A 55409-nucleotide genomic window follows, 5' to 3' on the forward strand; every position below is an offset into this window, starting at 1 on the left:
TGAGGTCAGAAGTGTGGGTTTAGTATCATGAGTGGGGGAGGAGGCTGAACTAATGGGTACCAGATTGGGAGCAGAGTAGAGCAATGAGGGTAAGTATGGGTTATCCTGGCTTTCTCTTCCACAGCTGGGTCACAGGCATCTTCCCATCTACCTGGCTCACAGAACCTGGGATCAGGGGTAGCGGTACTAGGGTCAAAAGATGGCTGTAGAACTGGATCTGATGTTTCAGGGACAATATTTCCAGCCATGAAGGGGGCTAAACAGGAGGATCACAAACTCAAGGTTGTGGTAGACTGCAAAATGAGTCCCAGGCCAGCTGGGCAACTTACTGAAACCCTGTCTCATGAAGCCCTAGACTCCATCCCCAGCATAAATTCGGCATGATGAGGCATGCTTGTAATCCCACAACTCACGAGGTAGAAACAGGATGTACTGGCTGGTTTTATGTCAACCTTTGATAAAGGCTAGAGTCATTTTGGAAGGGGGAACCTCAGTTGAGAAAATGGTGCCACTAGGTTGTCCTATAGGCAAGCCTGCGATATGTTTTCATAATTAATGTTTGATGTAGAAGAGCCCAGCTCAATATTGGTATCTTAGTTACTGTTCTATTCCTGTGACGAGGCATAATGATCAAGGCAACTTAGAAAAGAAAGCATTTGATTGGGGGCTGGCTTACAGTTTCAAAGGGAGAGTCTATGACCATCATGGAGGGGAGCATGGCAACGGGGAGACAGGCAGGCAGACAAGCAGGCAGGCAGGCAGGTAGGCAGTCATGTAGGTAAGCAGGCAAGTAGGCAGGCAGGCAGGTAGGCAGGCAGGTAAACAGGCAGACAGGTAGGCAGGCAGGTAAGCAGGCAGACAGGTAGGCAGGCAAGCAAGCAAGCAGACAAGCAGGCAGGCAGGCAGGCAGGCAGCCAGGTAAGCAGGCAGGCAGGCAGCCAGGTAAGCAGACAGGCAGGCAGGCAGCTAAGCAGACAGGCAGGCGGGCAGCTAAGCAGACAGGCAGGCAGGCAGCCAGCCAGGTAAGCAGGCAGGCAGGCAGCCAGGTAAGCAGGCAGGCAAGCAGGCAGGTAAGCAGGCAGGCAGGCAGGCAGCTAAGCAGACAGGCAGGCGGGCAGCAGGCAAGCATGGGGCTAAAATAGAGGCTGTGAGCTTACATCCGATCCACAAATGGAATGCAAAGGAGAGAGGGAGGGAGGGAGGAAAAAAAGAGAGAGAGAGACAGACAGAGAGAATGGGCTTGGTATAGGCTTTTAAAACCTCAAAGTTCATCCCCCAGTGACATACCTCCTCCCAAAAGGCCACACCTCCTCATCCTTCCTAAACTAGTCCACCAACTAGGGATCGATCATTCAAATATGTGAGCCTATGGGGCCATTCTTATCCAAGACATCACAGTTGGCAGTGCCACCCCCATAATAGTAGCCCTGGCTACTTTAAGAAAACAGGCTGAACAAGCCAAGAGGAGCAAGCACAGCATCCCTCTGTGCACTCTGTAGCTCCTGCCTCAACTTCCTGTCCCAACTTCCCTCACTATTGGAGTGTGACCTGAGAGCTCTAATATAAAATAAGCCCTTTCTTCCCCAAGTTGCTTTTGGTCATGGTGGGTTTGTGTGTGTGTGTGTGTGTGTGTGTGTGTGTTTGTTTGTTTTGTTTTTTAAATCACATCAACAGAAATTCTAAGACAGAAATTGGTACTAGGAGTGGAGTATTGCTGACAGACCTGACCATGTTTGGGGGAGGATTGTGAAAGGCTTTGGAACTTGGGGCTGGAAAAACAGATGAATGTTCAGAGCTTTAAGGAGCTACTGTAGAGGCTTGTAAGACAATACTGGGTGATGCAGATGACGGAGATATAGGCTTTCAAAGTTTCGGAGGGAAATAAGACTCTGTCAGGGCTGTTCCATTGGTATTTTGAACTAAGAATCTGTGGTTCTTTCTGGTGAGCTGGGGCAGAAAAATTGGCTGTGATTAGAAGACTAGACACACCAACGTGAAACCTTGCTTTGCTAGAACAATCGATGCTGGTCAGTTAGAGCTGAGAAATTAGTGCTGTAAGAACTAGGCCAGCACCACTAAGGATTGTAAACCTGGGTTATCACACAGAAGCTGTGGTCCAGACAAGGCCAAAACTGCATCTCACGCTGGCAGCCAAACTTGGTAACCTGTAAGAGTCACTTATAGGTACTGGCTTTAAAGGTATAAAGAGGTCATGGAGAGCAACTGAGGCTTGGAACCATGAGGCAGGGTCAGGGTTCCTGAAGAGAGCCCAGTACCATGGGATGACCACAGCATCATCAGCTGTAAGATAGAGCTGGCCTTAGACTGGAAGACAAGCTGTGTGATGAACAGGGCAGAGCTGGAGAAATGAGCACTTTAGCACCTGCAGGATCCTGATTGGGTCCCGAGCATCAAGCACTGACCTTTTTTATGCCATTGGACTTTGGTTTTGCTTGGATTGTGACTATGCCCTGATTATTTTCTCTTGTAGTAACAAACTGTTTAGCCAGCTGGCCAGTGGTGGCGCACGCCTTTAATCCCAGTGCTTGGAAGGAAGAAGTAGGCAGATCTCTTGAGTTTGAGTTCAACCAGGTCTACAAAGCAAGTTCTAGGACAGCCAAGGGTACACAGAGAAACCTTGTCAGAAGGGGAGAAAACCTATTTAACCATGAATTCTTAGGAGAATATGAGTATTTTGGAACCTGGATATTTTGGAGAGGTTTGAACTTTGAGAGACACTTTGGATGTTTTAAAATACTGAACTTCAAAAAAAAAATAGTGAACTTCTAAAGTGTTTGAATGTTTAAAGACCGTGGGATGTTTAAAATTTAGAATATATTTTATATTGTGCTATTGATGGATATGACATTTTGGGGACATGGAAAGGTTATGATTTAATAGTGATGCTTTTGTGCGTCAAGCTAACAAGGTGTCAATTGACCTGGCTAGATTTATGTCAGCTCAATACAAGCTGAGTCATTTGGAAAAAGAACCTCAACTTAAAAATGCCTCCACTATCAGCACTTGGGAGGCAGAGGCAGGAGGATTGCTGTGAGTTCGAGGCCAGCCTAGTCTACAAAGTGAGGCCAGGACAGCCAAGGCTACATAGAGAAACCTTGTCTCAGAAAAAGAAAAAGAAAAAAAAAAAAAAATGCTGCCACCAGATTGGCCTATGGGCAAGCCTGTGGTGTATTTTCTTGATGGATGGATGACGATGTGAGAGAGCGTAGATCACTATGGGTGGTGCCACTCCTGGCCTGGTGGTCCTAGGTGCTATTAAAAAAAAAAGGGGTGGGGGCTGAACAAGCCATGAGGAGCAAGTCAGTAAGCGGTGTTCCTCCATGGCCTCTGTTACAGTTCCTGCCTCGAGTTCCTGTCCTGACTTCCCTCAGGGATGGAGTATGATCTGCAAGCTGTAAGATGAAATAAACCTTTTCCTCCCCAAATTGGTTTTGGTCATGATGTTTTACCACAGTAATAGAAGCTTTTACAAAGACACGGAAGAGTCTGAAATTCAAAGTCAGTCTCAGCTAGGAAGGCTGGGGATGTAGCTCAGTGGTAGAAAACTTGCCTAAATCTTTCAATCCTCAAGTACTATAAAACAAAACAAAACAACCCACGACCCAGTGATGTAAACAGTCCTCCCAGGGTGTGAAGTTGTGTTATCATTAACCCGACCTAGTAAACAAGAGGAAATACCACCTACCAGTCAGAGATAAGGTTGAGCAACCTTTGCCCCTACACTAAACACACTAAACGCCGCCTTCCCTCCCCACCCCCATCGAAGACATCTTTAAATGATTCCTCAGAATCCAGCTACCCACTGCCAGCCATTGTCTCTCCCACAGGCAACTTAGTGGGCTTAGGCCTGCATTTCACCATCCAGTTCAGATGTTATGATGTCGTAAACCACACCTGGAAGAGCTGTCGTTATGGTGGGCACTTGCCCACCTCGGCTTAAGGCTGGCCTAAGGTGGTGTCACAGGCTGGGCCTCCGGGGCTCCTCTGTTCCACAGAGTGACTGTGAGCCATCACTGAGCACACAATGCTCAGGTCACCTGCCGGGGAAGTTCTGGCCCCAAAGTTCTGTTGGCTTCTGATGGGAATCTCTCAGAAGACACCTTCAGATTCCAAGACTGAGCTGGGTGTTAACAGGAAGATGCTCCAGTTCCTTCCAGGCACCTGTAAGGGTTCATTATGATGCTAAAGCAAAAGATGTGGGTGCCTCCCTCTAGCAAAAGGCCTTGTGGTGTTTCGGGTGTATACAGGCGGAAACAGTGGTGGTTCTGAAGCTGGTTTTTTTTCTTATGTGTGTAATGAGAGAATTCCTTGGGCTTATCTTTGTGAGGTCTTCCCTTTGCTTTAGACAAAATTACCGGTGTGTGTGGGTGGGGTAAGGGTGAGAGGGTGACTGTGTGTGTGTGTGTGTGTGTGTGTGTGTGTGTGTGTGTGTTTGTGTGTGTGACTGTGGCTGGGTTGTAACATCATGTGTGTGGTCAGAGGACAATTTTCTTTCCTTTTTCTTTTTCGTTTTTTGAGACAGGATTTTTCCGTGTAGTCCTGGCTGTTCTGGATTCACTTTGTAGACCAGGCTGGCCTCCAACTCACAGAGATCCACCTGCCTCTGCCTTCCGAGTGCTGGGACTAAAGGCATGTGCCACCACCACCTGGCAGAGGACAACTTTCAGGAGTTGTTTTGAGTGGCTCCCAGGGGTTGAACATGGGGCATGGGGACAAGCACCTTTGTCCACTGAGCCAACTCATCATTTTATCTTTCTTTCTTATTTATTTTCATTTGTTTGTTTATCTATCATCTATCTTCTATTTGTTTTCTATCATCTATCATCCATCCATCCATCCATCTATTATCTATCTTCTATTATCTATTTTCTATCATCTGTCATCTATCTAATCTACTATTTACCTATTTTCTATCATCTATCTATATCTCTATGTATCTATTTTTTTATTAATTTTCTATCATCTATCTATATCCTATCTATCTATCTATCTATCTATCTATCTATCTATCTACCTACCTATCTATCTATCCCTGACTGGCCTGGAACTCACTATGTAAACCAGGCTGGCCTTGAACTCACAGAGATGTGCCTGCCTCTGCTGCTGCTGGTATTACGAGTGTGCGCCACCACGCCTGGCCTGACCTTTCATTTTTAACCTTGTGCTTGCTGCATTCACTGTGCCTGGTGCCTCATATGCCTGATGTCCTGCCACCATCTAGAAGGCTGGTGTACAAGGCACTCTCATTCCTATTTTTTCAGAAGAGACGCAGACCCAGAAAGGTTAAACAAAAACCAAGCCCAGAGACACATGCCTACAGGCCCGGCTCCTCAAGAGGCTGAGGCAGAAGGACCTCTTGAGAGCAGGAGTTTGAGGCCAGCTAGATATAGTGAGTTCTCATCCTAGAACAACAGAAAAGATAGAAGAAAGAAGGGAGGAGAGAAAGGCCAAATGACTCCTAGGTGCTATGCAGCTAATGAGTGGAGATGCAGGGACCAAACCCAGGGCTGACTCCAGCTTTCTCTTCGTGTGTCTTTGTCTCTCCTGGGAAACTTTTCCTCCTGCCCTTCAAATTGGGTATGAGTAACCCATAATTCTGATCACTCAGACATGCCTTGCCCACTCTGCAGTCAGCACCCACCCCTGTATAAATGACTTAAAGTAATCCTGTGCCGGCTTTCTTTTCCTCCCCTCTCCAAAGCAGTTTTCACTTTTAAAAATCTGGGCTCTGTAACAGTGGCCTCCAACTACAAATGAAGGTTTTTGTCTGATGGTTCCCAGATGTCCTAAGTCTCCCTTCCTCTTGGGGAGTTTATTTCAATTTTTTTTTCTTTGTCGAACATATTATTTTAGCCTTTGAGGTTAACTAATAAACCACAAGCTCTCACACATAAGAATTTGGATAAAGAAGGACCTCAAAGATTGTTCATCTAACCCCATCATCAGATGGGTGGGGCCAACCAGTGGCTATGGTCACCAGAACCAGGCTGGTGTTCTTGGGAAACAACAGTCCCAGTCACTCCATCTGAAAGCTGAAAAGATTTTTATTACTTCCAAGGTGCTATTCACCAACAAGCAGAGGGTCTTCTACATGGATGTTGTGGTTTTTCTTTAGCCAAAAGGATTTGTACCCAACAGTAGCCAGCTGTGCCTTGACCATTTTCAGAAATGTTTCCCAGACACTTGGCTGCCATCACCCTGCCTGCTGCCTGGGCCAGGGCAGCTGCTGGGGACTTGCTGAAGCAAAGCCTCTCTGGCAAACCTGCTTGGGTCCTAGCAGAAGAGGGAATGTTTGGCTGCAGCCTGTCTTCCAGGTGTTCAGAAGACCCCCATTCCTGGGCACATTTCTGTCAACCTTTCTATTGCTGTGGTTCTCAACCTTCCTAAAGCTGTGACACTTTAATACAGATCCCCACGATGTGGTGACTCCTGAGCATAAACTTATTCTCTTTGTTACTTCATAAGTGTATTTATAGATTGTAAGATAAATATCTGATATGTGTCCATGGCGGGGGGGGGGGGGGGGGGGGGGGGACAGTGCGCGGGTTGAGACACACAGGTTGAGAACCACTGTTCTATGCTCCTCTAAGAAATACAAGAGTGATCTGCTGGAAGACCGCACAGGGGACAGAGCACTGAGGCATAGCATATATGAGGTGGAATAAGCCAGGCACAGAAAGACAATTACTTGATCTCATTCATCTGTGGAATCCGGGGCAGCTAATCTGAGGCCGGGAGATGGCTCACTCTGTTCAGTAGTTGGTGCATTGCATGAAAACTTGACTTCGATCTCCAACGCGCACATAAAGAAGCCAGCCATGCTATAGTGTGCCTTTAGTGCCACTGCTGAGGGGACAGAGACAGGAGGGTCCTTGGGGCTTATTGGCCAGCCTGCATAGTCAAATTGTAAGCACCAGGTTCAGTGAGAGACCCTGTCTTAAAACAACAAGACGGAGAGTAAGGAAGATACCTGATGTTGACCTTTAACCTTTACATGCACATGTACACATGTGCAAGCATACCCGCACACAAACATACACCTGCACAATCAGCAGAACATTGATCCTATAGAAGTGATGAGCAAAACAATGGACAGCTGAGTTGTGATAGGGACAAGGAGGACCTGGTCAACGGCTACGAAGGTAGACTAGAAGGGACACATGTCCATATGACTGATATGCTGCTGCACAATGAGATACTTAACAGTGATAAATATTTCAAGATTCCTAGGAGATTTTTAGTATTTGACTACAAAACTAATACATGTTCAAGGTGATAAGCAAGCTTCTCATAGGCCCAGTGCGGTGGCACACGCCTTTAATTCCACCACTTAGGAGGCAGAGGCAGGCAGATCTCTGAGTCCAAGAGCAACCTGATTTTAAAATAGTTCCAGGTCAATCAGAGTTACACAGCGAGACCCTGTTTTTTTTTTTTTAATGATGTTACTTTACATACATATATCAAAAAACCACATTGTGCGTCACAAATATTTACAATTATGTGCCAGTTAGAAAATAAAATACCACTTTACAAAAGGCAACAGAATGGAGAACTGGAGCAGCCATGTCTGAGCTGAGCCAGCTTCCAGCATCACATGACTCAGAGATGTCAGTGATGTGTAGACAAGTAGTGGCCAACATATTTTAAACAATCTTTTACTTGTGTTTCAAGCTCTCATTCTGAATTCCACATTTGATCTTTACCCCAAGGCTGAGAAGTGATGGGAACAAATGCCAAGTATCATCACTCTCTCCCAAGTGATAAAGACGTGGTCATTAAGTACAGACCATGCCTCCTCGAAATTTAATGGATAAAAAATGATAACTCTTCCATCATTCTTTGTCTCAATTGTATTTAGGATGAGTAAGCCTTTGGGCTGGGGTTTCTGCTTTCAAGTTTGCAATCGAATTTCTCTAAATGAAAAACATCTGTTTCTGTTCCTCCAAAGAAACCAGAATAATAATAGCTTCATACATAACTCTGATATATTTACTAATGAAGCTGTTTTCTCTTCTTACAGCATAGAACACACAGTGCAGACTTTCAATGAAAACCAGACAACATACTGTGACCATTAAGAATGCCAAGACCAGGCAGCGGAGGGCCGCAGACATCAGACCACACCATCATGGATGACGCTGACTTTTCAGAAGATACAACGTTTGAACAACAGGAAGACTTGCCTTATGATGGAGACCTCTCCCAGACGAAGATGTGTACTTCTTACAACTCTGTCTCAACAAATGACACTTTTCTTGTCTCAGTGGAAGCTGTTCTGGCAGGAGGAGACCCTCAGGAGACGGCTGCTCTCCACGAGATGTGCCAGAACATGGCTCTGGTCGCTCCTTGGGATAAGATGAATGAAAGCTCTGTCAACAGCGGATGCTATAAAGATAAACAATGCACCTGGGCTTCTCCCGCTCCAGCTAATAAAGGAGATACTGCAAAGTCACACATTTCGGATATTTTCCTCCATCATCTCTCCAGGGAGCCATTCTTAAAGGATGAAGGCGTTGGCCACAAAACTGCTCCAGAAACCTCAAATATTGACAGTCTTGATGACATAGCTATTTTTACAAATATTGTTTCACATTATGCAAGGAAGTATTGCCCCCAAAAGCAAACCCCAGAATTCACTGACCAGCCTAGTTCCCAGAGCGGAGCAAAAAATAGCAATAAGCCCAGTTGCTCTCCAGGCACAATAGGAGAGAACACCTCTCCCTTAGAAAAGCCAGTGATTGCTGGGCAGAGTGGCCATCAAGAAGATGCAAGCCTTCTAAGTAGACTTGGAGGTCTAGGTGATAAACATAACAACAGCCTAGGGCAGACGCCCCAGAGACAGCTGACTGACAAAGCAAGTTCAGGCAACCCGTTCAAACATGGCCAAAGTCAAGTGCACTGCCAGCTCCCTGATTTTCCTAGGGTTGCTCCCAAAGTGAAAATCCCCAGAAATACTGTAACTAATAAACCATTTACAATAGCTAACCAAGCCAGCTTTTCTCCTAGGTTGAGAAATAAATCAACAGTTGTGCAAGATAATTTAGGAACCATGTCTGGGTCAAATTGTGTTGAAAAACAACCAGATCAAAAATGGAAATTTACCGAACCTTCGCAACAAACACAGGTAAGTGAGAATGATTACTGTCAGTACTGACCCAGGGTGGGCATCCCAGGTGGGTATCCCAGGGTGGGCATCCCAGGTGGGCATCACAGGGTGGGCATCCCAGGTGGGCATCCCAGGTGGGCATCCCAGGATGGGCTTGTCCATAGAGCTTGGCTGTCATTCTGAGGTTTTGTTATTCTGGCTGTCACTCTGGGTCATTCTGGGCAAGTGAATTGACCTCATGAAAAGAATCAGAAGCTGGATTCAGAAAAATATAGAGGCAGATAGAACCCAAAGTCCCCAAAACTCTCCCAATATATTTCTTTCATCATCATCATCATCAGTTGGTGGTGGTGGTGGTGGGCTTTAATTTTTGTTTTGTTTTGTTTTGTTTTTTTTGTGACAGAGTCCCTCTATGTAGTCCTGGCTGACCTGGAACTCACTCTGTAGACCCGGCTAGCCTTGAACTCACAGAGATCCTCCAGCTTCTGCCTCTCAAGTGCTGGGATTAAAGGTATGTACCACCATGCCTGGCCTCTGATATAGCTCTTAAACTTCGTCTAGAATTGTTTAAAATTTTATTTATGTTTTGTTGTTTAAGAGTTGCATACATACATATAAAATCCCAATTTCCCCTTTTTTGTTCCTTCCCTATTTTCTCCCCTAATTTTCCTACCAACTCCATCTACTTTTTTTTTTTTTTTTTTTTTTGTTTGTTTGTTTTTGTTTTTCGAGACAGGGTTTCTCTGTGTAGCCTTGGTCATCCTGGACTCACTTTGTAGGCCAGGTTGGCCTCAAACTCACAGCGATCCGCCTGCCTCTGCCTCCCGAGTGCTGGGATTAAAGGCGTGTGCCACCACGCCCGGCTTTTTTTTTTTTTTTTAAGACAGGTTTTCTCTGTATAACAGCTCTGGCTTTCCTGGAACTGACTCTGTAGACTAGCCTGGCCTTGAACTCACAGAGATCCAACTGCCTCTTCCTCTCAAGTGCTGGGATTAAAGGCGTGTGCCACCACTGCCCAGCATCATCTACTCTTTTTATGTTTTTTTTTTATATATATATATGGGTATTTGCTGCATGCATGTATGGGCACCACATGGGTTGTCTAGTGCCCGCAAAGTGCACTGGATCCTCTGGAACTAGAGTTAGAGATGGTTGTGAGCCATGATGTGGGTGCTGGGAACCGAACCCAGATTCTCTGGAAGAGCAGCCAGTGCTCTTTTTTTTTTAGATTTTTCCGAGACAGGGTTTCTCTGTGTAGCCTTGGCTGTCCTGGACTCGCTTTGTAGACCAGGCTGGCCTCGAACTCACAGCAATCCACCTGCCTCTGCCTCCCGAGTGCTGGGATTAAAGGCGTGCGCCACCACAGCCCCACTCACAGCCAGTGCTTGTAACCATTGAGCCCCCTCTCCAGCCCCCATCCAGGCTTCTAAACTCAGTCCTTCTCTGAGGTTCTTCTTCAAGTGCCTGGCTTTTCTCAGGCCCAATTTTAACAAATTCCTCCTTTACAGGGGACATCCCTGGAAGCCTTTGTTTTCTTTCCTTTTTTTTTTTTTTTTTAAAAAACAGTGTCTCGTGTAGCCCGGGCTGGCCTTGATCCTTTGATCTTCCTGCCTCAACCTCCCAATATTGGGATTACAGGAGTGCACTGCCACATGTGTCTTAGAACATCCTAACCTGATGGGCCAAAGAATATTCATTCACACAGCTTCCCTAAGACCAAGCAACCTCTCAAACCTACCAACACACAGCTTTCACTCGCTTCAGCAACAGCAGCAGCAGCAGCGATAGCAGCAGCGGCAGCAGCAGCGGTGGCAGCAGCAGCGGCAGCATTACTGTTGATAGAAGTAACTAATAAGCTGGGTTAACTAAGGCCACAGTTGTGCATATGATTTTGAGCATCTCCGCCTCCACACATGCCCCACTCACATCCCTTTCTCCCCACTTTTCCTTCCTATCAGTCCCCTTTCCCCTTAGATCACTTCATTTCTTTATGTCATCTGTACTCATGAGATCTTACATATGTGTGTGAAATCTAGAACCCACAGGTGAGAGAAAACATGCTATTTGTCTTTCTGAGACTGACCAGGTTGGCTTACTATGACTGTCTCTTGGTTGCACCCATCTTCCTGTAAGTGACAGAAAGTAATCCTTCTTCATGGTTGCCAAGTCCATCATATATGTAAGGCACGCTTTCTTTACTCATTTCTGTTGTTGGACATTGTGTTAGTTAGGGTTTCTATTGCTGTGAAGACACACCATGACCAAGGAAACTCTTACAAAGGAAAGCATTTCACTGGGGCTGGCTTACAGTTCAGAGGTGTAGTCCGTTATCGTCATGGTGGGCAGCACGGTGGCGTGCAGGCAGACATGGCACTGGAGAGGTATATGGTGCTGAAGAGTTCTAACTCTCAATTCACATGCAACGGGAAGAGAATGCCACACCTCCTAATGGCCACTCCCTATGAGCCTAGGGGAGGGGCCATTTTTATTCAAACCACCATAAACACACCTAGGCAGTTTCATAGCTTAGCTATTGTGCACAGCGTTGCAGTAAACATTGATGTGTAGGCGTCTCTATGAGACACTGACATGGAGTTCTGGGAGTGAATATTCAAAGTTGTATAGGAGTTGTAGTTTTGATTCATCTTAGCTTTTTGAGTCATAAGAGCCTGATCTGCAAATTCTGAAGCGCCTTATATCCACTGTTTCCATTGCTGCCTCCCAGAGCCTTGTGTTCTACATGCATCAGTCCCTCGGTTATTGGTGCCAAATGAAATAAGGCTACTATGCTCTTTAATGCCACAATTCAAACATTCTATTAGTACCCATTTAGTATAAAACTTTGCTCATGCCTAATCTATGCTCCCCCCCCCCCTTTTTTTTATCCTGTCTTCTCATTTCTACCTAAGGTCCCTTCCTGTTGAGGTTCAGGATCTCATTGATTATTTAAGGTGCAATTGTTAGCTAAATTTACCTTTGATAAAAATCACAGGGAGCCACGCATGGTGGTGCACACCTCTAATCCCAGCACTCCAGAGGCAGGTGAATCTCTGTGTGTTCAAGGCTAGCCTGCTCTACAAAGGGAGTCCTGGACAGCCAGGGCTGTTACACAGAAAAACTCTGTCTCTAAAAACCAAAAAAAGAAAGAAAAAAAAAATCACAAGAAAAAATTTAAATCTTTGTTACTGAATGGCCTTTCTTTTCTTTTCTTTCTTTTTTTTTTTTTTGGTTTTTGAGACAGGGTTTCTCTTATAGTCCTGGCTGGCTGTCCTGGACTCACTTTTGTAGACCAGGCTGGCCTCGAACTCACCGCAATCCACCTGCCTCTGCCTCCCGAGTGCTGGGATTAAATTAAAGGCATATGCCAACCATGTCCAGCTTTCTTCTTCCTCTTCCTCTTCTTCTTCCTCCTCCCCCTCTTCCTCCTCCTCCTCCTTTTCTTCTTGGTTTTTCGAGACAAGGTCTCTTTGTGTAGCCTTGGCTGTCCTGGACTAACTCTGTAGACCAGGCTGGCCTCAACTCAAAGAGATCCGCCTGCCTCTGATGGATTAAAGGAGTGTGCCACCACTGCCTAGCTTCCTCTTTCTTCCTATAAGAGAGCATTCATGCATGATCAGTTCTTAGTGGCCTACAGTTCATGGGAGCAGATAGATCTCCACTCATCTCTCCCCAGCAATGCTTGAATTTGTCAATGAGCTTGAGGTCAGGCTTCTCTCTCTCTCTCTCTCTCTCTCTCTCTCTCTCTCTCTCTCTCTCTCTCTCTCTCTCTCTCTCTCTCTCTCCTCTCTCTCTCTCTCTCTCCCCCTTCCCCCCTCTCTCCCAGTCCTACCAGCTTAAATTGGAGAACTGGACCCAACAGGTTTCCTATTATCCTATACTAGGGATATTCATCTTGGTCAGAGTCAATTTTGAGCACAGTCAATCACCTCTCTGGCATGTCTATGTTTCTCAGTTCCATGTATTGGGAGCAGAAAGACCCTAAAAAGGAATCGCTTTGGAGTTTAACCCTGTCCAGTCAGCCTGCAGCAGAAGGCACCACCACCATCTCAGCACATTCAGCGTTAGTGTATTGTATTCCTCCTAGTGTCTGGCTGTCGTGTCTGGCGTTAACGAGAGCACTAGCAACAGAGATATGACAAGTCTGACAATGGTCCCTGCCCTCATGGAACTTATGTCCCGGAGACATTTTGGAGTTGTCTACATGCTAGTGTCAAACACGATCATAGTGTCAGCTGAATGTAGCCCCGAGAGCGGTCCTATAAGGTACATTCTCGATTGCCCCCCACTTTACCACCAAGAAATTTGAGGCTTATAGTAATGAGCAGCAATTTCCTGTGTCACCCAGTCATAGTGACGTTGAACCTCAACATGGCAACCACAGCTAGGGTCATAGCACCGTGCTGCCTCCTTGGCAGCCAGCACACAGGGCATTCTGAGCAACAGTGTCATTGACTAGATCCACAACCAATGGGTCCTTACTCTTTAATCTTGTAGGTGGAACCTGCTACACACACCCGCCAAGAACCTCTCACAGGTAGTATCTTAAATTATTTTTATTTAGAAAAACATTTTGGAAAAAAAAAAAAGAGCAAATGGTTCTTGTCCCAGACTCATATTTGTAATATTTACTAAAACTGTGGTAAGTAGAAATGAATAGTAGCCAAACTTAGCCTTTTTTTTTTTTTTTTGCATAGGAGTTGAATCTGAGAAATGTCACCTGAAATTGACACCAACACCTCAGAAAGATCCTTCCTCAAATTCTTACATCTTTCAAAAGCTCTCCCAAGGGAAACAGATGTGCCAGAAACTGAAAGAACAGACTGACCAACTGAAGGCTAAGGTAATACTCATTAAGAATGTGAGTGCACACCTTTAGTCCCAGCACTCAGGAGGCAGAGGCAGGCAGATCTCTGTGAGTTCTAGGCCAGCCTGGTCTACAAAGCGACTTCCAGGACAGCCAGGGCTACACAGAGAAACCTTGTCTCAAAAAAAAAAAACAAACAAAAAACCCCAAAGAATACAAGTGTGTGTGTGTGTGTGTGTGTGTGTGTGTGTGTGTGTGTGTGTGTATGTGTGTGTGTGTGTTCGTTCAGAGGACAACTTGCAGGAATTGGTTCTCTCTTTCTACTCTGGATTCTGGGGATCAAACCCAGGTCATCAAACTTAGCTGAAAGTTCCTTTGCTAACTGCACCATCTCACCAGCCCCAAACACTTGCCAAGTTTGTCAACAGCATTAGAAACAACCAATGTCAAACTGTGAGTGAGACCATGCTGTGAATGAAATGTTGCTCTTTTTTTTTTTTTAAACTGCAGGTACAAGAATTTTCCAAAAGAATAAAGCAGGACTCCCTCTGTCGTTTGCAAGACATAAGACTGGTAATGAAGTTGATCCAGTTTTTAAAGCTTTATTTGGAAATTCCAGTGGGTAACTGCAGAGGCTTTTCCATGACAGCAAATAGTCTGCACAGTGGTGGGAGTGGAAAAGGAGGAGGACTATTGAATCATCTTAGTTTCTGGAGCTGCATGGTTTAGAACTCTGATTCCACATGTATTTATCCTTCTTTTCTCCTCAAGGAAGCTATTGCTTAGCTCACGGTCACCCCATAATAAAACCCAGGCCATGGAATGTTCCAGAAAACAAGATCAAAGCCGCTGTGAAGGGTGAGCCCTATCCACAGTGGATGGGCCTTGGTGGATTTCAATTGTGAAAGTAGACAGTATCTGGCACCTTGATATGTAAGACTCTGAAGATGCTTAAAAATGGAACTCAAGCAACCTTGTCTGGGGTGGGGGGAAACAACAACAACAACAACAACAACAAAAGTAGAACTCGAAGAAGAGCTTTCAGGTCATGCCCCCTAACATGCTTTCACACCCTCGCTTGTTATCACAGTTATCAAATAACTAAGTCATTGTTGTCATGACAACTTTTTGGGGCTAGGGGGCAAAGGTTGAAACTGGGCGGTGGGGGTGGGGTGGCCGGGAAATGAATAAGATGAAGATGTGGAAGATGGCGTTTTGGCCTCAGGGTCAGCACCGGACACAGTCAGAAGACCTAAGGAAGGCTTGAGCAAGATTCAGAGCAAACTATGCTGCAGAAGCCCCACAGCATGGGCTGAACCCAGAAAAGAAGCCACTGATTATTTGTTTACTCATCATATTAATTAACTGATCCATTCATTCATTTACCCATCACATTAATTAACTGCTCTGTTCATTCCGAAAACACTTATCAAGAATTTTCTTTTAAGTGTCTGTCCCAGGCACCAGAGATTTAGAAAAACACACCTTTTGCAAGTGTCTTTTACTCCACTAGGAACAGGCTGGTGACCAGCTCATTAAAAAGCAGCTGGTGAGGTGCGAAAGCTGATGCAGAGCCCAGCGGAAGTTCCTCCTTGGCCACTGAGGGGAGACTTTGGATGATGCTGAACATGACCGCTGGCTTGGCTATCGTAACAAGAATCTTCCAGGCCAAAAAGAAACAAACAGCACGTGCAATAGCACAAGGCACATGCAACTCGCGTGAGGACTTGTGTGGCCTATCAGAGCTCAAGCGTGCACACGGAGACTAGGGAGCAGACAGGCAACCATGTCATGGAACGAGCTTGCATTTCATCCTGAGTCGATAGGGCAGCAACGGGGAAGACATTGAAGCTAAAATATAGCAAGGACCGTGGGGCTGAGACTGTAGGCAGGGACTTGGCTAGGAAGCCAACACTGGCCAAGTTATAAGGTTCTGAAGGATGGAGAGGAGGTGATGGGGTTAAAGGGGGGAAAAAAAACCCAATCAAGAAAAAGAGGAGGTGTGGATAGTTACAGAGTCCTGGCTTGGAGGATCGAAGTGGAGGATCCAGTTCAGAGAGGGTGTGGGAAGCAGGGAAGGGCCAGGAGTTGAGTGTTGCTTAGGACCTTGAGTGTGAGGACCCCTTGAGAACCTTGAGTGCGGAGGCCCATCTGTAGGAAGTGAGAGCAACGATCTGACCTTCGGCGGTATTTGGGTCAGAACCGATGCTTTGGCAGAGCTGTGGTTTGAGGTGATGGCGTGGGTGAGATGCTCCCAGCAAACCAACAGCCTCGGAGCAGCAAGTGGAAAGGGTCCAGGGCAGAGTTCCAAGCAATAGGGAAACAGGGAAAACAGAGACTCACAAAGGGGACTAAAGAGGGAGGACTCCGCCAGGCGTGGTGGCGCAAGCCTTGAATCCCAGCACTCTGGAGGCAGGGGCAGGCGGATCTCTGTGAGTTCGAGGCCAGCCTGGAGTACAAAGTGAGTTCAGGACAGCCAAGGCTAAGCAGAGAAATCCTGTCTCAAAAAAACAAAAAAACAAAACAAAACAAAAAAACCTCCAAGGGTCAAGCAGTGGAAAAGGAGGTTCCTAGAAGCTGGAAGTGGGCGTCACGTGCTCAAGGAAGGAGAGTAAGATAGGGGTGGATTTAGCAGCGAGATAGCATAAGGGGTCTTGGCAATTCACGAAAGCTAGATCCAGACGGCAGGGTGTGGGAGCCGAGGAGCAAGTGATTGACAAGGAAAGGTGGTCAAACAGACAAGCGCAGACTTTTAAAGGGCCCAGCAAAGCAGGACTGGTTTGAGTCTCTGGCCTTCAGAGGCTGCAGGTTCAAGAAGTTTCTTTCTGGTTGTACAGGGCTAAACGGATATTTAGGACTGTAAAGTGGCTCCTTGGGAGGGGGGAGCAGTTTGTGGTCTGAGAGTTGCAGGCCCACAGCATTTGGGGTTGGAAGAAGGGCTAGAGGCAGCTAAAAGCAGCCTTCCTAGTACAACATAGTGGAAGACGTTTGGACTTTATATAATCTTAGACATACCGTGGCATGTCCTTCATCTCAATGCGGTTAGAAAACTAAATGATAAATCATGTCATGTCTTCCGAAATATGACTTAAATGCCAAGACTATTTTTTGATCTTTCAGACTGAGTCTTATATAGGCCTGGTTAGCCTAGAACTCACTGTATTGACCAGGTTGTCACTGACCTTGAGATGATCCTCCTATCTCTGCCTCCCAGGTCTGGAGGGGGCGTCAGGGGTAAGCACCACCATGCTTTCTCCTTCCTTCTCACGCTCTTTGTTTTGACCACACCAAGCTTTTATAGCTGTGTTTCCTGTTTGCAGTTCCTAATGGCCAGCCCTTACTTTTTGCCTACGGCTCTCAGTGTCTGCGTTCATCTTCTTTTTGTGTTCTCACTGTGAACTCTGCCTTGCTCCACACTGACACTCCCACTCAAACTTGCTAGTCTTCCCTAATTCCTCCTTCTGGCCAGACCTGTTGCATCCCTTTCATTCCCCACCTTCCCCATCCCCCCCTCCCACACACACACACACACACTAAAACCTCCCCAAAGATGTCTGTGAGAGTCACAGTGTCAGTCAGCACCCTGCCTGGGACCAGATGGTTGACTCGAATGTGGTAACTGAGGAGAGCTTAATAAAAAGCATCGCTCTACAACAGCCTGGGAAAGGCCAAGGGAAACCCATGAAGGATGTGGGGAGCTACTTTACCCCCCAGGCCTGAAGGAGCAGAGGAAATGCATCCCCCTGGGGCCTTAAGGGAGCAGCTGCAGTTGCAGGAGTAGCTGAGAAGGCCTGTGGCTTTTGGTAGGAGGATGCAGCCCATCTTCGATGGTGCAAGAATGGCAGAAGCAAAGAAATGAGGGCTCTCACCTCATCTTTAGCCAACTCCTTTCTCCTGCCACTATATTGTAGCTCTACTTTGGCTACAATGCAATGGAACCAGGGCCAGCCTCTCACAGAGACAGACAGAAGGTGGCTATAGGGAGAAAATGGAAGACATCCACTGGGCCAGCTATGTTTATTATACCCAATAGTCACCAGGTTTCCCAAATCAAGTTAATTCATTTTTAGTATCTTTTCTTTTTAGGTGGGTCTCACTATGTAGCTTGGGCTGGCTTGAAACTTGCTGTCTCTCTCTCTCTCTCTCTCTCTCTCTCTCTCTCTCTCTCTCTCTCTCTCTCTCACACACACACACACACACACACACACACACACACACACATACAGCAGGCTGGCTTTAAACTCACAGAGCCCCATTTGCCTCTGCTTGCAAAGTTCTGGGATTAAAGGTGTCTGTCACCATGCCCAGCCATTGCTATATGAATAGGAATTTGTAGTAACAGCAGCTACAATCTAGTGAGTGTGCACACATGGTCCTGATAGTTTGACTTAAAGATTTCAAGTTTTCAGCTTTACTTGATGCAAACTTGATACCTAATCAGCAGTTGCCTAAGGTTACGGATGAGGGACCCACAGATCCTGACAAAGGGAAACGGTTAGAAGTTAAACAATGGCCTTTGTTGTCACATTAGACACTTGGACTCACCCTCATATTGAGCTTTCCATTTTTATGGGGACATTCTCTTCTCTTTCCACTCCAAATAGTTTTGAAATTCATTCCAGAACTCCAGGCTAAGAGTATTGTCATTAATTTCCTGGTATGAGTTAAACGAACCCATTGAGTGGACTTAATCTGTATCAAGCCCAGCGCTTCCCACTCAGGGCATTTAGCAGGAAATCCTGATGCCAAAATGTGTTAATGATTCATGTTTGGAAACAGCATCTTGAGGTGTTTCCCCTGAGGCACCATTTTGCTTTTCAGAAAAATAAATGAAAGCTGTCTACCATATTATCAATACTGTATAATTAGCTAGCAGCAATTGGCTCAATAGTCTTCCCCCACCCCCACCTCTGGAGGCTTGAGGTCTTTTTGTTTTTTAACCCCCTGTGGGAAAAGATCACCTCGAGGTTCTGCTTTTTTAAGGGGGGGAATTAATAGAGTGAGTATATTTGTCTTCCAGGGACTCTCTCGTCTTGGACAGCCCTCTGTCCACATTGAGACCAAAGTTATACAGTGTTTATTTATATCCTAGCTACAACCACACTGTGTCTGGTATGAATATAAATCAAAAGGGTTTGAACTGCAATTATATCCCATATACGGGAGAAGCTCTCTCTCTCTGGGATGAGGGAGGGACCCAGTCTTTCCCCACATTTATTTAAAGTCACGGCTGGACAAGCAAGGAAGGGCCAATAGCTCGGGATGAGCTTGCGGTCTCGTGTGGGCTGACATGGCGAGGAGCAGCATCCTGGGCAATATCTGGGGCTTGCAACGTGCAGAACCTTCGCAGGGTTCCACTCAAAGGCTAGTGTAGATGATGTCTCTGCGGGGGCAAGGAATTGGCAAATTTGTTGAGTTCCTTTAGGAACTGAGCCTTTCTTGAAACTATAATCTCCACACTCAGGAGGTGGAGACAGAGGATCAGGAGATCAAAGCCAGCCATGGCTACATAGTGAGGTCAAGGCCAGTTGGGCTACATAAGATCCTATCTCAAAACCAAAATAAAGCAGGTATAGTCTCACACACCTATCACCCTGCATTTGGGAGATGGAGACAAAAAAGGAAAAAAAAAAAAAAAAAAGGCAGCTCAAGGTCATCCTCAGCTATTCTGTGAATTACAGGTCAGCCTGGGCTACATGAGGCTCCATCTCAAGTAAAGAAACGCATAAATAAATAACAAGGCATAGTGGCACACACCTTTATTCCCAGCATTTGGGAAGCAGAGACAGGAGGATCTCTGTGGGTTCTGGGCTAGCCTGGTCTATAAAGTGAGTCCAGAACAGTCAAAGCATACACTTTTAAAACAATGTATCTTAGTGACAATGATAGCATTCACACAGCCCTAGCAACACACATACACACAAATTAATATGCAAAATTAAATATTGGATCTGGTGTGTCTTGCTCATTAGGACAAATCCAATAAGCATTTGTTTTTTTGGTTGTTTTTGTTTTTTTCACATTTACAGAAGAATCTGGAGTCAAGACACGCATCTACCTCCATTCCTCCCCTGATAGCTCCAGAATACAAACTTGCCCTTTATTTTACAGAGAAGTCATAACTTCCCCCACTTCCTTTATCTCCACGTCCTTTCCCCCTTGTGTCACCATGTATCGTCTCTAGGCATGTCCTAGAGCCCCCTGCTTTATACTACCCGCGGATCTTGCTCTCTGTCATCTCAATTTTTATTCCCACTGGAGTTGAATCCAGGGTCTTGCGTGTGCTGGACTGAGAGTGGTCTTCCATAGACTCATGTGTCTGAACACTTGGTCCCCAGATGGGGGCCCTGTTGGGGAGATTTAGGAGGTGTGGCCTTGTTGGAGGAAGTGTGTCACTGAAGGTAAGCTCTGAGAGTTTAAAGACGTGCATGGTTCATGCTCTGGCTGCTGTGCTTACTGCTTGATGCCCTGATGGACTCGACCCCTCTGAGCTGTCAGCCCAAATCAACCCTTTCTTCTGTAAGTTATCTTGGTCATAGTGCCTTATCACAGAACGTAACTAACGCCCTGGGCAAGCTCTCTACCACTGAACTGTCTCCAGCCTTCACTTCTTTCATGGTCTCTCCTTGTCTCCGATTTCTACTTCTATTTTCTTTTTTAATATTTTATTTAATTTTTAATTTATGTGCATTGGTGTGAGAGTGTCAGATCTCAGAGTTACAGACAGTTGTGAGCTGCCATGTGGGTGCTGGGAATTGAACTGGGTCCTTTGGAAGAGCAGGCAGTGCTCTTAACCACTGAGCCATCTCTCCAGCCCCCCCCCCCGATTTCCACTTCTTAAAAATTATTTATGTGTGCCTACATGTGTGCATGTGCTTGTGTATGAATGTGTGTACATGAGTGTCATGGCACGAACGTGGAGGTCAGAGGACAACTTTTGGGTGCTGGTTTTCTCCATCCTCTTGGTTGAAGCAGGGTCTGCTTCTGAAGGTTCTGAATGAATCCTGTAGAGGAATGCTAATTCAGAATATGGCTGTTCTGGCAAGAGGTCACATCCAAAGATGATCTAGGTCTGTGTGGTCCAGCTGGAATAACAACACACCTTTAATCCAGGAGACAGAGGCAAGCAGATCTGAGGTCAAGGCCAGCCTGGTATAGAGCAAGTATCAGGTAAAGAAAAGCTTAGGTCCAGGGATGGTGGTACATGCCTTTCATACCAAACAAAGGTAAAGTTAGTTTGTAGAAGGAAGCACCCATGTTTGAAAGTGATGTCTAATTGAGTGGCAGAAAAAGTGATGAATCAGAGAGGATTTGACAGACTAGGATACGCCGAACTCTCATGAGAAGAGAGAGGAAAGGGAAGCTACTTAAGAGGCAGGCTACAGAGAAAGGAAGCAGTTTTACTAGCACTGTAATAGATGAGTTGCAGAGAGAGGACTCAGGTGAAGATGGAACGAGCCAGGAAATGAGAAGAAGTCAGAAGATTAGAGCAGATTGCTGAGTTAGTCTGAGGCTGTGCAAAGCAATCCCAGCCCAAGAGAGAAGCCAGATTAAATAAGTCAGCTGGGGGAGGAGTTTGAGCCAGAACAGCTGAGTTGAACCAGCCAGCCCAGAGCTCAGAAAGAACAAGTAAGGGTGAGCTTATTTATTTATTTTTGTTTGTTTGTTCTGTTTTTCAAGGCAGGGTTTCTCAGGGTTGTGCTGGACTCACTTTGTAGACCAGGCTGGCCTGGAACTCACAGAGATCCACCCACCTCTGCCTCCCAAGTGCTGGGATTAAAGGGGTGTGGCACCACGCCCGGCTCAGGTGAGTTTATTAAGCTGCAAGTCTCAGGGGCTGAAAACATTCTAGGCCTAGGTTAGATTACACGGAAGGCTAGAAGCTTCCAGGATTGGCTTAGGTTAGCAGAAGGAGGCTATAAGCCTCCCAGACAACAACTGAGCCAGGAGAATAAAATTACTTTTACAGAGGTGCCACCTCACCACATGTGTTCTGGGATTACAGCTGTGTGCCATCACGTGACATGTATCCAGCTTTTCTTTCTTTTTTTTCTTTCCTTTGCATTTTTTTTATTAATTTATTCAGATAACATATCAATTGTTATCCCCTTGCTTGTCTCTTCCCATTCCTCCCTCCCTCTTTCACCCTATTCCCCTCCCCTAGGTCACAGCCTATCAAGTCTCATCTTTGTAGCCTGCCTATTCTTTCTCTCAGTGTCACTAGGTCTCCCCACCAAGGAGAAGTGGTCAAATATGGGGCACCAGAGTTCATGGCAGAGTCCGTCCCTGCTCTCCACACAACTGTGGATAATGTCTTGTCCATTGGCTAGATCTAGGTAGGGGTTCAATATTTACTGCATGTGTTGACCTTGGTTGGTGCAGTAGTTGAGCAGACCCCCCTGGGTCCAGATCCGCCCATCTAATGGGACTCTAGGTGAGAGAAGTACCCGTGAATGGGAAAATAGAAGGATCCAGAGGGTCCTAGAAACCTACAAGAAGAGTGTCCAGTTTTTCATGTAATGACTCAGGTCGTCAGACTTGCACTGCAGGTGCTTTTACCTGTTGAGCCATCTTGCCATCCCTGACTCCCATTTTCTATTTCCTATTTAATCCAGAGTTATTTAGGTGAGTGTTGGATAAAATATAATCTGGTACAAATATATACAGATATTAATAATAGTAGAGTTAATTGTATTATTTATAGATTTTTATTTGCCCTCCTATAAATTTACATAACAATTATTTCCTCAGAATCACAGTAGTCAGCACTGTGAGAGTGGGGGCTGGCGCTCACTGAGAAAGTATCTGCCTCTCATGCTCACATGGGTTTGGTCTTCAATGCAAAACCGGGTTCCCTTTCAACAGCTCAGCAGAGGGACTTAGGGTCCAACTCATCAGAAATGAGTATCTTCCTTAGCAGCTGGCTAGATGCCTCAGATGTTGTCAAGCCTGCTGACCTAAGTATATACCCTAGAACCCACAGATAGAAGAAACCAGCTCCCACAAGTTGTCTTTTGACCTACACACACACACACACATCATCATCATCATCATCAAAACAAGAAGGACCTTGACATCATCAGTTCCGAGAAGTTTATCATGGTGGGTAGAGTAGAGATGTGGGAAGCAGGGAATGAGGATTACAGCCTGGAGTGTTGGAATGAAACTCTAAACAGGATGCTACTCAGGGCAGATGGGCCTTTTCCTTCCTGCCTGAAGACAGATGACATGGGAAACATGGCCCCGGGTCCTATTTTTGAGAAGGCTGACTATTTGGCCCAGAAGGTGCCTGTTTGCTTTTGTCTACTCAGAGAAGTGGAAGGTGAAAATTTCAAGTTGGAGATGCTGCTTGAGACATTAAAGGGAAAGCTGATACATACCTGTGTACTTGGCCCCTCCCCCTCCACCCCTTTCTGGAGCTCTCCAGTCATCCTGGAAGTGGTGGCATCTGCAGTCTCTTCAACCTCAGCTGAGGGAACACAGCAGCTGACAGGCTTACACGGTATCAGGAGAAATGCTGTTTGCTCACACTCTGACTCCCAACTCTGGACTTGCTGGGTTCTGTTTTAATCCTCCTTGACTTGCCAAAGCCTCATGAGTCATATTGTTTAAAATGGAGCCAGCTCTTCATGATTAGAAGCGATTTCAAGTGTTAATTTTCAAAATGCTGTATTAGTTTAGCATCCAGCACCACAGTTCAAAATGGCAAGCCACTGAAGAGCAAAACTTCCGCGGATCATGCCTAGATCTTCCTCTTCATAATTTTATACTCCTTCTTTAAAAAAGTATTTTTAATTATGTGTACATGTCTCTGTGGGTGGGTGTGTACCTGGGTGCAGGTACCCTGGGAGGCCAGAGGTGTAGGACCCCCTTGGGGCTAGAGTTAAGATAAGCCGCCTGAAGTCAGTGCTGGGACTCAAACTCAGGTCCTTTGGAAGAGCAGCTAGTGTTCTTAAGTGCTGAACTGTCTCTCCAGGTCCCTATACTCCATCTTTTTAAGTTAAAAAAAAAACATCAAGGTCAGTAAACTAATGGTTCCTTGAATCCACTTCTGAATTCTGTCTCACAGTTCTTTTGGGTTACCTACACATGCAAGCTTGAGGATCAGTAGATTTCTATGCTTTTTGGTTTTTTTTTTTAGTTTTTGCACCACAGGCACTTTATCAGTTGACCATCTTTCCAGCCCTTGTATTTAATTTTTTTTTTTTTTTTTAATGACAGAGTCTTACTATGTAGTCCAGACTGTCCTGGAACTTGCCACAAAGACCAGGCTCTCCTCCAACTCACAGTGGTCCTCCTCCTGCCTCTGCCTCCCACAGTACAGGGATTACAGACATGCCCCACCACACCCGACTCATCTCTTTGTTCTTGTAGCCTCAATTATCAGCACAATTCGGACTACATTAAAATTCTGAGAAACTGAGTCATCTAAATAATTGCCTTCAGTTGACTCTTTAGTTTCGTAGAGTACTGAAGGACCCAGCCTGAAGTGGAGAGTCAAAATCTGAAAGAGGCTTTCGTCAGGCAGAGCCAAGATATTATACAAATGCAAACTCTTCCAAAGAAGAACATCTACTTTCCTCCGGGAACCTGCTTCCTGGCAAAGCCTCACTTCCTCAAAGCGGGCTTGAGCCGGGTGCCATTCTGTGCCCCTGATACCAAGTAGGATTTCTTGCTCCATCTTCTGTACCTGGGTCTGGCTCGTTTTGTGTCCTCACATCCTAAATACCTGACATGGAGTTGAGGGCTCCATATCAGAAGCCCCCTGGATTTCACGGCAGTCTCAGTGCTGCCCGAGATGCCAACACTAGTGGCATGGTACCGCGCTTGGCCTGAACCTGAGTAAGCTCTAGGGCAGTGGGAGGGAGTGTGAGCAAAGCCCAGCCATGGCCCGACAAGCCTGGATTTGCTCTTGCTACTTTGGTCCTAAGTCCACAGCAACTGTTAGGAAGGGATGACGTCTATAAGTCCAACGCGTAGCCCTAAGGAGGAGTTTCCTGAGAATACTGTTCATTCAGTAATTGATCCATTCTCATAGCAATTATTGGTAAATGCTAGGCGCTTTCTTGGGAACGAAGGACAGGGCAGGAATCACCTGCCTTGGAGATGCGTGTGCCTCTGCAAGGAACGGTCATATCTAGCAAACCGGATCAGAATGACTGCAGAACGTACTCCAAGGGGGTAAATAATAAATAAAGACACATTCTTTGTGTCTCTAAAGCCAGACCACCTAAGTTCAAATACTGATCTGTTGTTTATCAGCTTTGTGATCTGAGGACAGTTATACACCCTCTCTGTACCTCAGTTTCCTCATCTGGAAAATGGGGATAATAACACCTGCCTGGCAGGGTTGTTAGCATATTTAAAAGAGTTAATAGATGAAAGGTACTTAAAACAGGGCAGGGATCAGGGTAAGCCTATCCACCTGGGTGTTAGCTGGTCATGCCTGTTAAGTAATGGGATATGACAAAAGCTAAGCATGGGAGACCAGCATCCTAAGGGACAGATAGTGACCAAGGCCCTTACACTAAGTCCTGAGGTAAGACCCCAGCTACATTAAGTGTCTGGGACAAGGGACAGGAGGTAAACATACCTTGGGGTGTTTGGGTTTGCACCTGAATGAGTCATTTCTGATGGCCTGCAGTTCTAATGGATCCTTCTGTGTGTTTCTGCAGATGACCAAGGAGCACACTGGCTGCTGTCTTCTAGGGCCCAGGGGCTCAAGAGGAACTGAGGTGACAGGGCTGCCAAGGGCAGGGTCACAGGAGGCCACCTTCAAGGAGCTCATGGAGCTGGTTCCGAAGATGTGAGTCCTCTCCCTGGGTGCTTCCCACCACTTGGTATCAAGGCTGAAATGGGATGGGGAGGGGTGGTGGAGGTGGAGGTGATGGTGGAGGTGATGGTGGAGGTGATGGTGGAGGTGATGGTGGAGATGGTGGAGGAGGTGGTGGTGGAGGTGGAGGAGGTGGTGGTGGTGGAGGTAGAGGGGATGGTAATGGTGCTGGTGGTAGAGGTAGTGGTGGAGGTGTTGGTGGTGGTGGGGGGGCTGGTGGGGGAATGGAGGTGATGGTGGTGGTGGTGGTGGTAGAGGTGGTGGTGGTGGGGATGGTGATGTGAGTGGTGGAGGTGATGGTGGGGGTGGGGAGGGGATGAGCATGGGGGGTAGAGGGGGTGGTAGGGGTGGTGGGGGGTGGGTGGGCTAGGGGGTTGGTGGATGTGGTGGTGTCTGCCTGCATCTGGCCACACAGCCCGAAGGTAGAGGGAAGTGTCCCACAGCAAAGAATGACAAAGGTAGAGTAGCTGCGGGACATTCACACAACACTGTCCCACAGGTGGCTCCTTCCACAACCCCTCCCCCCCAGCACTGAATTAAATCCCCCCCCCACACCAGCTGGAGAAGGAAGTTCAGAAATGCACACTGCCTTTTCTTCCTTTTTATTTAAAAACAAACAAACAAAACCAGCTATTTACGTAAATAGGCCAAGTACGGATAGAGCCACCCAGGATTAAGCCAGGCTGCTGTGATCCTGTGACCCTGCCTCTCTTGGCTCCTGTTGCCGGGCCTGTGGTGCCTACCTACAAGTCTAACTGAAGCTGATGGGTCCCGAATCCAAGGCCTGCCCAGTCTGCAGAGTGAGTTCGGGGCCAGCCAGGGCAACTTCATGAGCACCTGTCCCAAAATGTTAAACCATTGGAAAAGACTCGGGATGTGGTTCAGGAGTAGAGCGCAGGGTTAGTTAGCAGGCAAGGAGCCCCAAGTTCCGACCCTAGTGGCCCAGTCCTCAAAATCCCCAAACCAGGTTGTTGAATGTGACGGACACTGGGATTGTCAAGCTCTCCCGGCTCACTTGCTTTCCCTTTTTTCCTTTCCATCTTTTTTTCCTTCACACTCTTCTGTCTCCCTCCCCATCCTGCCCCCTCCCCAATATTTTTCTTTTTTTGCTAGGGATTGGCCCCAGGGCCTCTGTGTCCTAAACCCTGTTTACCACTGAGCTGTGCCTTTGCCCCAGACTCTTGTGGGCAGCCTGGTGTTAGAGCTAGTGACGCTGCTGTAGCTAATGTTTCTTACTCTTTCAGTTCTGGAGAGACTTGGGGCACTTGGACCTACACCAGAGCTTCTCAAGTTCTCTGTACCTAGGAGTCACCCCTCATCTTCCTGAAATGTGGGCGTTGGTTCTGTAGGTCTTGTCTGAGCCCATGCTTCTGCAATTAGAGCAAGCTCCCAGGTGGCACCAACAGTGCTGGCGCACCTGGAGATGCCCATTTGGGGGTCAAGGACCTAGAAGTTATTTTACTATGAATGAATTAGAAATCCTGGGATTAAATAGCCTGGGTCTGTACCATGGTTGGGTTTCTATTGCCGTCATAAATACCATGACCAAAAGCAACTGGGTGAGGAGAGGGCACATTTTACCTCACAGGTTACAATCCATCACTGAAGGAAGTCAGGGCAGGAGCAGATGCAGAGACTATGGAGGAACGCCGCTTACTGGCCTATCCAGCCTTTTTTTTTATATAACCACCTTCCCAGGGACTGCACCATCCCAAGCAGGCTGGGCCCTAACCAAGAAAATGCCCCACCAGCATTCCTACAGGCCAGTGGGATGGAGGAATTTTCTCAATTTAGATTCCTTCTTTCCATATGACTGGAGCTTGTGGCAAGTTGACAAAAACCAACCAGTTTTAATTGTAATAGGCAGAAAATAATAACAGTAATAGAATAATTCCATTGGTTGGGAACTTGGGTTTATAAAGACTTTCTTCTGGGGAGGAATACTTTAGAAAAGTGAGACATACAAGGGACAGGCAACAAGAAGGAAAATAAAACCCAGGTCTCCCAAATCGCTGGAAGACATCTCCAATCTGCCGCTGTGAGTATAGTTTAAATGAGAAATGCAGCTGTGACTCTGTGGGTTTAGTGGTAATTAAAAAAAAAATAGGGAATATGGTAGGGGAAAACATTTTATTTTTGAAATTATAAATATGAGAGCCAGGCTTGGCAGTGCATACATGCAAGCCCAACATTTGAGAGGTAGAGGCAGGAGGATCAGGAGATCAATGCTAGCCTTGGGCTACATGAAACCCTGTCTCAAAAAGCAACAAACAAATGAATGATGTACTTATTACAAAAATAATCAGAAAATAAGAAAAGTATAAAGAAAAATTCCCAGCCAGGAAGGATAAACACATTCCTGTAATCCTAGTACTTGGAAAGCAGAGGCAGGAGGATTGCTGTACGTTTGAGGCCAGTCTGGTCTACCTGAGTTCTGGGCTAGCTAGGAATACATAGAAAGGACCTTTCTCAAAAGAAAGTTCCCTGAGAAAGCTCGTCTGTAGTGGATAGCCTCCCAGTCTTTGGCCTCTGCATGTGCACGTCCCATGTGTCTGTTAGGCAGCATCGTCTCGCTTATAAGCTGTTGTCCATAGTTGACAAGTGTCTTAGAATCACATCTTAGCATTGCAGGGAATGGGTCATATGGCGTACCCAGAACCTTCTCGTGAGCAGGTAGATACCAGTGTGCAGGACCCTCGCCTGCACGGCAATGCCAGGCTCTTCTACTCCAGCCCAGCCCCCGACAGTCCTTTCTTCCCAACGTTTGCTAGGCTGGCAAGTAAAACCTGCCATCTCCCTGTTCATCTGTTTGACTGTTTATGAAATTCACTGGAGTTCGTTTGTTTATTGGCTAGGTGCACTTTCTCTTGGACACAAACCCAGCACCTACCGGTGTAATGCCGAAATCTGTTTTTTTTGGTTTTTTTTTTGCTTTTTTTTTTTAAAGGCAGGGAAAATAGGAAGGGTGCATAACGTTGGTGTGGAGGTCTTTATTCTGTTCAGTGCTCTGAGGAAGAAGCACAAATGGGCTAAGACTACGTGTACTGAAAGGGTCAATCGCAGCTCAGAAACTTGCCCTTCTGTGACCTGGTATAATTGTATTCATCATTAAAGTGGAGGTGGCAGAGCTGATGGCAGAAAGTCTCAGGAGAAGGCTGTGTGAGAAATATCTGGGACACAGTGGGAAACTAAACATGGTAGTTGTTTTCCACAAAGAAAAAATAAATAATACTGAAGCCTTTCAAAAAAAATTAATGAGCAAATAGGACGTGCACTAGAAAGTTGTATGTAGGAAAGAAAACCAAAAATTAACCATAGGGAAACACTCACTTCCTTCGATACTGGAAGAGATGCCAATTAACAACATGACTTGCTCCCTCCACCCCCCACATCCCCCTCCATGACTTAGAGTTACTGAAAACATTTTCAAGTGATAATTCTTGGTACTGAGAAAGGTGTGGTCCCAGCTGAGCCACCCACATTGTTGGCGGCTGCGTAACCCCGATCGAGAAACTTGCAGAAAGCAATCTGGCAAAATGTGTCATCACACAAACACACTCAAAACCTTTGGCCCAGATGTTTCCTCAGGAAGTCATTCCAAACGTGGGGAAGCCTACATGTTCAGTAATGCTTTGTGCTAGCATTGTGTATAATGGTGGAAAAGGGACAGTTACGGTCTGTTTACTCAGAGGGGGAGGCCGCATGGCAGTTGCTGTCAGCCCTTTCAATTCAGTTGTGCGTATGTGTGTGCTTAAGGTGTTTACATATGCTTCTGTCATTAAGGTTATCAGTAGTCCCTGGATCTTGTGTTAATTCATGTGTGAATACATTTCTTTGGAAAACAAACCAAAAAAAAAAAAAAAAAATCAACTTTGAGTACCCAGTGGTCAGACTGGTTTAAAATTTATCTTCTAGAAGCTTGGTGAGAGAGAGCTCAGTGTGTAAAAGTGCTAGCTGTGGAAGCCTGGTGACTCAGATTTGATCCCTGGAGCTCAGACAGACAAACAGATGTAGTGGCTTTCCGACAGAGATGGGAGGTAGAGACAGGAGAAGTCACCTGGGCTGGTTGTCTAGTCTGGACCACACAGGGCATCCACAGAAATGAGGGAGACCTGTCTCAGCGCAGTGGAAGGTGGGAAGTGACTCTTGAAACTTGTCTTCTGACCTCCACACATGCACTGTGGCATGTGACATGCACGCACGTGTCATACACATGCACACACACCTGCAAATGCCAGCGATACAGACACCCGCAGCCATGCCATGCATTTGGTAGGGGGTTGGGGGCTCAAACTCGGATCTCCATGCTTGTTCAGTTAAGTATTCTTACCCATGGAGCCCCAGGCAAGGCTTTAAAAAAAAAGATGTATTTATTATTATGTATACAGTACTTTGCCTGCATACATACCTGTAGGTCAGAAGAAGGCATCAGAGCTAGGCATGGTGGCATACACCTTTAATCCTAGCACTTGGGAGGCAGAGGCAGGCAGATCGCTGTGAGTTCGAAGCCAGCCTGGTCTACAAAGCGAGGCCAGGACAGCCAAGGCTATACAAAGGGACCCTGTCTCAGAAACACATCACATTATAGATGGCTGTGAGCCACCATGTGGTTGCTGGGAATTGATCTCAGGACGTCTGGATGAGAAGTCAGTGCCCTTAACCTCTGAGCCATCTCTCCAGCCTCCAAGCAAGGCTTTTGTTTACCACGGATGGCAGTACAAGTGAGAGCTAGTCTTCAGTGCGGCCATAGATACCCAAACTGGGCAGTGTTCAGCTGCAGACCATGCTGCACACGGCTAGTTCTTTCTTCCCTAAGGATGCTCATCAGAATCACCTGGGAGACTTTAATGCATGGCCAGATCACGCCCTCCCAGGAATACTGGCCCAGTAGGCGGGGTGAGGTGTGTTCATTATTTTAAAAACTTCTGCAAGGATTTTGATGCTCTCTTTAGGAAAGAATCAGCGATGGTGGCAGATTTTCAAGTTGAAGTTCTCGGCCCAGCCCTGAGATCCAGGCTTCCATAGCTAGCTGGCAGCTTAGGTTACCTATTGTCCACTCTCACCGGAGTTATGGACTCATCGGTGCATCTCACTCATCCACAAGAAGCCCTCACCCACCAAGAAAGCACAATGTGGATGGCAGGCCACCATCTCTGCACATGCCTGCCTCCCTTCCTCCGGCACTGTTCAGATGCTGGAGGCATCTCTTGAGCCACAAAGCACAGCCCAGCATGAAGCTCAGACCTTGATGACCTCATCATATCAGGACCAGAGACAATTGCCTGGCAACCCTTCCAGAGGGACCAGAAGAGTCGACACCTAGCTCAGGAGTCTCTTGCTGCGGACAGAGCCTCTTACAGCCTGGTCCACAGAAGGGAAGCCTCAGTGATAGTTGCGCTTCTTTCTTCCTCCAAAACTATTTTGAAATCTGGAGTACAGCTAAGAGAGAATATTTGGGACTTTGTCGGGATTGTTTTTTATTGCAAGGATGATTAATCCATGCCATGAAAGTGTTCTGCCACTGATCTATAGCCCTAACCCGGGAGGAGGAGGAGGTCAGCCAGCCTTCTGGCTCAGCGGGAGACCCTCAAGGCAATAAGGTGGCCAGCAGTGGCCTTTGCATGTGCGTGCATTGACATGATCCTTCATGTGACTCCAACACACACACACACACACACACACACACACACACACACACACACACACACACACGCTCCTCAACTTCACCGGAAACAAGCCTTATTCCTCTTCTCAGGGAAGACCTTTGAACTCTTAAGGAAGAAACCCTGCAGCATCTACAAGCCGTAAGCCATAAAACCCTAAAGAGAAGTCAGAACGGCTTTGAAACACCCACTGGAATAACAGTTGGCTAATGTGGAGAGGCACCAGCTGATTAACCCGGAAAGGTCAAGAGTCAAGGAGGGAGGAGCTGTTTTTACAACCACTGTTTAAGTACATACATAATGAGCTCCAATAAAGTGGTTAAGATCACTGACTGTTCTTCCAAAGGTCCTGAGTTCAATTCCCAGAAACCACATGGTGACTCACAACCATCTATAATGAGATCTGGTGCCCTCTTCTGGTGTGCATGAAGACAGTGTGCCCATATTAAAAAAAAAAAAAAAGTGGCTGACAAGGGCTGGGGGACCCTGCTTCCTGTTAGAAAGCGCTCCTCCATGGGAGCCACCTGTCCCGAGTGCTTAATTAAGGTGCCCGCCCCTAGAAAAAGGAACAACACAACGTGGGGCTGGGCTACAGAGGCCCATGTGTTGCCTGGTGCAGACTAGTGAATGCTTCAACCCGGTGCATCAGACTGCAGCTGAGCTCTCCCTTAAGCACAGGGTGCCACTCACTCACCCACGCAGCCCAGGCTTGTGAGTCTTGGCTTACTGAATTAATTAGCCATCCAGAGTTGGAGTCCTTTAAAAAAAAAAAAAAAAGGTTTTTATTAGGCCTAATGTAATATTTTGACATTTATAAAAGATTTTGATTGCTGGGCGTGGTGACACACCTTTAATCCTAGGAGAGGCAGGGAGACCTCTGTGAGTTAGAGGCCAACCTGGTCTACATAGTTCCGTAATGACACACTGAGGCAAAAATAAATAAATAAATAAATAAATAAATAAATAAATAAATAAATCATGAAAGTACCAGTTGTGTCTTTTCCAAATTCCTAGTCTAAGTAAACAAAACAAAACAACAACAAAAATCCACCACCACCACCAACAACAAAACCGTATCTGCCCTGGCTGGGACCAGTGCTTCAGAGTGACATTTAAAATCACACAAGTGGGCTGGAGAGATGGCTCAGCAGTTAAGAGCACTGCCTGCTCTTCCAAAGGACCCTGGTTCAATTCCCAGCACCCACATGGCAGCTCACAACTGTCTGTAACTCAAAGATCTGACACCCTCACACCAACGCACATAAATTAAAATTAAATAAAAAATATTTAAAATCACACAAGTGCCTCCACTGTGGGAAGCCATGGTATACATGACTTAGGAATTGAAATCTTTCTAACCTACATGGTGGTCCTGAGGAGTTAAGTGAAGCCAAATGACATCTTCATTAAGACCCAGAGTAGCCAGGCGTGGTGGCACACACTTTTAATCCCAGCACTGAAGAAGCAGAGGCAGAGGCAGGCAGATCGCTATGAGTTCGAGGCCAGCCTGGTCTACAAAGTGAGTCCAGGACAGCTAAGGTTGCACAGAGAAACCCTGTCTTGAAAAAAACAAAACAAAACAAAACACAAAAACAACAAAACAACATCAACAAAAAAGACCCAGAGTTACTGTGGTTGGTAGGTTGTTTTCTTTATGAAGTTTGAGGATACACAAATTGTAAATTGGCTGAATGAATATACTGTGTGATGTATTAATAACCACCCTGGGTGCGATTTCTGATGCAGACTTGGGATTGGAGAGTGAATGTCAGCTGCTTTGTCCTGCTGAAAACAAAAACCAAAAAAAGTCCCCCAAACAGCCTTCTGGGGGAGAATGGCTCTTGGCTGCTCTGTTTGGCCAGATCTTGGTGCAGAAAGGAGTCTAACTGCAGCAGGGGGATGGAATCACTGCGTTGCACTGGACTCACTTGAATGGCTTCCAAGCTTTGCCGAGAGCAGATGTTCACAGGCCCCAGAGGCAGAGGGTGGAGACAGAAAATGAGGTGTGAGAAAATACATGACTCAGGAGGCGAGCATGTTTTTTCCAAGAGGAGAAAAGGGCTGGAAAGGGCCTGGCTTTCCAGTCCCAACCCCAGAAACCCCAAATGGGGTCCTCTCTGCACTACCACCAGGCTTTGGCACAGCTGGACAGACATGTGTTTGCTCAGCAATGCCGCAAGTTCTTTGCCCAGCCCTGGGCGAACCTGTCCAATCTGTGCCAGGATGTCGTGCCTGTGCACTGGAACGCACACTTTGCTCCAGGGGCTGTTACTGTGTTTGGAGCTGAGCAAGAGCATTGTTCACAGCTGTTATTAATTACAGTTCTTTTGGAGGAGTTAGAATCTGTGTGGAGGGAGGTTGAAACTACACAGGCCAGAGAAGTTTCCTGACAACAGTTGCGTCTTTCTGATGCCCCCTGGTGGCCGTGTGCTATTAAGTGAACACCAGGCTCCCAGCTATGTTAGCCCCTTGGACTTACACTTTGCTGGATTCCTTTTAGCTTGCGCTTAGAGGGATGTGACCCACTCCGAATGTATGTGACAAGTGTGGTGGCTTGGCCTGAGACCCAGTTCGCTGGAGGTGGAGGCAGGAGACTAGCTGTTTCAGGCCAGCCTGGACCAATGAGATCTTGCCTGAAAAATACAACCAACCAACCAACCAACCAACCAAAAACAACAAAACAAAAGAACCCCCCCCCCGCCCAAAAAAACCCAACTCAAGCATGGTGGAGCACACCTTTAATCCCAGCACTTGGGAGGCAGAGGCAGGTGGATCTCTGTGAGTTCGAGGCAGCCTGGTTTACAAAGTAAGTCCAGAACAGCCAATGCAGCTACACAAAGAAACTGTCTCAAAAAAGCAAAAACAAACCAAACAAACAAAAAACCCTAAAAACAAAACAACCAAAAATCCCCAACCCCTCCAAATGATTTTGATATAACATTCTGAAGAAAATACCAATTCTTATAATTCTATATTGCAAATTCCTTTTTAAAAAATATGTATTCTTTTTATATTTTAAAGTAGTGTGGGTGTGTTTGTTTGTGTGTGTGTGTGTGTGTGTGTGTGTTGGCATGTGCCGTGGCATATACATGGAGGTCAGAGGTCAACTTGTAGGCATCAGTACCTTCATGATGTAGGCTCTAAGGATCAAATTTAAGCCATCAGGCTTGGTGGCAAATAACCCTACCCACTGAACTATCTCACCAGCCTGGAGAATATCAGAGAAATTTAACACTTCAAGTTTACCCATACTAGTACTAAAATTTTGAGACATCTTTTTTTTCCCCTTTTTTGAAGGAAACAGAAAATAGAGAAAAGGGACCACAGAAGGACCAACTGTAGGAGGTTTTCCGGTACCATCCATGAGAAAACACTGTGCCAAGATTCACCTCTTGGTAAGCTGGACGGGTTGGTGTACATAACTGTTAATGATCCTCTCTGTGCCAACCACTCACAGTGAGTACCAGCTTGCCGTCTGCCATTGTGATAGCATTTCATTTGACTAGGAAGGTGTTTGGTTGGTTGGTTTTGGTTTTTCAAGACAGGGTTTTTCTGTGTAGCCCTGGATATCCTTGGAACTCTTTGTAGACCAGGCTGGCCTTGAACTCACAAAGATCTGCCTGCCTCTGCCTGCCTCCCAAGTGCTGGGATCAAATTCCAGGCCTTAGGGCAGTGTTTGTTTTGTTTTCCTGTTTCAAAAGTCAAAGAACCAGTAATGGGCTATTTAACCTTGGAGTGGTTAAGCAGCGTGAAGTGCTAATGCATGCTTCCAGACGGTCACTGTGCCTGTCATCATGCTCCGAGCTAGACCCATAACTGCCCCTGGTAAGGTTACCAGCCCTGTGGCAGGTGCCGCTGACTCATCCACATGCATTGTTCAGGGGCAAAGTAAACTGCTGAGGATGATAGAGAGGTGAGCCAGAGGCTTGCCTGCTCAGGCAGCTCCTGAGCTTGCCAGCATCAGTGGAACCAACCATCCCCACAGCCGAGCTGGAAGTGCTGGCCCAGAGAGCTGACACAGCATGCTTATGAGCATGCTCCCTGTGCCTAGAGCTTTGCGGGCCACTCAGCATTCTGTTAGGGCCCACTTGGTTCTAAATTGACCTTTCTGAGGATGGTTATGTTTTCAAATAATAGCGTTTTGGAGGGTGGGGAGGTGGTTCAACAGTGAAGAATTGCTTACTGTTCTTACATTCGTTTGGGAGGCTCACAAGAAATCTAATGGCCTCTTCTGGTACACACACGTACACACACGTACACACACGTACACACACGTACACACACACACACACACACACACACACACACACACACACGCCTTCAAATACTAGGCTTCATGAACTGAACACTTCAAAGCCCTTTCAATGGTGTCCTTTCCTTTTCCCAACAATGTTGTACTGCAGGAATATAAGGCTAGCACTGCAGCACGTCCATAGGGATGCAGCCACGCGGCCCAGTTAGTTCCCAAAGACAGTACCCAAATTGTAAGACAGCCACACTCTTCTCATTAACTTTGGGTTTCAATTTTGGAAAAAAAATTTAATTGAAAACATATTACTTTGCTAATAGAAGATGAACTCATTACTTTTATTTATTTTTCAAAGGGAAAATGAGAAAATTTTTCTTGCTATGTTGCCTACGCTGTCTCCAAACTCTGGAGCTCTGAGGCAGTTAGGGTAACAGGCAGGTGGCACTGTGCCCACTTCCTGTTGCTATTGATGGCGTGGAGGATTGACTCCAGGACCTCACACGTGCTAAGCAAGAAGCTCTGCCACTGACCCACAGTCCAGCCCTTTTTACTTTTAAGTGAAATAATAAAGTATCTGTAATGTCTCAATTTAAACTTTAAAAATATCCTCAGAACTGTTCATTTAGCCATACGAAGACCTGGATACTGAAATGTTTTGCACTTTATATATCAAGATACCTTTGCCAGGCTGTCTGCAGCTGGGGGACTAAATAGTCTATGGCGAGTCTGACACCTTTGCAAGATGGGAGTTATATTTATTTTATAGATAAGGAAATACAACTTGCCTGGGTCAAAGCTAGTGTATTGGTTATCTGCCACTTCATGACAATCTATGCCAGAACCTAATGACTCCAAACAGTAACCAGTAGTATCTGGAAGTTTCTATGGCTCTGGCCAGAGGATCTGGCTCCAGAGTGGGTCACTCCTGTGCTCATTAACAGGGAGACTCAGTGGAGCCTCCTATATGACATGAGATATGACAACCAGCCTCCTTACAAGCAAGGGACAAGGGGTATTAGATTGTCGTTGTCACTTTATTTTACTGGACATGAACCCGTACTCAAGAGTTCAGACCAACCCCTTCCTTTTCCCCGTGGTGCTGGAGGTGGAACTCAGGGCATTGTGTATGCCAGGCAAAGGTTCTACTGTCAAACCCAGGTGCCACCTTTCGAAGTGAGTATTGGCCTGGTGTGGTGGGGCACACCTTTAATCCCAGCACTTGGGGAGGCAGAGGCAGGTGGATTTATGTGAGTTTGAGGCCAGCCTGGTCTACATAGTGAGTTTTGGGATATCCAGGGCTATGTAGAGAGAGCCTGCCTCAATGGATGGATGGATGGATGGATGGATGGATGGATGGATGAATAGATAGATAGGTAGACAGACAGACAGACAGACAAAAAGGTCAAAGAATTAATATATATATATTTTCAACCATCACAGCTATTAAGTGGCAGAGCCAGGCTTTAACCTCAGGTCTTGCTTACACCCTCCCCTGCCCCAGCCCTAAGCACCCTGGTCTTCATTGGCATCTCCACAGCCCACAGTGTGCCCAGCACATCAGCACTTACTCGCCCTGCTGTTCGTGACTAAGCCTAACAGACCTGTGCTCTGTGTAGGTTCTGATCCAGGGCCCAGCTTCTGTTCTGATTCTGGCACTGGACTACAGAGTAACAAATGTGAGGGCTGTGGCAGCAAGACTTACAGCTCCCAGAGAGTCTGCAGTAAAGAGCCACCGAAAGGTGAGGCCAACTTGACTCTAGAAGGGGCAGGGAGGGAGGAGGGACGGCCATCATCCCCAGGCAAGGAGCTGTATTTTCCATCTTTTTCTTTTAGAATTTTATTATAGATATGACACTCCGGGGCAGGATGGCTTCAGTCACGGTGGAGGATATACCTTTGCCCAGTCTCACTTCTTACATGGAAATAAAATGTCTTTGTCTTGTAAGTACCATCTCCTGTGTGACCCTGCCTGTGTCAATAACTGCCTTTCCCAGGCCCTCTCTAGCCGGATGGCTGCCTGGGTCTCTTGCACTTACTGGACACTTCCAAACTCGGTTCTGCAGGCAGGTGGCAGGAAGCTGAGCGGGAGCTGGAGCCGGGAAATGCCTATGGCAGAGGGCTGGGAAGTTAGGGAGTGCTGCATCAGTCAAGGGAGCAGCAAGCATGTGCTCGGAACCAATTAATGGCCGACTCCACTGTTACTAACCCCACTTAGCGTGCCCAGAGCGCATGCCTCAGACGCACTGCTGCTAATTTCTTTCTTTTCTTTTTTTTTTTTTTAACATTTATTTATTTATTTTATGTGTATGAGTGCTCTGTTTTCACTCACACCAGAAGAGGGAGGATCAGATTCCATTACAGATGGTTATAAGCCACCATGTGGTTGCTGGGACTTGAACTCAGGACCTCTGGAAGAGCAGTCAGTGCTCTTAACCACTGAGCCATCTCTCCAGCCCAACCATTGCTAATTTCCAATGCAAACATTTGCAATCTTTGAAGAAACATTGAAACCACACACTTATTTATAAATATGACTAAGGTGCAGCACCTCCCTCCCAAGAAGTTCTGAACTGAAAGAAACTTGGTCCCAAGTAAGGGGAGCTCAAAGCAAATACGAAAGCAGCATCAAAGGATGCTGTGGGTACAGGGAGTCTGGGAGAAGACACAGGGGGCCTGGGAGAAGACACAGGGGGCCTGGGAGAAGACACAGCCTGTTTCACTCCAGCAGCCAGCCACGCCCACTTCTCTAACAGAGGCAGGTGCTCTCCTCCATCCCTTTAGAATTCTTCCTCTCTGAGGCAAGCACCAGACAGAATGTTTCTCAGCTGCCAATGCCCGGAGACCAAACAATGCCATTTGCCTGACTTAGTCACTGGCTCCTCTCTACCCTCCCCAGATGACAAATCCTCCAACTGGACACGTTTTTCCAAAGTGAGTCACTATGATTCTGCAGAAGCCACATAGTGAATTTCTTTACTGTCTTCTTGATCTTTAGGCCTCTCCTCCTCTTCCACACCCCCCTCCCGCCCCCGCCTCCTCTCACCCCTGTTGCCCTCTCTCCTTTCTTCTTCCCCTGGAGCACCACATATGTAAAGTAAGTGTTCTATTACTGAACTACACACCCCAGCCCTGGACTTATTCTTCTAATACAGATATGAGAAATGTCACAGAGTCACTGGCTGGCCTTCAGTCTTGGATAAGAACCTTCAGGAAAGTGAGCCGATAGGAATGACCATCGGGTGCCGCATCTGAGACAATGGGCTCTGTAGTTCGGCCTAGGACTGAATCCCATGACACTGAACTCATTTCAAATTTGTATTTCCAGCTGGGTGGCAGTGGTGTATGCTTTAAATCCCAGCACTTGGGAGGCAAAGGCAGGCAGATCTCTGAGTTCGAGGCCAGCCTGGTCTATCTACAAAGTGAGTCCAGGACAATCAGGGCTACACAGAGAAACCCTGTCTCCAAAACATACAAAGCAACAACGACAACACAACATCAAATGTTTATTTCTGTTTCTGGATCTACATTTAGAGACAACTGGCAATTGAGATTGAATGTATTAGCATCTGTGTTTGTGACCCAACACTGGATAGACCAGATGCTTTACTTCATACCTTTTGGCATCTACCCTGTCTCCAGCGACAGTCTCTGCTGATTTTCTTTGTCCAGTGGAAGGTGGCAGAGCCTCACTATGTGACACCAGTGACTAAGACAGGGATGAAGATGGAGGCTGGAGGAGGGGAAACGGGAAGGGGGCTCCTCAGCAACAGAAGTGTTAGTTACCTTTCTTACTGCACTCATGTTACTCCTGACAGAAACAACCTGGGGGAAGCCTTATGGGTTCCTAGGCTGAAAGGGTCCAGTCCATCACAGCAGAGAAAGCATGGTGGTGGGAGTGAGGTGCAGGCTGGTAACACCTTTAGTAGAAAGCAGAGCCCTGGCTGGAGGCAGAGGCAGCCTGCAACCCATAACACCCACCCTCCTGTGATTCACTTCCGCCTGCTAAGTCCTACCACCACCTAAGGCTTCTCCAGTTCCTCAGACATCCCCATCAACTGGCCACCGAGTGTTCAAAGGCACAAAGCGGGTTGTGGTGGGGGCGGTAGTGAATTTTGTATACATACTGTATCCGACAGTGCAGGTCCCCCTCCCTCCCCCACTGACTTGTCTCTCTCAACCTTTCCTTGGTGTCTCCCTGGTTTCCATAGTGACTTTCCCATGTCTCTCTCTGTCACCTAGTTTCTCTTCTGGAATGATCTTAATAATGTAGTAGTTAGTTTCTGACTCCTACAATCTTTGCTCCTGACGTTGGTGAGGAGTCCAGCATTCACTTGGGTTTTGCCTTTTGGAAGCGGCACCCTCCCCACATTCACCAGATGAGGTAGTGGCCCAGAGCTGAAAACCAGGCCGGGTCACATGAGTCTAAATCCCTGGTCTCTTGTCTGCTAATAAATAAATAAATAAATAAATAAATAAGTGTCCATATATGCATAATTTTGAGCAGGGTCTCACTCTGCAGCCCAGGCTGGCCTTGGGCTTGTGGCAATCCTCCTGCCTCAGTCTCCTGGGCTCTATTAGAGTTTTATGCCAGAGTTTTATGTTGGTTATCATGGTCCACATCTAGAATACCAGCACTCAAGAGGACTGCTGTGAGTTCAAGGCCAGCCCGGGACAGAGAGACTGTCTCAGCAAATCAGGAATAAGGCCACTAAGATGGCTCAGCGGGGAAAGGTCCTCGCTGCCAAGGTTGCCAGTGTGAGTTCAATCCCCGAGACTTGTGGTGGAAGGAGAGAACCGGCTCCTGCAAGCTATCCTCTGACTGCCATGTGAGCACAGTGACATACGTGCGCTCGTACATAATAAATCAATGAATGAAATAACAATTTAAAAAATAAGGTTGAGTTTCTTTTCATGAATTCAGGAGTCTTGAAAGAAAATTCTGTTTTCTGTGTTTCTTAACTCTGTTACTATATACTTGTTAAGTGTGTGTGTGTGTGTCTTTTTTTTTTTAGACAGGGTTTCTCTGTGTTGTGGATATCACTTTGTAGGCCAGGCTGACCTGGAACCCACAGATATCGGCCTACCTCTGCCTCCCGGGTGGTGGGATTAAAGGTGTGCGCCACCACTGTGGGGCTGTTGTTTATTTTTTATAAGCTGTTTCATCCATACTGCAAAGCTGAGAAAGCCATTGCCACCATTTGAAGGTTTCTGGCTTTTGGATTTGGCAGGCACTCACTGTGTATCCCTGCTGCCCTGGAACTTGTAGTGTGTACCAGACTGGCCCCCCACCTCAAAGACCTGTGGAGGTCATGTTGATGCTCTGAATCTAATCACAGTTAACGTTTTTCAGCTTGTTCAAAACCAAAACGGATCTGTTCCCAGAGAGTGAACTTGGAGCCTTTTCAAGATGAGCACAGTTCTGTGGCGGGGTAAGAATTTTATTATTACTAATAACAGAAGCAGGATCAGGCATGACTGCTCTTGCCCATAACCTCTAAATTTGGGAGGCTAAGGCAGTCTGCTTATCAAAAGCCGAAGTCTAGGCTGGGCTATATGGTGAATTTGAGGACAGTGATGCACAGATTAAGACTCTCCTAAAAATTCAATCTGAGCATGCTTACGTGCGCGCGCACGCGCACACACACACACACACACACACACACACACACAATAGGCTGTCATTATTAAGGTTATATTATACCATTGTATACCAATGTATACCATAGTATACATTATACCATTAATTACCTAGACAAGATTACTGGTCCTGGGACTCAAGCCTAGACCTATCCAGTGTTACTTCAATCACTGACTTGCTCACTCAGCCAACATCTAGGTGCCCAGTGTGGACACTGTGCTGCGTGCTGAGGCTGCGACCACAGCATATCTGCTCTCCAGGTCTATGTTTTCATGGAAGAGCTGTGAGTGTCAAAAGAGGACCATGCAGGGTGCAACGGACCTGATTTGGGGGGGGAGCAGGGGGTTGAGAGCCTGAGCTCAAAGGAGAAGTATGAATGAACTACCACAGAACGTCAGGATCGATGTGAGGAACATTCTAGAGTCAGGCTTTTTGAGGAGAAAATGCCCTTGGGCAAATTCAGGAACCTGTCAGTGTGTCAGGAGCCCAGAGGGAGGGAGTGGCAGGGGCAAGATGAAGCAGGTGAAGGCAGGCAGGCTGCTTCAGAGTCTTCAGAACATCAGGGAACCAAGGGAAGGTTAAGAATTGTGGAAGATCTCTGGCGTAGTCAGGCATCCTGGCTTGCGCTTGCAATCCAAGCACTCAGAAGGCTTAGGTAGGAGTTCTGGCTGCAGAAGTCTCATAAAACAGAACAAAAGAAACAAACAAACAAAGGAAAAACCACTGCAGTTAGTGAGAAATGAGATATGGCCCAGAGGCCAGATGGTACAGCGATGGAGAGTCCACTGGTCACGGAAGCTCACGGAAGCTCAGGGTGACAGAGAGAAGCTGAGTGTTGGAGCCGTTTAAGATGGAACCAACAGCAGGGCCGAGGGACCCAAGCCTGCTACCCAGAAAAGTACAGTGATTTAAATAATGGTATGTGTAGTCAGGCAGAACAGGGATAACCCGTAATCACGGCTCAGAGGCTGGGGCAAGAGCATGCGGGAGTCTGAGGCAAGCTTGGACTACAGAGCAAATACCAGGACAGACAGGCCTCATAATGAGAGCGTCTCTAAAACCAACCTCGCCCCCAAAACAAAAACAAAAAAGCCACCAAAACAAGGGGCTGAAGTTTGATTCCTAGCACCCACACCAGAGCCTCACAGATGCCTGAAACTCCAACTCATTAAAAAGAGAAAACCAACAAAATAATGTATTTTGGAGACTCTTTGGGCTTATGTCATATCTCTGTCCTTAGGAAGGCGTCTTACCCTCCCTGAGCCTCTACTTTCCTGCACGTAAAATGGGAATTATAGAACCCGATCAACCAAGACCACATAGGAAACACCTAGGATAGTTCTTGGCTTTAAATTACAGTGGGTATGGGCTGGAGAGATGGCTTAGAGGTTAAGAGCACTGACTGACTGCTCCTCCAGAGGTCCTGAGTTCAATTCCCAGCAACCACATGGTGACTCACAACCATCTATAATGGGATCTGATGCCCTCTTCTGGCATGTAGGTGTACATGCAGACAGAGCACTGTATACATAATAAAGAAAGAAAGCTTTAAAAAAAATTACAGTGGGTATTAAAATAAACTCAAAAAATAACAATAAAATGGGATGAGGACTAGGTGGTGGGAGGGGAGGGAGGTGCTGGGAGGAGAATGAGAGGGCAGGATGCATGTGATGATAATTCATCATACAAGTGTGTTATGTACGTGTATGAAGTTGTCAGCGAAATTTAAAAGACGTAAAACAAGTGAAGTGCTCAACATTGCTGGTCATTCTATTTGAGGAAGGACTCCAGAGTCCCTGCACGTCCCGCTGCACCATACTGCCACCCCGAGTCGGGGGGTGGGAGGGGTGAGGGGATGGGAGAGTTAATTAGTCAGGGGCCCTTGAGGGAGACTGCCTCTCATCTAGAGGATGGCTCCAATGTGCTAAGTGAACTTTACAACCAACTGATGGGAATGTGCTGGGGGCAGACTGAGATGCTCTGAGGTGACTTCCTGGAGACCATATTGCTCACAAGTGTCAGTCCTGAAATAATGCCTAGCGGAGGGACCGACGCAGGAGGCTTCACAACAGACCGGTCTACAGGCAAGCGCTTGTGGAAGGCCCTCTTCATAAAGACAGGTCACTTGTAGCTGGGCACTAGACACCCCGAGTATCAGTGGGCCTGCACCACAACCATCACAGGCCGACTTAGGACTGCTCCTCAGAGAACAGCAGGTAGAGTAGGGGGGAACCACTGCTTTCACTTCCCCACGGCTTTGGCTGCCTTGCCACGCAAGGGGTTGGAATTGGCAATGTTTTGTGTGTCTCTGTTTTATATATATATATGCAGTGTAGAAGGGTGGCCCTAAAAGAGAAAAATAATCTCTTTGGACTCTCGGCTCTTTCTGTTCTGGAGAATACAAAACAAAACAAAAAACAAAAAGGCAGTGTTGGGATGGAGGGCCTCATTGGCTATAGTGACCACTTTTTCCTGAAGTTCAGCTGTGGACAGCCCCATGAAAGGCAGGCCCCTCAGCTATGCGCGCGCGCGCGCGCGCACACACACACACACACACACACACACACACACACATCACTGAATCTAGTAGGAGAGAGTGCATGTGGGTGGTAACACACACACACACACACACACACACACTCATACAGCTATCTCTGAACCTAGTGGGAGAGAGTGCATGTGAGTGGTGCCACACCCAGGTAAGTGTGCTTTTGTCTTCTAGAAAACATCCCAAGATTTACCTGACCTGTACCTCAGATTCTGTAACACCCTCACCCCACCTCCACTTCCTCTGGATTCCTGGAATCCAGTCCTTGTGTGACGGTCATAGCATGGAAGAAATGGAATCTAAGGTGAGGAGCGAGCGAAAGCCTTGCAGTTCAGACACGTGGTCTTAATGAGCGCAGGGCGGCTGCCTGTCCAGCCGTTAAGAGTATGGGCTTTCAGACGATGATCTGCTACAAACAATTTCTGTTCAGCACTAATCTCGCACGGGGCCTCAACAGCCACCTGGTTTGCATTAGTCCTAAACTGGTTCCAAAGAAAACTTCCTGGAGAAAGCGTTTGTTGGGCGGCACCTCTGCTGCAGGATTCCCCTAGGCCAGCTCGAAGGCCCCAGTCTGTTCCGGTGACAGTGGTTAGGGGTGCCGCCTATGTTCAGACTGGTAATGCCAGTTACTTTCATACGCATGCGCGGTGCCCATGGGAGCCTTCTCTCAGTCCCCTTTGATGGACCCCAGGGCTGTTGTTTTTCTCTACAGCAGGAGCAGGCCAGCAGGCTGCTTTCCTCGCCCTCTGATTCATCAGTCACGTGCTCATCTTTTCTCTCTCCCTTCCCTTGACAAATACATTCCATCTCAGACCGGTTGCCTAGGAGACCAACCCTCAAAACCAGAAATAAACGGCATGGAAACAGAATGCTCCAAAAATTCCATCTTGTAATGTTTAATAATGAGCCAATCCAATTATCAGCGACACTCATGAGTTTATGTAACTAAAATATGTGGGCTTTTTCTCTGTAGATTTTAAACTCGGCTTTGGATCATGCCTTAAAGACAGCAACCATATTGAAAAAAACCACTGACCAAATGATTAAATCCATCGCAGAAGACCTCACCAAGGTGCAGCAGTGGAAGCAGCAACTAAAATACTACTAAGTCAAGCCAAGTCAAGGATTAAAAGTTTTGGTCTTTTCCAAAATATCTGGAAATATTTTACTACAAAAAGTAAAATACTTACTGCAATAAATAAAATACAAAAATATTTTACTTATGACACAATGTAGGGAGATGGCACTCTAGAGAAAACACTTAAAACTGTAAGAAATGAATTACACAAAGTGCTTAAATGGAAAAAAAAAAACACCTGGCCCTCTGGCATTTATGTACTTATGTGAAAATAAATCTATGTTCTTCCTAATTCATAATGAAATACAAACAATAAAACAAACGCTTTTGTCTATTAGTCTGGAAAGTTTCACAGAACTGTTGCCAGTGAGCTGGGAAACGTCTTCTCAGGTGCTGACACAGGGCAGCATGACACTGTTCCTCAACCTATGACGGCTCGCGTCCTGCTAAAGCCATAGGATAGCCAAAGGGTTTTAAGTGAAAAATGCATAGAATAAGCCAACCTACTGGGTGTAACTGCTAAATAACACACATCACGTAAAACACTCCATTTCTCCCTGTGATTGTGCAGCTGCCTGGGAGTTGCCACTGCCCAGCACCAGGAGAGAACTCTGCTGTCTTATCATTGGCCTGGGGACAAAGATAAAAATCCAAATTTGAGGGCTGGGGAGATGGTTCAGCAGGTAAGGGTATTTTTGGCTGCCGAATGTGACAACCTGAGTTTGTTTCCTGGGACCCATACAGTGGAAGGAGAGACCCAACTCCTGAAAGTTGTCCTCTGACTTGTGCGTGCAACACACACACACACACACACACACACACACACACACACACACACACACAGAGGCATGCACCCACACACAATCATCCCAGCAGGGATGGCAGGGAGGCAGAGGCAGATCTCTGTGAGTTTGAGGCCAGCCTGGTCTACAGAGCGAGTGTAAGGGACAGCCAGGGACTACACAAAGAGAAACCCTCTCAAGACAAACAAAATCAAATTAGAAACAATTTCAACTAAATGCATACCAATTTTACACTGTCGTTTAGTTGAAAAAAGTTGTTAAGCTCAACCATTGCGGAGTTGAAGAACGTATCTACCTAATTCAAGAAATTCCAAAAAGCACTTAGCTCACTGCTATTCGGCGCACACTGGTTCTCTCGGGCGCTTCAAGAACGAGTACTCAGTGTCCTGTATGGTGACTGGCCACATCATCCAAAGCTTGGGGACACAAAAGCTTGTATTTCTGCTCACACATCCCTTGCCAGTCCTGCCGGGTTTCTATTCCTCATGCAAAGGGCACTATTGAGTGGCCAGAGCTTGGCCCTCACATGCTGATAGCTTAAAGGGGCTCGGCCGAAAAGCAAAGCGTAAGGCTAGCTAGCCCAAAAGTGGTTGCTGCCGGGCGCAGTGGCACACACCTGTAATCCCAGCCCTCGGGAGGCAGAGGCAGGCGGATCGCTGTGAATTCGAGGCCAGCCTCATCTACAAAGCAAGTCCAGGACAGTCAAGGCCACACAGACAAACTCTGTCTCAAAAAACCAAAACCAAACACACAGAAGCGGTTGTTAGATGGTGTCTTTACAGACTTCCTTAAAGGCGAAACCTCTCTGCGTCGTTTAACAGTGCAATTTCACTTACCGAGGCATGTTCTGCCTACGCTGGAAAGAAGGCGGTGGGGATCGGCAAGACTCCATGGTGATGGTTACACCTGTGAACCTGGTGGGGTTGAGAATCACCTGGGCCCCCGGGTGGGTCTAGGACGGTGTCATCAGAGAGGTTTAATTGAGGCAGGAAGAGCCTCCCTGAAGGGACGGCACTCCCCGTGGGCGGGGTTCCTGGGCTGAATAACGGGAGAAAGGTAACAGAGCACCTTTCTCGTTGCTGCTTGGCTGTGAACAGCGAGACCTGCCGGCCTCACACTCCCGGCGTCCTCTGCGATGGGCTGGAGCCCTTATACCGTGAACCAGAGTAAAACACAGGGGGTAGCGAGGGGTGGGGCTGTTGCTGAGGTGAACCTGAGCTTACAGCCATTCGGGTGGTGGAGGGAGGATCTTAGGCTTCGGAGGCGAGCAAGGACTACTGGGAACTGGGCCACAGGGCTTCATGCCACATTCTGGTCTAGAATCTGGCTGCGTTCTTCCTATGTCCTAAGGACTCCGGTGAGGCAGAACTGAAGAACTAAAGTATATTATATATACATTATATTGCTAAGCTGCCCTGTGCTGTTTAGATGTGTTGATAGTGGACTCTGAGTGAAGAGGGCTGGCTCTCTGTGCCAGACTCTGGTATGATTACTCCCCGGCCGGAGTCTTCCCACCTCAAACTCTCTAGAACTGTTCTCACAGGCACGCTCGAACTTGTCTTCTAAACAATTCCAAGTTCTGTCAGGTTGACAATCAAGATGAGTGGCCATAAGTACTCCCTTGACAGTCTGACATCCAAACACACTTTTACCCCACTTCTGGTCCCTAGAGTCTCATGTTCATCTAATGCAAAATGCATTTAGTCCATCCCTAAAAGTCCCTAAACTACAGTCACCTGGGAAGAGGGCTGGAGACAGAGCCTCAGCTGCGGGACACATCTACAGGCAATTTTCTTGACTAATGATTCACGTGGGAGGACCACGCCCACTGTGGGCTGTGTGGTCCTTCATGGTGTAAGAGAACAGGCTGAAGCCGGACGGTGGATCTTTGTGAATTTGAGGCCAGCCTGGTCTACAAAGCGAGTTCAGGACAGCCAGGGCTATGAAAAACCAAAGAGAGAGAAAGAGAGAGAGAGAGACAGAGAGAGAGAGAGAGAGAGAGAGAGAGAGCAAGCGCAGGCTGAGCAAGCCATGGGGAGCAAGGCAGTAAGCAGCACTCCTTCATGGCACCTGACTCAGTTCTTGCCTGTAGGTTCCTGCTTTGGTTTCCCTTGATGCCAGACTGTAGCCTGCAAGCCAAATGAGTCCTTTCTTCCCCAAGTTGCTTTGGTTACAGTGTTTACCACAGCAGTCCTCTTAAAGCTGAACAGCAAGTCTGCACTGCCTGGCAGCAACTGAGTGGGAACTTGCCCAAATCCTGCAGCCTCAATCCCCACAGTACACTTCCATTAGCAAGAAGCAGAACTACAGAAGCCAAAGAACAAGGTCAGTGCATTTAGGGATTTTTCCTGGATCCAGGAACCATGGCCCAAGGTCTTTGATGGATGAGGTCTTTGTTCCTGTTTGGGGGGTATTGAGGCCTATGCGCTGGGTCTTAAGTTTAGGATGGTGCTGCTGGCATGGAGTCAGTTGTGCTAAGGTGTGGGTCCTGTTACAACAGAAGATTAACTGCTATACTCACTCTGCCCCCCATTCCTCCCTTTGGGGATGTTTACTCTGCACCATTGTATACCTGAAGCATGTACCTGATCATTTTAAAGGGCCTTACAGGTAAGAGATTGCTTTGGGGCTGGAGAGATGGCTCAGCAGTTAAGAGCACTGACTGATGTTCCAGAGGTCCTGAGTTCAATTCCCAGCAACCACGTGGTGGCTCACAACCATCTATAATGTGATCTGATGCCCTCTTCTGACCTGAAGGGGTACAAGCAGGCAGAACACTGTATACATGAGAGAGAGAGAGAGAGAGAGAGAGAGAGAGAGAGAGAGAGAGAGAGAGAGAGAGAGAGAGAGAGAGAGAGAGAGAGACTGGAGTTTGAGGGACGGACTAAATGCATTTTTCATGAAATGAACATGAGATTTCGGGGTCCAGGAGTGAAATGTTATGTTTATGTCAAGTTGGCCAGAGGCTTGTGAAAGTTAAACTTGATTGCCAACTTGACAGGACTTGGAATTGTGGAGACGACTTCCGGGAACGTCTCTGTGGGCATTTCTAGAGTTTAACTGAGGTGGGAGACCCAGCCGGCACAGCACACTCCATGGCCTGGGGTCCTGCACTGGATAAAAAGGACAAAGTGGGTGGAGCATCAGTATTCACCTCTCTCTGTTCCTGACCTGACGCCTCCCCCTGTCATGCTTCCTTGCCTTGACAGACCCAGCCCTCGTAAGTGAGCAACACAAACCCTTCTTTCCTTAAGTTACTTTTGTTAGCTATTTTGCCAGCAGTGAGGAAAAAAAAGTTAACTAACACAACAGCAAAAGGTACAGGAGCTTAACAGTATGTATGTGCGGTGACTGCACTGGTGCAATTAAAAAAAACAGGGCTTACCTATTTTCTAGAATGACGTACAAAAGCTATAGGGTTCTTGTGCTGTTTCTGTTGTTGTGACAAAATATGACCCAAAACAGCTTCCGGGAAGGCTAGGTGGGTCTTTTATTTTATTTTAATACACTTCCCAATTATAGTCTTGAAGCTAGGCTCAGATGCAGACACTTCAGAGGGACACTGCTTACTGGCTTGCTTTCTTATACAACCCTGGATGACCTGCCCAAGGTGTCACCAACAGTGGGCTGGGCCATCCCACATCAACCAGCTACCACAAAAGTGCCCACGGACATGTCCATGGACCAATCTGGAGGCAGCTTCTCAACCGAGGGTCCCTTTTTCCAGGTGACTCTAGTTTGTGTCGAGCTGACAAAAACTAACCAGAACTATGTTTACAGTACATATGAATATGAGAAGCAGCAGTCCTAAGTAAGTAATGTTTTACAGTCCTAAATGAATAACATTTTAGAAGTCATTAAAACTGCTTGTTGGGGCTTGTAATTGTCAGGGTTCTGTAGGGTAACAGAACTTACAGAATGTGGCTAATCTATACCTATAGATATCTAGTCTTTATCTATAAAGGGGATTTACTAGAATGGCTTACAGACTGTGGTCCAGCTAGTCTGTTAAATGTCTGTCTACCAAGCCAAGGTTCCAAGAATCTAGTGGTGGTCCAGCCTATGAGGCTGTGCGTGTCTCAGCTGGTCTTCAGCATATGCTGGAATCCTGAAGTAGCTTCTAATGCCAGTGAAGGAATGGGCTTGTCAGCGACAGCAAGCAACAAAGACAGAGACCTTCCTTCTTCCGTGCCCCGCACAGAGGCTGCCAGGGAAAGCGGTGGCCCAGATACATCGTCCCACCTCAAAAGATCCAGGTTAAAAGTGGGTCTTCCCTCTTCAAATGATTTAATTAAGGAGAAAAAAAAAAAAATCCCCCACAGGTGTGCCCAGATGCCAGACGTAGTCAAATGGACAACCAAGAATGCCATCACAGACAGCGCTTATGAAAATATTTTAACATTTCCCATAGAATACCAGAAAAACTTTTGAGTTGCCTTTTAAATATTTATTATTGTTGTTGTTAGCATGTGTATGAGTGTTGGTGCACCTGTGCTGCAGCACACGTGTGAAGGTCAGAGGACAACTCTGTGGAGTTGGATGTCCCTTTCCACCGTTACATGGGTCCTGGGAATTGAACTCAGGTCATCAGGCTTGCGCGGGGAAGTGTGTCTACCTTCTGAACCATCTTGCTGGCCCTTGAGCTCCTTCTGTGTAAGGACAGATGGGCAGATCATTGGCCTTTGCCCCTCCTGCAGCCTCCCCACTCCATCATCCGGACACTCAACTATAGGTTTCCCAACCCCCAGTTTGGCTCAGCAGCTGAGAAGGCATATAACACCTCAAACCAAGGCAGCTGCTATTTGTCTAACTGAGGGCAGCTATTCCTAGCTTTGGGACCTGGGAGCTGGTTCAGGGTACCTAGAGACAACGCAGAGGCCAGTCTGTAGCTAACTTTGTGGCTTAGTTCAGGCTGAGGTGCTGCAAGAAGAGAGCAAAGACCGACAGCAGTCGTGTGTGTGTGTGTGTGTGTGTGTGTGTAAAGGAGAGGAAAGGGAGCTTCAACTATGCGTTATCAGAACTTATGGGAGTAAGTGGGTGCGATAGGACACACCTGTGGTAACAGCACTCAGAGGAAGACGGATGGACCACTGCACACCCCAAGGCCAGCCTGGGTGCACAGGGAGTTTCAGGCTAGCCAGGGTCTCAGCCTGAACAAAACTTAAGCTACAGAGTCATTGTGTGTGTGTGTGTGTTTAAACAAAGCTCCTATATTAGGCTTCGACAGAGCGAGCCAGAATGAAGCCACTCGTGCTAGGTGTTAAGCAGTCAGACTGAACTTTAAAACTGACCAGCTATTCATTTTTTAAGCCAGGAGATTCAGTCACCAGGCAGAGGAGGGCAGCACTAGTGTGCTGAAGAAATCACTGTTTTGTGCCACAGGAGGGACAGGACCATCGATCGAAGTGTCAACTGGGTCTTCTGGCCCTTGCTTTCTGTCTGTAAGGCTCATGTGCTCCACTAACTTCTCTGTTTTTAATGCTACGCCACTCGTGAACGCACCAAAAGCCAATCAGACCATCAAGCCCGATTTACAGAAGAGAATTCTGCTGAACTTTTACATGTTAGTTACGTTTTGCAGTGCTACTCGCAAAGTACTTGAAAGAACCAACTCAAGGGCAGAAAGGCTGATTTTGGCTGGAGAGATGGCTCAGCTGGGCTCCGGTTCCAGCACCCACACGGCAGCTACAACACTCTAGACTTCCTGTTCCAAAGGATCCAAGGATTTCTCTGGCCTCTGTGGGCACAAGGCATGTACATGATGCACAGCCATACATGCACACAAAATACTCACACAAATTTTAACTGTACACTTCCCTGGCTCAGTTTAAGCTTTCTTATATAATTCATCAGTTTTCAGTCTGTGTGGGCTGATCTGTCTGCAACCCTGACAGTTGCCAAGGCTCCCTACCCTTATGTTCCACCCTCCCACAAAAAGGCATATTTGCATTTACACAATTTTACACAATTAAAAAAAAAAAGCAATCGTGGATATGAGCTGAAGAGATGGCTCAGCAGTTAAGAGAACTGGCAGATTTTCCGGAAGGCCCAGGTTTGATTTCCAGGGCCCACAGGGTAGCTCACAATAGACTGTAATTGCTGTTCCAGGGGATCTGACGCCCTCTTCTGGTCTCCACAGGTACTGCACCCATATAGTGAATAGGCATAGAGGCATAATCACTAAAATAAAAATAAAAACCCCCTCAAAACCTGGATTCCTTGAAACAAATCCATGGAATCCTGGATCCTATAAATTCAATCATTTTTAAGATTTAAAGCCTGGCCGATGTTTTTCTTATTAAGCCACAGTCTAGATGTGATTTTACATTTCCCAATGACTAACTTTTGAGCACTCACTGAAACACAGCTAATTCAAGAACTAAAGGAGCAGTGCTGTGAAAGACAGCGAAGATTACACAATGAGACCTTGTCTCAAAAAAACAAAACAAAACAAAACAAAACGACCCCCCCCCAACATTCTGGGAAAGCACCCACTGAGCTCTGATCTGCAAGGGGACTTGCTCAGTCCGCAGCCTGTGCTGTCCCGTCTCTTTGCTCAGGGATGTCATTTCTTCTAATTCGGTTCCAGAAAAACCAGCTGGGTATGTAAAGCTCTATCCCTGACTCTGTGAGTCCAGGGGCGCGTCCGTGCCTGGGGAGGGGGGGGGGAGTGACAGTCCACTCCAGTCTCTTCCAGTGCTTCCTTACAAGAGGGACACTGTGTCACCAAGTTCTTCAGGAAACAAACTCCTGTAGGTATCTTTTTTTTTTTTTAAAGATTTCCTTAGTAACTTTAGTTTACGAGTGCTTTGTACCCTTGTATGTAAGTGCACCATATACATGTGGCAGCCAGGTGTGTGGTCCTGGGAATCTAACCCTGGTCCTCTGGAAGAGCTGCACATGCTCTTAACCTCTGAGCCATCTCTCCAGCCCCATCCTCTATTTTAAACAGAAGGGGATGTAAGAGAAAGTTAGCACTATGCAGACTGAACAGGTAATAGTTAGGACTATGTATTAACAATTGTGAAAAGAGGCTATAAATTTGGAGGAGGTACCAAGAAGAGGCTTGATACCCTATGAGCATATACAGGGGGAGGAAGTCCCCCTCAGTCACAGTCATAGGGGAGGGGAGTAAGGGGAAAATGGGAGGGAGGGAGGAATGGGAGGATACAAGGGATGGGCTAGCCATTGAGATGTAATATGAATAAATTAATAAAAGAAAAGAAAAAAATTTGGAGGAGGGCATGGAGGGGTAGATGGGAGGGCTTTGAGGGAGGAAAAGGAAGGGAGAAATATTGTAATTATAATCTCAAAAATAAAAAAGTAAAAGAAAAGATTAGGTCCTTACAAAACCACTGAAAAGGCCAGGTGTGGTGGCATACACCTGTAATCCCAGCACTCAGGAGGCAGAGGCAGGCAGATCTCTTTGAGTTCTAGACCAGCCTGGTCTACAAAGCAAGTCCGGAACAGGAAAGGCTACACACAGAAATCCTGTCTGGAAAAACCAAAACCACTGAAAGAAGAGGACAGCAGTGAGCACTGCATCATAGACAGGAAGCAGGCAATGAGGTTAAAACTGTGGTGCCAGTGCTGCCGACAGCTGGCTGCACCAGCGCTGCTGCACAAGCTGGTCTCTGCCTCCTTCCTGCCTGTGACTGACAGGCCTCTACTGCAGAGTCTGCTGACTTCACTTCCGGCTTCGTCTCAGTGTTATGGCAGGTGGAGGCGAGGCTCAACAGTGCCAACTGCTAGGAGACAATATTGAGCGCACATTTATACACTAATGTCAATTCCAGATGGATGAAAGTGACTGCAGGAAGTCAAAATGGTTTAGAAGAAACTGAGTGAGTTTATAATCCCAGTGTGCAATTCTGAGCAGAGAGAGAAAAGCTGTGAGTCTGTCTGCTTAATGACTGTGATGGCTACTCTTGGAGTTGACTAAAACCCAGAAATGGCTGGGCAACCTCTGAGGGACTGCGCTTAATCGAGTCATCCTGAAAATGGGATCTTTGAGGTGGAAGGCACCTTTAATCAGATCATTTGGGCTGGGAAGACCTACCTCTAATCTGAGCCAAACCTACAAAAGATCACGGATGAAGGAAACCTTGGTTTTTGCCTGCTCGCTCTTGTCCTTCCTACCGAGGCCATTCATTCCCTCGCTGGCATTAGAGCCCACTTCTTCAGACGTCTGGTGTACACTGAAGACCAGCTGACACAGCCAGTCTCATGGACTCAACACTAATGGCCTGTGGTGCCTCCCGTTTCTAGGCAGCCACTGCTGATTAGCTGGACTGCAGCATGGAACCCTCTCTACCTCTCTAGATGTGTATCTGTGTCTGTCTCTAGATCTCTTTAGATCCACCCAGATCCAGTCTGTGAGCTCTGTTACTCTAGAAAACCCTAATACGATTATAAAGTAGGGCTGGGATGGAGCGCAGTGGTAGAGCACTTGCTTACCATGGTGAGGCCCTGTGTTCAGTCTCCAGCACTGGGAAGAAACTACAACAAAGGCAATGATACCCACAGCAGTCTAAGACACACATGCTGTGCCACTGGTAGCAATTTACATTATGGAATATGCATTAATATTCATGTAAGCTGGCAGAGGTCCACAACCAGACAGTGCAGCGCTACTGTAAAGACAAAATCTGAACGTTAGAATGCTCCGAGGTCAAAAAGTGGGGAAGAGCCTGGGACACATAGGCACAGGAAACAACTTCCTGAACAGCACACCAACAGCCCAGGCCTTAATGTCAACAATTAATAAATGGGATCTCATGAGGCTGAGAAGCTTCTGTAAGGCAGGAGACATTGTCAAGAGAACAAAGTGACAGCCTACAGACTGGGAAAAGATCTTCACCAACCCTTCATCTGACAAAGGTTTAATATCCAAAATATATAAAGAACTCAAGAAATTAAACACCACAAAACCAAACAACCCAATTGCGAAATGGGGCTTGGAACTTAACAGAGAATTCTCAACAGAGGAATATCAAATGGCCGAGAAACACTTAAAGAAATGCTCGTCCTCCTTAGTCATCAGGGAAATGCAAATCAAAACGACACTGAGATTCCATCTTACACCCATCAGAATGGCTAAGATCAAAAACTCAAATGACTCCACATGTTGGCGAGGATGTAGAGAGAGAGGAACACTCCTTCATTGCTGGTGGGTATGCAAACTAGTACAACCACTTTGGAAAGCTATCTGGCGCTTTCTCAGAAAAATGGGAATAGGGCTTCCTCAAGACCCAGCTATCCCACTCCTTGGAATATACCCAGAAAATTCCCTACCACACAACAGGGACATATGCTCAACCATGTTCATAGCTGCTTTATACATAATAGCCAGAACATGGAAACAGCCTAAGTGTCCCTCAGTAGAAGAATGGACTAAGAAACTGTGGTACATTTACATGATGGAATACTACTCAGCTATTAAAAACAAGGAATTCCTGAAATTTGTGGACAAATGGATTGATCTAGAAATTATCATAATGAGTGAGTTCACCCAGAAGCAAAAAGAGACAAACAGTATATACTCACTTATGTCAAAACAGTAGTCCAAGGGATACGTACCATGAAAAACTTTACTTACCAAGAAAGTGGGTCAGAGGAGAGGACATCTTATTGAGACTTTAGGCGAGAGTAGCATGGAAGAATAAG

The 55409-nt window shown here is 46.6% G+C and overlaps 1 protein-coding gene across 1 annotated transcript; it reads left to right on the top strand.

Annotated features, from left to right (window-relative positions):
* Positions 1 to 8149: 8149 nt before the first annotated feature.
* Aknad1 (AKNA domain containing 1) lies at positions 8150 to 44979 on the top strand. The gene is made up of 11 exons (XM_051165662.1): positions 8150 to 9145; positions 13622 to 13664; positions 13825 to 13967; positions 14442 to 14504; positions 25607 to 25737; positions 34725 to 34822; positions 37293 to 37415; positions 37510 to 37617; positions 41027 to 41105; positions 44037 to 44166; positions 44836 to 44979. The coding sequence occupies exons 1-11, from the start codon at positions 8150 to 8152 to the stop codon at positions 44968 to 44970; spliced, it is 2049 nt and encodes a 682-aa protein (XP_051021619.1). The 3' UTR covers positions 44971 to 44979.
* Positions 44980 to 55409: the final 10430 nt, after the last annotated feature.

This window comes from Acomys russatus, chromosome 23 (assembly GCF_903995435.1).
Source record: "Acomys russatus chromosome 23, mAcoRus1.1, whole genome shotgun sequence".
Taxonomy (NCBI): Eukaryota; Metazoa; Chordata; class Mammalia; order Rodentia; family Muridae; genus Acomys; species Acomys russatus.

Coding starts and splice junctions, on each gene's coding strand:
- Aknad1 (XM_051165662.1), top strand. CDS start 8,150: ATGGATGACGCTGACTTTTCAGAAGATACAACGTTTGAACAACAGGAA. Junction 13,665..13,824: donor CCAAGAACCTCTCACAGGTA/GTATCTTAAATT, acceptor TTTGCATAGGAG/TTGAATCTGAGAAATGTCAC. Junction 37,618..41,026: donor AAATAAAATGTCTTTGTCTT/GTAAGTACCATC, acceptor AACGTTTTTCAG/CTTGTTCAAAACCAAAACGG.